General features: G+C 30.5%; 3 protein-coding genes across 4 annotated transcripts; all 3 read left to right on the plus strand.

Annotated features, from left to right (window-relative positions):
- Window positions 1–19,633: 19,633 nt before the first annotated feature.
- Window positions 19,634–21,253, plus strand: VNE69_02179 (DNA polymerase kappa (polK); the record flags this gene model as incomplete). Its single annotated transcript, XM_065472730.1, has 1 exon — window positions 19,634–21,253. One exon carries the CDS (start codon window positions 19,634–19,636, stop codon window positions 21,251–21,253), a length of 1,620 nt encoding a protein of 539 aa, XP_065328802.1.
- Window positions 21,254–34,751: 13,498 nt separating this feature from the next.
- On the plus strand, window positions 34,752–37,787 carry VNE69_02180 (reverse transcriptase; the record flags this gene model as incomplete). Of its 2 annotated transcripts, XM_065472732.1 has the most annotated exons (6): window positions 34,752–35,390; window positions 35,428–36,207; window positions 36,254–36,364; window positions 36,428–37,153; window positions 37,240–37,744; window positions 37,783–37,787. In XM_065472732.1, 6 exons carry the CDS (start codon window positions 34,752–34,754, stop codon window positions 37,785–37,787), a joined length of 2,766 nt encoding a protein of 921 aa, XP_065328803.1. The 2 variants fall into 2 exon arrangements, with proteins under 2 accessions (XP_065328803.1, XP_065328804.1); XM_065472731.1 differs by lacking the exons at window positions 35,428–36,207; window positions 36,254–36,364; window positions 36,428–37,153; window positions 37,240–37,744; window positions 37,783–37,787 and having other exon boundaries at window positions 34,752–35,405.
- A 28,745-nt stretch (window positions 37,788–66,532) lies between these two features.
- Window positions 66,533–67,828, plus strand: VNE69_02181 (uncharacterized protein; the record flags this gene model as incomplete). The annotated part of the gene is made up of 5 exons (XM_065472733.1): window positions 66,533–66,664; window positions 66,840–67,155; window positions 67,303–67,391; window positions 67,624–67,769; window positions 67,804–67,828. 5 exons carry the CDS (start codon window positions 66,533–66,535, stop codon window positions 67,826–67,828), a joined length of 708 nt encoding a protein of 235 aa, XP_065328805.1.
- Between the last annotated feature and the right edge of the window lie 4,261 nt (window positions 67,829–72,089).

The following is a 72,089-nucleotide window of genomic DNA, read 5'->3' on the forward strand; positions in this document are numbered from 1 at the left end:
ATGACTAAGGATGTATCCTTGGGAACAAACTTTTCTCCTACAAGCGAGGCCGTCAAGGTATGCTGGCGTGTAAGCGCACTTATTGATGATTTTTTCTTTATTAGTGGAGTTTTTGGTACCCTCCACAAGAGAGCGTCCACGTCGCGGAGGGTGGGACCGATGTTTTTTAACTAGGTGCAGATCTCTAAGTCTTACCAACCTTCGGCTGCTGGTTGGTAAGTAGGGTCAGCTATACTCTAGGGGTGGGAGACCCATTGCTGGTGAGAAGGACACCGTTAACTTTCGAGTAATTCTTCATATTTTTAACCTGGGAGAGGTTGGGCATGATACTGAAGCTGTATTGTTCCGCTGAACTGAGTCGTGTTCTTAAATGGCGTATTGAACCAGGCGTTGTGTTTTCGTCAGGTCCGCGAAATATGTAGTCAGAGATGACTAAGGATCTGTTACCTACGGGAACAAATTTTTCTCCTAAAAGCGAGGCCGTTGAGGTATGCTGGCGTGTAATCGCAATTATTGATGTTTTTCTGGTTGGTGGAGTTTTTGGTGGCTTGGTGGCTTTTCTTCGTTTTGCTGATTCTGTCCTTTTTTACAATAAACAATTTTATTTTTTTTTTTTAGTGGAGTTTTTGGTGGCTTGGGGGCTGTGGTAGACTACCACCTAGTAATCAGCAATGTAACCAATAATCAGCTTTTAAACAGTTTCATGTTGAAACTCAAGATTCTCATCAATAATCTAAAACAATAGTTTCATAATAAAATATAAAAGAGAAAATTTTGTAATGAAGGGTAAAGCGCAACAAACCAGGAGCAAGCTCAGTAGAGCAAAAAGTGACCACTTTGGTGGTCCAAACAACAATTTAGATACAGAAATGTATTTAAAACAACAAACTAAGCATGTATATGCTAATAAAAGTTTCCCAAGTGTTACTTTCAAAAATGATGGAGAAATGAAATATTTTCTCAAGAAAATCAAAATTCTCTCAGAAAGAATTAATAAAAACGATATTTTTGACACGTCAAAAAAAGAAAATAACAAAGATCTTCTTGATATTAAAAGATACATATCTAGCACTACTGAATTAGTATTGATTCAGCAGACATATTTGGAGCTCTTCCATGATAAGCTAGAAAAACAAAATATCAAATTAAAAAATTTGAAAAAAAATAATCTGATGGATGACAGTAATCAAATTACAGAATCAACAAAAAATAAAATTGAGATGATGATAGAGAATCACTCAAAAGAATGTGTAGAACAAAAGGATAATAACTCCGATGTTCCAAATGATACCAGTAGCGAAACCCTTCAGTTAGCTACTGGAAACAATGATATTTCTAAATTAGAAATCATCAATGAAGATGTTTTAATTAATGTCAAAAATCTCCCATCTGCTGTCATAAATCTCGACACTGCTGTCAAAGTAGAAGAACAAGATAAATTGTCAGAAGATGGCAAAAGAAAATGTATAGATGTTTCAAAGGCATCTACAGATATTATAATTAATAAAAATATTAAACCAAAAGATGGTAAGCTAGATATAGCTTCCATTAACAAAAAAGCAGTAGTTAGACATCTGTCAACTATCTCTGCTATTATAGCTGGTAAAAGAAAAGCTCCTAAGAATGGAGTCAAGCTTTTCCATATAAACGAAGACGGATGGACATCTGTCAAACACACATTCAAGCCTAAAGTCCAGATAGACTTGAAGAAAAACAGAAGTGGTAAAACCACAGATAAAACCAACTTTAATAGATTTAAATCACTTAAAGTAGAAACTGGTGGCAATGTAAAAGTGCCTAAAAAGATTAATCATGAAGCTGTAAAATATGAAGGGTGAGACAAAACAAACCAGGAGCGAGCTCAGTAGAGCAAAAAGTGACCACTTTGGTAGTCCAAACAACAATTTAGATACAGAAATGTATTTAAAACAACAAACTAAGCATGTATATGCTAATAAAAGTTTCCCAAGTGTTACTTTCAAAAATGATGGAGAAATGAAATATTTTCTCAAGAAAATCAAAATTCTCTCAGAAAGAATTAATAAAAATGATATTTTTGACACGTCAAAAAAAGAAAATAACAAAGATCTTATTGATCTTAAAAGATACATATCTAGCACAACTGAATTAGTATTTATTCAGCAGACATATTTGGAGCTCTTCCATGACAAGCTAGAAAAACAAAATATCAAATTAAAAAATTTGATTAAAAATAATCTGATGGATGACAGTAATCAAATTACCGAATCATCCAAAAATAAAATCGAGATAATGATTGAGAATCACTCAAAAGAATGTGTAGAACAAAAGGATAATAACTCCGATGTTCCAAATGATACCAGTAGCGAAACCCTTCAGTTAGCTACTGGAAACAATGATATTTCTCAACTAAAAATCATCAATGAAGATGTTTTAATTAATGTCAAAAATATCGTGTCTGCTGTCAAAGCAGAAGAGGAAGATCGATTGTCGGAAGATGGCAAAAGAAAATGTATAGGTGTCTCAAATGCGTCTACAAATATTGTTATTAATAAAAATATTAAAACAAAAGATGTTAAGCTAGACTTAGCCTCCATTAATAAAAAAGCAGTAGTTAGACATCTGTCAACTATCTCTGCTATTATAGCTGGTAAAAGAAAAGCTCCTAAGAATGGAGTAAAACTTTACCATACAAATGAAGACGGATGGACATCTGTCAAACACACATTCAAGCCTAAAGTCCAGATAGACTTGAAGAAAAACAGAAGTGTCAACCCCACGTATAAATCCAACTTTAATAGATTTAAATCACTTAAAGTAGAAATCGGTGGCAATATAAAAGTGCCCAAAAATACTATTTATGAAGTTTTAAGGAGAAAATTTATCATTCCTAAAAAAGATCATGAAAAAAGAAGATCACAAAATCGTAAAAAAAATTCTACCCCCAAAATGGAGAACAAAAAAGGTGAGAAATCTCAGAAAAAGGGAAGCTCAGTTTTACCAAAGAAAAACTGGGCTGAAGGGCTATCAGACGAAGCTCTCATGAAAATTATTAAGGGTGGTAGATACATATCTAAATGCAAGTTCAAGTTAGCTCTTGTGTCTGGACTCGGGTTGGAAGGGAAGCCCCAATCTAGAGATGCCTGGGCAGCGATGATGGAAGTGCAAAGCAAAGATATTACCCTTATAAAACAATTTAAAGAGTCAGAAGTAGTACTCATGATGATTAGAGAAAACGTGTGCCAAAAGGTACTTAAAAAAATTAAAGAAAGATTTGTAGGTTCCGACATCTGCGATGATGAAGAATTCTTTGCTGGCTTCTTATCTTTTAATAAATCAATTGTTCTTGGAGAACTACTGAGACTCTCCGGAACACATAAAAAGTTTGTACCACTTGTGAAAGCATGTAGGTACATAACTAAAGAATTGAATAAAGAAAGTCCCGAATACGATTCCTTTATTTACTTAAAAAAAATGATGGGTGAACCTGCCCGAGAATTCAAGGACTTTAATAATGAATAAAGTATCTTTGCTAAAGTCCTGTTTTTATAGGAAATTATTTTCTTATAACAAAAGCGATATTTTTAAATCTTTAAATAAAAAAATGCATAATCCAATTGGTTATTATAAATTAAAAAATACTTTCAAAACACCAAGGAGACTGAATAGTTTCAAATATTTTTCTATTAGAAAGAATATATGGTGGAAGAAAGTACAAGAAAAATATCGTATTGTCAAGATACAAAGAATTCCTTATGGAGTGAAAGATCTCCTCAAAGACTTATGTAAGAAGAAATCTCTTTTGGAGAATTCCATCATTACAGCAAGAAAGTATAGACGAAGAGACACGTCTTTTACAAAAATAATAGTTGAAAAACTATACGCAAATTCATTGATTAAGACAGTTAAAGCTAAAGGCTTTAAAGTTTTAAATGATAATAGAAAAGAACTAGAGAAATCTAGTAAAGTAAATAAAAAGACCAAAGAGAACATAAAACTCTTAAGTCTAAACATTAATCATCTCTCCAATAAGAGAGAAGAACTTGAGTTTCTTCTTAAGAAGGAGAAGCCAGAAATCATGTGTTTACAGGAAACTTGGAGACAATCTACAAGACCTTTAAAACTTGAAAAATACACTACAGTTGAAACACCTAGTGGTGGAAAAAATAAACCAGGATTAATAACTCTGGTTAGAAATAATGGAGCGATCAGATGTTCCAAAAAAGGAACAGACTCAAATATCCTGCAAACCGTAGTTGAGTTTAGTTCCGCAGGCAAATGGATTAAGTATTTAGTCTTAAATGTCTACATACCACAAGACAAGGATCTCAAGAGGGAGACCTTGGCCAGATTACTTTCTCTTTTAGAAAAAGAGAATTTCAGAAATAACTATAGTGAGATCATAGTGATGGGAGATATGAATATGCAGAGTTCTAGTCTCAAGAAAAAACTAAATGTAGTTGGTTTGCCAGTTACAATAAAATATAACAGCAACGATGGTACAAGGATCCTCAAAGATGGTAAAAGATCTAAGAGGAAAATTGATACCATCTTTCGACTAAAAAGTAATGATAATGAGAAGATCATTATATCCAAGTCTTGGGTATTAAGTGATCACTTAGTGCTCAAAAGAAAAATTAAACTTGCCGTTGATAAGATCTCAGATCAACTAGTTTATGATAAGAAGATGCTGGAAAATCTAAAAGTGATTAAAAAGCTTAAAAGGAAGTTGAGTAATCAACAATTAAACATGAATAATCTTCCTGAGATTATTCAAAAAGTTTGTACATCGTTAAAGATTTACAGAAAGAAAAAAGTCCATACTGGACTTACAATGAGATGGAGATATTTAAAAGTCTTCAAAGAAAGACGTCTAGCAGCAAGAGCTGTTATGAAAAATTACAACGAAATCAACTCAATTAGATTCGAATATCTCAAAAAGAGAGTAGACGAAACTAAAAAGTTGATTCGCAAAGATAGATCGAAACTTTGGGCTTTAAGAGGAATAAAGCTCTTTAAAAGTAATAGATCCCGAGAATTCTGGCAATGGCTGAAAAATAGAAGTGTTTCCATTCGTTTGGATCAAGTGGCTCTAATTGACCACAATAAGCTTCTTCAGACTTGCCGAGCAAAGAAGCTAGAAATAGCGAATAAATTTTACGCCGAATTAGCGTCAGAGAATGATATAGATGTCAATGCCTATGATAAAGTAGATCTTGTTGATCTTCCCCCAGAGATAACAGATGAAGAATTTCTATCCGCACTGAATAAATGTGGAAATAACAAAGCAGCCGGTCCTGATGAGATTCCAACCGAGCTATACAAACACTTACTGACTAGAGCAGTAGAAGATAAATTCTTTAAATTCATGCTACATGAATTTAATAAATATATTTGTGGAAATAGTCCTCCTGAATACTGGAGCATGGCAAACATGATTTGCCTCCACAAAAAAGGAGATGAGACAGATCTAAATAACTATAGGGGAATCTCCTTAATTAACACAATTAGTAAGATCTATCTCAAGATAATAAATGACAGGTTAACTCAATTTGTCGAAGAACAAGATATACTCTCTAGATACCAAGCAGGATTCCGAGCAGGTGAAGAGTGTATGAATCAGATTACATCTCTACTAGAAATAGTGAGAAGAAGAGAATTCAGAGGCCTGAACACAATAATGTGTTTTATTGACTTTGAAAAAGCTTATGATAATGTAAGTCATGACTTATTATTTGAGAAGCTTACAAAACTTAATATCCCATTGTATTTAATCAATACAATAAAGGATATTTATAAATATACCACCATGCGTGTGAAAATTGGTGGTGACACGTCAAGTGGCTATAGCTACAGAAAAGGAGTGAGACAAGGGTGCCCTTGTTCTCCAATGCTGTTCAATTTATTTATCAATGATATTTTTGACGGCATAGAAGGAGTTTTGATCCCAAGATCAAATACGAGAGTTCCGGGACTGATGTTCGCAGATGATATTGTTGTCTTCGGAAACAACATTGATGATCTTAATAATAAGATCAATAGAATTTCTAATTGGGCGGTTAATAACAGAATGAAGATTAACTGCACAAAAAGCGGAGTATTAGAATGGAATGCTCATTCTAACATACAAGAATTCCGAAGTTTGTATTCTCTCAGTACAGACTTTGGTGTGATTGAAGAAGTCACTGAATACAGATATCTAGGTGTCTTAATTAAAAGAAACACGCTAGAAGAACATTTGGTCAAAGACGCAGCAATGCGTGGCAAGAAAGCCTTAGACGCCTTGATGCCCAAGTTGATGAATAATAGCATCAACCTTTACTTCAAGGCGATCTTAATCAAATGTGTACTAGTACCCACACTAATGTATGGTAGTGAACTGTGGGGAATGTCAAGTACAAGAGCAGGTAAGATTAACAGGATCTTGAGAAAATCTATCAGAATGATATTCAAAAGAGTATTAGTTCCACTAGATAGAGTAATGGACGAGTTCAGTATCGAACGAATTCATATACAAGCAGCTTTAAGTAGATTTAGAGCATACAACAAGTGGAAACACAATAAGACAATCATATCGGATATAATTGCAATAAATCCGAAAGAAAGAAAAACTACCTGGTGTTCAAGAACACAAAGATGGTTAAAACGATTTGTCGGCGACGAATACGAATCAAGTGATAGTAAATTTATCACTTCAAAAATAATTGATGTACTAAGAAGTCGAAGAACTCTAAATACTTCCTTAGCTGCATCAATAGCAAACCAATATGACATAAGAAATTCACAAATAAAATATGTCATGAACAAAATAAATAATAGAAAAATTAGAACATATACTAGATTGAGATGTAATCTAGTAAAGTGGTCCTCAGCAATAGCATATTCAAAAAGAATACCAATGAGTTATAGAAACAAATGCTTTTTGTGTGATGGACCACAAGAAAATTTAGAACACTTTCTGCTGGAGTGCGTCTGTTTAACTGACATTAGATCATCTTTTGAAAATAAACTGCCTCTACTGACTTGTTCAAAAACAAATATCCGAGATAAAACCAAGCAACTCCTTGGTAATAAAATCGGACTAAAAAATAACCCAGATAAGATAAAAGAACTTTGTTGCACTATAGAGTTCTTAGATAGAATGGTTGTCTCTAGAAGAATTATGATTAATAACAAACTGAAGGAGATAACGAAACAAAATAATTAATATAGCTTAATTAAAAAAAATGAAGATCTAGAATTAGAAGAAAGAAGTGTTATATTATTAACAAAAAGACTTATATTTATTTATATTTGACCTGGGAGAGGTCGGGCATGATACTGATGCTGTATTGTTCCGCTGAACTGAGTCGTGTTCTTAAATGGTGTATTGAGCCAGGCGTTTTCGTTTTTCATCAGACCCATGAAAGTGGGTCTCTAGTCATATTATGACTAAGGATGTATCCTATGGGAACAAACTTTTCTCCTACAAGCGAGGCCGTTAAGGTATGCTGGCGTGTAAACGCAATTATTGATGATTTTCTGGTTGGTGGAGTTTTTGGTGGCTTGGTGGCTTTTCTTCGTTTTGCTGATTCTGTCTTTTTACAATAAACATTTTTATTTTTATTTATCATGAAGCTGTAAAGAGAAAAGATAACATTCCTAAAAGAGATCATGAAAAAAGAAGATTACTAAATCAGAAAATAAATTTTACAAAAAAAACGAAGGACAGAAAAAATGAGAAATGTCAACAAAAAAGAAGGCCAGTTTTACCAAAGAAAAACTGGGCCAAAGAGCTAACTGAAGAAGCTCTTATGAAAATTATAAAGGATGGTAGAATTATTTCCAAATGTAAGTTTAGGCTAGCTCTTGCTTCTGGACTCGGATTGAAAGGGAAACCTCAATCTAGAGACGCTTGGGCAGCCTTAGCTGATGTGGAAAATAAAGATATACCACTTATAAAACAATTTAAAGACTCGGAAGTAGTACTTCTGATGATTAGAGAACACGTGTGCCAAAAGGTACTAAGCAAGATTAAAGAAAAGTTCGGAGGTTCTAATATCTGCGATGAAGTTAATTTCTTCATCGACTTTTTGTCTTTAACAAAAACAACTGTTCTAGGAGAGCTGCAAAGACTCTCTGGAACGCATAAAAATTTTGTACCGCTTGTAAAAGCATGTTGGTACATAACTAAAGAATTAAATAAAGAAAAGCCAAACCATGGTTCTTTCATTTATTTAGAAAATATGATGGGTGAGCCTGCCCGAGAATCTAAGGACTTTAACAATGAATAAAGTATCTTTGTTAAAGTCCTGTTATTATAGGAAATTATTTTCCTATAACAAGAGTGATATTTTCAAATCTCTAAATAAAAAAACGCATAATCCAATTGGATTTACTCAGATTAAAAATACTTTCCAAACGACAACGAGATTGAATAGTCTCAAGTATTTTTTCATTAGAAAGAATATGTGGTGTAAGAAAGTACAAGAACAATATTGTATTGTCAAGATACAAAGAATTCCTTATGGAGTGAAAGATCTCCTCAAAGACTTATGTAAGAAGAACTCTCCTTTGGAGAATTCCATTATTACAGCAAGAAAATATAGACGAAGGGACACGTCATTCACGAAAATAATAGTTGAAAAACTATACGCAAATTTATTGATTAAGACACTTAAAGCTTAAGGCTTTAAAGTTTTAAATGATAATAGAAAAGAACTAGAGAAATCTAGTAAAGCAAATAAAAAGACCAAAGAGAACATAAAACTCTTAAGTCTAAACATTAATCATCTCTCTAATAAGAGAGAAGAACTTGAGTTTCTTCTTAAGAAGGAAAAACCAGAAATTATGTGTTTACAAGAAACTTGGAGACAATCTACAAGACCTTTGAAACTTGAAAAATACACTACAGTTGAAACACCTAGTGGTGGGAAAAATAAACCAAAATTAATAACTCTGGTTAGAAATAATGGAGCGATTAGATGTTCCAAAAAGGCACCGACTCAAATATTCTGCAAACTGTAGTTGAGTTTAGGTCAGCAGGCAAATGGATTAAGTATTTAGTCTTAAATGTCTACATACCACAAGACAAGGATCTCAAGAGAGAAGTCTTGGCCAGATTATTTTCTCTTTTAGAAAAAGAGAATTTCAGAAATAACTATAGTGAGATCATAGTGATGGGAGATATGAATATGCAGAGTTCTAGTCTCAAGAAAAAATTAAATGTAGTTGGTTTGCCAGTTACAATAAAATATAACAGCAAAGATGGTACAAGGATTCTCAAAGATGGTAAAAGATCTAAGAGGAAAATTGATACCATCTTTCGACTAAAAATTAATGATAATGAGAAGATCGTCATTCTAAAGTCTTGGGTATTAAGTGACCACTTAGTGCTCAAAAGAAATATTAAACTTGCCGTTGATAAGATCTCAGATCAACTAGTTTATGATAAGAAGATGCTGGAAAATGCAAAAGTGATTAAAAAGCTAAAAAGGAAGTTGAGTAATCAACAATTAAACATGAATAATCTTCCTGAGATTATTCAAAAAGTTTGCACATCTTTGAAGATTTACAAAAAGAGAAGAGTCCATACTCGACTTACAATGAGATGGAGATATTTAAAAGTCTTCAAAGAAAAACGTCTATCAGCAAGAACTGTTATGAAAAATTACAATGAAATCAACTCAATTAGATTCGAATATCTCAAAAAGAGAGTTGACGAAATAAAAAGTTGATTCGCAAAGATAGATCGAAACTTTGGGCTTTACGAGGAATAAAGCTCTTTAAAAGCAATAGATCCCGAGAATTCTGGCAATGGCTGAAAAATAGAAGTGTTTCCATTCGTTTGAATCAAGTGGCTCTAATCGACCACAATAAGCTTCTTCAGACTTGCCGAGCAAAGAAGCTAGTATAGCGAATAAATTTTACGCCGAATTAGCGTCAGAGAATGATTTAGATGTCAATGTCTATGATAAAGAAGATTTTGTTGATCTTCCCTCAGAGATAACAGATGAAGAATTTCTATCCGCACTATAGATTTGCGTAAATAACAAAGCTTCCGGTCCTGATGAGATTCCAACCGAGCTATACAAACACTTACTGACTAGAGCAGTAATAGATAAATTCTTTAAATTCATGCTAAATGAATTTAATAAATATATTTGTGGAAATAGTCCTCCTGAATACTGGAGCATGGCAAACATGATTTGCCTTCACAAAAAAGGAGATGAGACAGATCTGAATAATTATAGGGAGATCTCCTTAATTAACACAATTAGTAAGATCTATCTCAAGATAATAAATGACAGATTAACTCAATTTGTCGAAGAACAAGATATACTCTCTAGATACCAAGCAGGATTCCGAGCAGGTGAAGAGTGTATGAATCAGATTACATCTCTATTAGAAATAGTGAGAAGAAGAGAATTCAGAGGCTTGAACACAATAATGTGTTTCATTGACTTTGAAAAAGCTTATGATATTGTAAGTCATGACTTATTATTTGAAAAGCTTACAAAACTTAATATCCCATTGTATTTAATTTATACAATAAAGGATATTTATAAGTATATCACCATGCGTGTGAAAATTGGTGGTGACACGTCAAGTGGCTATAGCTACAGAAAAGGAGTGAGACAAGGGTGCCCTTGTTTTACAATGCTGTTCAATTTATTCATCAATGATATTTTTGACGGCATAGATGGAGTTTTGATCCCAAGATCAATAAGAGAGTTCCGGGACTGATGTTCGCAGATGATATTGTTGTCTTCGGAAACAACATTGATGATCTTTGTAATAAGATCAATAGGATTTCTAATTGGGCGGTTAATAACAGAATGAGGATTAACTGCATAAAAAGCGGAGTATTAGAATGGACTGCTCATTCTAACATACAAGAATTCCGAAGTTTGTATTGTCTCAATACAGACTTTGGTGTGATTGAAGAAGTCACTGAATACAGATATCTAGGTGTCTTAATTAAAAGATTAACGCTAGAAGAACACTTGGTCAAAGACGCAGCAATGCGTGGTATGAAAGCCTTAGACGCCTTGATGCCTAAGTTGATGAATAATAGCATCAACCTATACTTCAAGGCGATCTTAATAAAATGTGTACTAGTACCCACATTAATGTATGGCAGTGAATTGTGGGGAACGTCAAGTACAAGAGCAGGTAAGATTAACAGGATCTTAAGAAAATCTATCAGAATGATATTCAAAAGAGTGTTAGTCCTACTAGATAGAGTAATGGACGAGTTCAGTATTGAACGAATCCATATACAAGCAGCTCTAAGTAGATTTAGAGCATACAACAAGTGGGAACCCAATAAGACAATCATATCGGATATAATCTCAATCAATCCGAAAGAAAGAAAAACTACCTGGTGTTCAAGAACACAAAGATGGTTAAAACGATTTGTCGGCAACGATTATGAATCAAATGATAGTGGATTTTCAATACAAAAATAATTGATGTACTAAGAAGTCGAAGAACTCTAAATACTTCTTTAGCTGCATCAATAGCAAACCAATATGACATAAGAAATTCACAAATAAAATATGTCATGGATAAAATAAATAATAGAAAAATTAGAACATATACTAGATTGAGGTGTAATCTAGTAAGGTGGTCCTCAGCAATAGCAAATTCAAAAAGAATACCAATGAGTTATAAAAGCAAATGCTTTCTGTGTGATGGACCACAAGAAAATTTAGAACATTTTCTGTTAGAGTGCGTCTGTTTAACTGACATTAGAACATCTTTTGAAAATAAACTGCCTCTACTGACTTGTTCAAAAACAAATAACCAAGAAAAAACCAAACAACTCCTTGGTAATAAAATCGGACTAAAAATAACCCAGATAAGATAAAAGAACTTTGTTGCACTATAGAGTTCTTAGATAAAATGGTTGTCTCTAGAAGAATTATATTTGAAAAGAAACTTAAAGAGATAACAAAACAGGATAATTAATATGAATAATTAGAAACAATAAAATCTAGAAATAGAAGAAAGAGATGTTATTTTACTAACAAGAAAACTTTTATAATGAGTATATTTGACCCGGGAGAGGCCGGGCATGATACTGATGCTGTATTGTTCCGCTGAACTGAGTCGTTTTCTTAAATGGTGTATTATGCCAGGCGCTTTCGTTTTTCATCAGACTCATGAAATTGGGTCTCTAGTCAATTATGACTAAGGATGTATCCTATGGGAACAAACTTTTCTCCTACAAGCGAGGCCGTTAAGGTATGCTGGTGTGTAAACGCAATTATTGATGATTTATCTTTATTGGTGAGATTTTGGTGGCTTTTCTTCGTTTTGTTGATATTGTATTTTTTTCTGTGGTATAATGGACCATACCACATGATTTCTAAAAACCAATAAATACTAAAACGCTGATGCTTCTTCGGAACGAACAGCTATGGTCGACTATTATTGGTCAGCCAAATCTTATTTCTTTCTATTGGTTACTATGTAATATAAATAGAGAAATTCCATGAACAACATGGTACAACATCAGAACGCAAACCAACACTCTTCCTTCTACAAATCAGATAAACAAAACTCTTTTCATAACAATAAACAATCCTTTCCCTTTAACTCCTTTAACTCCGGTCTTCTTGGCACCTCAACCCGTAGCATCATTGAATGCTTCCTTGCCACAGGCAAGCTTCCCGGTAAACACGCCAATTTGAGCTCAAATGGCATTAAAGGTAAAAAACCAGTTACAGCTGATAAAAAACATCATTCCGCGGAATTTTAAATAATAGTTGAAGGAACAGACGTACCCATCATCGAACATATACTCAAAATATTTAATATTAAAACCGACCCAACAACTGCGGGTCTCAAAGAGTTCGAAACTCCTTCTGAGTATAATAAGTGGAATGACACATAAGCCGGTCAAATCTACCTGTGGTATCCACCACTTAGGAAAGTATGTAAAATATTTTTATTATTAATATTAGATCTTCTTTCCATTACTCCGTACCCCTCTCCGGATAAAATTATTTAATAAATGTTGGAGGGAAAACTGGAAGAATTTGGCGGGAAATATTTATAAATTATTTTTATGATATTTGGGATATCATAATCTGCCTCTCCTTAGATTTTATTGTTTAGTATCCGCAATGTGAACCCATTCATATATTCCCTTGACTTTGATCCATCTGTTATTTTTGCTAACTAATTCTACTACGTATGGCCCTTTAAATGCCTTTTCCCATTTCTTGCCTTGAAAGTTTTTCACGTATACTTTATCTCCGATTTTCAGTTCGATGATACTTTTCTTAGCTGTATACGGTTTCTTACTGCTTGATATTTTCTTCAGCTGGATTCTGTCTTCAGGATCATATTGATTGGTACCTGATACCAATTCTTCAGGTGCACATCCTATTGATCTTCTATAGTTCTTATTAAGCCTAATCTCTATATTTTCTATTATGTTTTCCAAAGATTTTTTCTTATATAATCTGATTATTTCAGAGATAGTGCTATTTGTTCTCTCACAGATACCATTGCTCTGTGGATGGTATTTCGGAACATGTATAAGATTTATGTTATTCTTATCAGTAAATTCTTTTACTAAATTACTAGTATACTGTGTTCCGTTATCAGTAATTATTGTTTTTGGATGGTGAAATTCATTACACCATTTTACAAAACACTCTACCACTCTTTTATCTGTAATTTCTCTTAATTTATATACCTTTGTGTATCTTGTGTAAACATCAATTATGGTCATTATATACAGTTTTTTATTATTTATTTTTGTTGGACCATATATGTCTGAACAAATTTTATCAAACGGCGCTCTTGCTTTAATTTCTAGTTTATTATCAAATCTGTGATAGCTAAATTTTTTATTAAATTTACAGTTCTGACAACTGTTAACTACTTTTCTTATGATTTCTTTTATGTTATTTATATAATAATAATCTTTCAAATTGTTATATAGTACAAACATCCCTGCATGCTTGCTTTTTAGGTGCATATTTTTGACTAAATTTTCACTTTCATTGGGCTTAATATAAAGTTTACCGTTCTTCTTAATTTTTGTAACTGCCGGCGTCTCTTTTAGTAATATATTATCTTCCCTTTCATTATTACTCTTTACTTGCAGTACTTCATCTGATGGTATTCGCGATAAATAGTCTGCGATTACGTTTTTCTTTCCTTCGATGCTTTCTAATGTAAAATTATATTCATTAAGCATTAATTTCCATCTTATCATTCTACTATTATTATTTTGTGTTTCGAATAAGCAATTTCTGTTATCACACATAAATTTTACTTGATATCCCAGAATGATTCCTTTAAAAAACATTAAACTCTGTAAGATTGCGAACATCTCCTTTTCAACAATCGTGTAGTTTATCTCAGTTTCTGTAAACTTCTTACTATAATATCCTATGCATCCATGTTTTTGAAATAATACTGCTCCCATGGCTTTATCAGATGCATCAGTCTGTAACCAGAATTCTTCGTCATATTTAGGGGACACTAATTTTCCGTTTTCTTCAATTTCTGTGATCAAATCTTTTATATCTTGCTTGTCTTTCTCTGTTAGGTCTATCTTTTGCTCTACTCCTTTTAATTTATCCGTTAAGTTCAATACTTTAGCACTTAAATTTTGTACAAATTCTCGGTACCAATTCAATACCCCTAAAATTTTCTGTAATTCTCGGCGTTTTGATATATTTAGTTTTACTAGCAACTTATCAATACTAGCAACATTGGGTCTGATTTCTTTTTCGTTTATTATCAGTCCCAACATTTCAACTTCTTTAACACCGAATATGCTTTTTTCAAAGTTAATTTTTTACTTTGTAACTAGCCAACCCATCTAATACTTTGTATAAAACCTCATTATGCTCTTCTTTGGTTGTGGTATATATTAAAATATCATCAATGTATACTACCACATTCGGTATTTCAGCTATTATTTTGTTGATAGTCCTTTGGAATAATTTTGGACCCGATTTAATACCAAATGGGATTCTGGTATATTTGTATATGTTTCCTAAAATTTTAAAACTTGTTAAATTCATAGAATTTTCTTCTATGGGTACTTGATTAAATCCATTTTTTAAATCAATTTTAGTAAAATATTTTGCCCCTTTGACCTCGTTAACCAAATCTTTAATTTTGGGCAATACATCTAATTCATCAATTATATTTTTGTTTAATTCTCTGTAGTCTACTACTAATCTTATCTCGTCATTTTTCTTAGCAATAACAAACGCTGGACTGCTATACTTACTTTCACTATATTTAATAATTTTCTCTTTCAGCAATCTTTGTATCTCTTGTTTAGTCGCTTCAAGGAATTTATGTGGAATAGTGTATTTCTTATTTATCAACTTTAAATCCTCTTTTGTGTTGATATCAAATGAAACTTTTTTAATTTTCATCTCTTTATACAAATCATTATTTTTTATGTATTGTATTATTTTTGAAGTATTTTTCATGCTGACGTTTTCCTCATTTATTGAAAAGCATTTTTGCATTAATAGATCTTTGTTTTCCTCGAATGGTTGAGGCAATCCGTTAACCATGTTAATAACATTCTTGTTATGATGTATTGTTTGGGTTATAAAATTTAGAATAATTTGATTCTCACTTAAAAACTCTACTCCTAAGATTATATCTGTTGATAATTCTTTTATCACGTGCAATTTTACTTCATTGTTTATATTTAAATTTTTTATACTAATCTTCTCTTCTATTATCTCATCTGATTTTTCCTGATAACCGTTTCCAAATATAAATCCAACCACTCTGTCTTTTCTTGCTATGGTACCCAATTTCTTAACCTTTTCTGATCTTATTAAATTTTTGGTACATCCTGTATCTAAAATAGCGATTACAGTGTGGCCATTAATTGATACTGGAAGTTTTACTGTTAAATATTCGGACTTCTCTTTTAAAACTACTTTACAAAGAGAAAACTTAAGATCTTTATTTGTTTTTAATTCATCTGTTTTAATCGTTTTATTCTTATTCTCAATTCGTTTGCTTTTAGTGAAACACTCACTGGTGTTATGCGTTCTTGATCTATGCAAGCTACACCATCGATTCATCTCATTTCTCTGTCTTGGTTCATTGACCTCGACGGGGGCATTTCTAGATAACTCCAAGTCATTCTAAATTCTGACTACTAATTCTTTCTCCAAGTTTACCAAAAGGTTTATAATATCCTTGACATTCTTGGTACTTGATTTCATCACATAATCTTTGGTAGCGTTAGATAAGGCATTCAAACAAATTTCATTAAATCTTCGCTCATACTCACTCTTGGTATATTTTTCTAAAAATGCTGCTACTTCAAGCTTGGCATGGATATCGACAAACATATCTTCTATCAAATCATAATTTTCTTGTTTAATCTCTAACAATTTAATTCCCGAATTTGAAAACAAGTGATGTGGATATGCGGCACTTAATATTTCTTCTTTACTTTTTAAATAATTTTTAGAACTATCTTTTCCTTTCCATTCTTTAATTTCGATTAAATTTTGTAATACTAGGAGAGTCTCTTCCTCGTCCCATTCAAGTTTATTACGTAGTTCTTCGAACTTTCGAAACCATTCTAGCATATTGGTTTTCTCGATGTTGTTTACAATCTCTAATTGTTTGATAATAGGCTGCTTTAGGCCTTTAACATTGATCTCGAAGCTGATCATGTTTCTCTGTTCTTTAATCTCTATCCTTTTGGTTAGTTTAGGATACGTCTTTGTTAAATTTAACTTGTGGTATCCACCACTTAGGAAAGTATGTAAAATATTTTTATTATTAATATTAGATCTTCTTTCCATTACTCCGTACCCCTCTCCGGATAAAATTATCAAATAAATGTTGGAGGGAAAACTGGAAGAATTTGGCGGGAAATATTTATAAATTATTTTTATGATATTTGGGATATCATACTACCATATTCTAATCTATGATTCCACTTATAAATCAAAATTAACAAATAAAAGTTATAAAGCATTAAGAAAAGAACTTCTTAATATACTATACCCCAAAACATAACACCGAATAATCTCTCAAAAACTTGATTATATTAAACAGTGAAATTACTTTACCATAAATGAATACATGGATAAAACTACTTAAGAATTAGAAGTATACACTCATATTGACGAACTTTCTCGGAAAGAATTGGAGCAAAAACAAGAAGAAATATTCTTTAGAGTATTGGACAAATACACAACAATTAAAATAGCCGACCAAAAACTTAAATCGGCATTATTTGAAGAAATTATACAGTTCCTAGTAGACCTTGAAGAAAATATTTTAGCACAGTCAACAGAGACAAGTCAACGTGCTGTAAAAGACATAGGATTTACCAAAACTACAAATAACTTCACAAGCAAGAAATGGTGCAAGTATCATAACTCCAAATTCTATAACACCAAAGATTGTTCGCTTCATAAGAACACCCCATCTAATAATAATAAAAATCTTATTATATTGGAACAAAAAACTGATAGTCATGAAGGCATTAAAATCAATGGGGAAATTAATGACACTATGTTACAGTTATTCGTGGACACAGGGGCTACATGCAATTATATACATGAGAACATTGTCAATATATTAAAACTGCCAATATTTGAAACAAACCCCCTTACTATGGTATTCGGCAATGGCACAAAAGAAACAACTAATAAGATAGTCGAATCAAGATTAGATATCAGTGGTAGAACATTCTTGATAAAGTTTTATGTATTACACAAAATTCCAGAGGATATAATTGTAGGTTATGAATTCCTCGCGGCAAACTCGCAGTTGTTAAACATTAAAAAGAAAATTATTATTGTGGACAAAGGAACGATAATTCCATTCATTGGCTCGAAAAATCATCAGAAGAGATGCTAGATGAAGTATTAGCAGAAAATACTTGTCTAACCATTATTAACAAAATTTTTCATATTAAGGGGGCAGATAATATTGCTGCGGACTCCCTATCGCGATGCCTCATATCTCAGGCAACATCGCTAAAAGTAAAGTATGATAATGCTGTAAGAAGAGCTTGCGCGTCAAACAACGACGCGTTACAAATAAATGACAAAGGTAAACTAATAGTTAAATATGACAAGATCAAGTTCGTTGCTTAAGACTATACACAAAATATCAGGACACCGAGGGGGTTCAACGCTCTATAACAATATAAAAAATTATATTTACGTTAAAGATGCTCTGAAGAACATAACAAAAACAGTCCACAAATGTAACATCTGCAGAAACTATAAGATTATTAATAACAAGAATCAACAAGAAATAAGAATGAACTCCGGCAAGCTATACGAACGAATCTCAACGGATATTTTTGGGCCTTTCTAATATTATACACCCATTCCTAATTCCGAAAAGAGGACAGGATATATCTTAACAATAACAGATATATATTCAAGAGAAACACACTTAGTTTTTTACAAGCAATTAAGACACAAGAACTTATAGACGCCGTAGAATATTGGATTTCTAGTAGAGCAAAACCAAAGCATTTGATCTCAGATAACGGACGGCAATACACCTCAACCGACTTCACTAATTACCTTACGGACATGGATATAAACCATATTCTTATACCAACATATACACCAAGATCCAATGGTATATCAGAGAGAATCAATCAAACCATTACTTTTATCATATCTATTAATAAATATAGAAATATTTACGACACCGTCAAAGAAGCAGAGAACACTTTAAATAACAATTATAATCGAGGTATTGAACTTCACTTATCTCTTAACGCACAAAAAGGATTTCTTCGATATCGAAAATAAGCTTCAAAACTTTAGAATAAATACAAAGAATTTATCATACACCCCAAAGTTTAAAGTGGGAGATATAGTATATAAGCGAAATCTAAAGGCAGGAAAGCTCGATCGTAAGTATGGACATAAACAAAGCATAGAAGAAGTTGGAAGTAAAGGGAATTGGGTTCGCCTAAAGAATGAAGAATCTTGGACGCACGTCCGAAACCTAAAGTGCTAGTCGAAGGTGGCAGTATGTGGTATAATGGATCATACCACATGATTTCTAAAAACCAATAAATACTAAAACGCTGATGCTTCTTCGGAACGATCAGCTATGGTCGACTATTATTGGTCAGCCAAATCTTATTTCTTTCTATTGGTTACTATGTGACATAAATAGAGAAATTCCATGAACAACATGGTACAACATCAGAACGCAAACCAACACTCTTCCTTCTACAAATCAGATAAACAAAACTCTTTTCATAACAATAAACAATCCTTTCCCTTTAACTCTTTTAACTCCGGTCTTCACGGCACCCCAAACCGTAGCATCATTGAATGCTTCCTTGCCACAGGCAAGCTATCCGTAAAACACGCCATTTTCAATAAACAATTTTATTTTTTTTAATATCACAGATTCGATTTTTTTTCCTTTTGTGAGTGTTTCCGGTCCAATTAAATCTGTCGATGTGTAGAGACATGATTTGATAGAAAAAAGGGGCTAAAAGAATGCAAATAAAATTCAATTAAAAAGTAAAATTTGAATCAATTTCATAATATAATTCGATCACATGTTTGACGTATAAATTAAATCTGTTTTAACTTAAATTATTTTGTGATTAAAAAATTTGTTAAATAAAGTGGGGGTTCAATATATTTTCAAGTTTTCATCCTTTAATATGAATGAATCTGATGAAGAAGATTTACTAGAAAAGGACAAAATTAAAAAGATATCATTAGCAACGCTAGATGATGAATTTAGTGAAAATAAAGAGACGAAGTTGTATAAAATACGAAATAAATCTTATGATATTTTACAAAAACTTGATTCCATTACACCTTCCAAAATAGAATCAGCACTTCAACATGTTAAGTTACTCAAAAAAGAGATGGGCTTAAAATATCCAGCTTTGTTTGATGCAGACCCCATGATCATATTTTGTCATGTAGATCTTGATTCATTTTACGCTAGTGTGGAATCATTGGAAAATCCCGAATATAAGACAATACCTTTAGGCGTTGGTAATATGAACATGCTCGCTACTTGTAATTATGTAGCAAGAAAATATGGTATAAGGGCTGGTATGCCTGGATATATGGCAAAACAATTATGTCCAACTCTTAAGATAGTTAAATGTGATTTTCAAAAATATAATTTTTTCAGTGAACAAGTTATGAGTGTATTGTCAATTTTTGATGAAGAAATTGAAATTTATGGAATTGATGAGGCATGTTTGACATTTGATGTATTGAAATTTAAAAATTCGGTATCAAAAATGAACATGATAGGGTTTAATATTTCATTATTAAACAAAGAAGATAAAAACAAATTTCAATTTAAAGAATACTTTCATGATCGTTCTGTTTATGTGCCAATGACATCTACGAAGTTTAATTTTATAAACATTAAAAAATTAATAGACAATATTAGGCATTTAGTATTTTTACGTACTGGTCTTACAATATCGGGGGGAATTTCTGTGACAAGGGGATTGAGTAAATATGCATGTGGAATAAATAAGCCCAATGGATCTTTTGTAATTGATAAAGATTTTGATGGTCATATTTTGGATTTAGAAACTGATAAAATTAATGGTATCGGTTCTGCCACTAAAGAATTTCTTGCAAAGTCTTATAAAATTAGAACTATAAGGGAACTTAGAGATAACCTACATTTTCTATATCTAACTATGCCTTATAAATCATTTAAAAATTTGTTTTATTTATCATATGGTCTTTCTATATTTGATTTTAGTGATAGAACAAATAAGTCAAGACAATCTGTCGGCAAAAATGTGACATTTAGATCCACTATTGATCATTCTGAAATCTGTACAATTCTATGGCGTTGTTGCACTTCGTTAAGTGATAAACTCAAAATGAAAAATATAAAATGTAATATAATAACACTAAATTATAAAACGTCTAATTTTAGTAGTAAAACTAAACAGATTAAATTAAACAAGAAGATCAATGAAGATATTGAAATTTTTAATGTTGGTTACGATTTATTAATGGACAGTAAGCTTTTAACAACTAATAAAAATATTCTTAATCCTATTAGACTCTTGGGCATAACTCGTAGTGGTTTTTCAAATGATGATAGCAACGGACTGTCTAAGTTCCTCGGATCTGTATATGAGAAGAAAATTTGTCCAGTCTGCAAAAAAGCATCCTTACATTTAAATAATTTTTTATTTGAGAGCCATGTCAACAGTTGTATAAATGCTCAGCAAACTGAAGAGACCAAGCGTAAAAGCACACTTGACGCATATATAAAGAAAAAAAATCGAGAATAACTAACCAAAAATAACCTATATCGTTTAACGTAGTTCTAATAGGGCACAATCCAATCGGAAAATATTTATTTTTTTCAAAAATTGTAAGAGCAGATAATTACAAACATAAAATAAAATAAAATTTATTCTTTAAAGTTACCTTATTTATATGATTATTTCGATTACTTGGGCTCTTATAACTTATTTTACAGTTCTGAATTTTAATTTGTTTGTTGTACTCCGAAATTACACTCCAGTATTTAGGGGATTTGTATTATGGGATTATCTATTTCTAGCACTATTAACACAGCATTTGGTTACAGAAATAGCAAAAATGCATGTTTATAAAAAACTGCAAATCAAATGTATATAAGAATTGAGGAACACAATAACTTGGTAAATCGGAGAATACACACTGTAAAAATGTATTTAATGTATTTTTAAACCCTTATCTTACCATTGGGCTGTTTTATTATACTTCCCCGTAGGAAGCATGTTCAAAAAAATTCACATAATTTAGATATAAAGGAATGAAGAAAACTGATTTTTATGGATGAGTATAAAGTAAATAAATTGATTTTATTTCACTTTTCCTAAAACTAAGGCTGTAATATAGATATACCATTGTAATTATTTTTGTAGTGTGATTATAGATAAACTTAGTTTCTTTCGAATTGATAAAAAAGAAATATATGAAATAAAAGGCCCAAAAATAATGGCTATGACGAATTTGACGTATACATTCCAGTTAAACCACATGATGGCCTAGGATGCACAGTATATTTACGTTCTTATACTTTATTTAAAAGATGTAGCTGGTTTCAGTTTACATATACTTATTATAACGCCGATACTATTTATAATTCAATATAATACACTGTGATATACAATATTTACATACAGTTTTAGGAATCATTATTATGATTGAATAATTTAAGAATTATGATTTTTTTTGGTATATAATAATTCTTGCTTACTTATTTGATGTCTTGATAATCTCACAATTTATTGATTATGACTAATTAGAAAAGAAAAAATCCTGATCGACGACAAAACAAAAAACTCCTTTAGCGCCAAAAACTAAGATGGATACATCCTTAAGGGCTACTAATATATCCCTTTCCCAAAGCAGCCACGATTTTAATATATAAAATATAAATAGATTTAAATTGTATTGAGTAAAAGGTATCCCACTAAGCTATTTCGCATGTTATATAAAATTCGTTGGGTTCTAATTATTCATAGTTCGTTTAAATATACCATATAATATGTATATTTTAATATTTACATGAATATTAATAATTCAAAAATCGCCCATTTTATAAAGTGTTTACTATACTATGCTTTAATTACTATGTTTCCATAATTCTTTCCATTTCTAATAATAGTATGATGGCTTCTTGATACTTACTTCGATATTAGTAATTCTAACAAGATTTGTTTTATTCACGATATTTTAAAAATAAAATTATTTTATTTGGGTATAATATAATATCTGAAAAAAAATTACTTTTCACAAGCTATAATCACAATTTTTTTTTTGACAGTTCTCGGAGTTCCTCCTGAAATCCACATATAGGGTCTTCGAATACCTCTTCCTGTTCAGTATCAAGCCCATGTCTAATTGACATAGTTAGGCTTTCTAAAGTCATCTTAAGGAGTCTTGTCTGTATATATGCTTCCATTCTTGGTTCTAATCGGAGCTCTTTGATATGCAAGCGGCGGAAATTAATTACTATTCCATTCCAAGTAAAAACATAAAGAATAAATTTCGCCTATTATTTAAAGAGAGAAGCCACATGATTTGCAAACAAGTCGTATTATGTTTCTTTCTGTTTCTACTGCATGAAGGTGTTAAAGCTTGTGATTCCAACTTTAACAACGATTACTTCTTTCCCCAACCTGTCCACAATTAGTATATCGGGCTTGTTTATTTTATTTTGATATTTGAATGTAACCTAGTGTCAGCTCTTATCTCAACATACTCATCAGTTACACGTTCATGAACGAGATAAATTTATAACTTTACTTATGTAAGTGTGATAAGAATTGTAATTACAAATGTTTTGTGTAAACTTTCAATTAGGCTGTTCACTTCATGCTATGAGTTATTTTTCCCAAAAATTACAATATCTTGTTTTTTTGTTGATCTATTTTTGTATTTTAAATACTCTTTAATAGTTTTTAGAGCATCGAAGTCTAAGAAATTGACGGCTATTCTCAATATTGAATTTAAAGGGAAAAAAATTTTGTATCAATATAATAACAGAACGTTATTTTTTTAATTGAAATTTTATATTTTAACAGAAAAATAAGTAATAAACAACTAAACATTTAAATCAATGAGAATTTTGACTTTATTAATATATATATGTGTCTTGAAATTTTTATGCATAAATTATTGACTTTTTAGAGTAAGAGTATTTACTCTTTGCATTAACGAATATAAAAAATTATATTGTAGATTAAAACTAGTATATTTACATCCTTGCGCACAAACCCCTTAATACAATTTTCGGATTACGGTACCTGATTTTTGACTTGTAGTTTAAATTGTAATATCTTCTTTCTTTCTTTCGATCTTTTTAATGGGGAATAGAAACTTATAGACATATGTCCAAAAATCATTTTGTATGAGTTTATGGCTTCAACATGAACCTTCGATGTATATTATAATATGCTTTAACGACGTGGTTGTGAAAAATCTTTTAGAAAACAAAACTCCATGTTGTTTCAAATATAGAAAAAATGCAAAAATTATAAGATGTTACAATTGTAAAACAATAGTATATTATAATATGTCATGTTTTATAAATAATAGTAACTTTGATATGTTTGTATTATATATAATACCCTTAAAATTTACATATTAACAATTTAGAAACTAACTGAGGAATCTATATTGTGCCTTTCCGTGAATTTTAGACAATATCGATGATTTTTTTGATTGCGATATATACAACATGCTGGTATAAATTTCATACAAATCTTAAAATTTGCAAAAAAATATATTAGAAGTTTGAATAATGGTTTTGAGACAAATGTTCATTTCGTCAAATTTTAACAAAAAAATATAAACAACTTTAGAAATATGCATTAAAAAGATTCAAATATCTATGTAATAAAATATCTGTTTATGTAAAAAAATAAGTTTCTGTGTTGTTTTCAAATAATTTGAAACGATCGAAATACAAAATTGAATATATCATTGTCTTAAGTTTTATTAAAAGTTAAAAACTATTTTTTTTTTAATATATTTAAAACCCAATCTCGTTTGTACTGCCATGAAAAAAAACAAAGTCATGAATACAAACGGTTTTTATAAAACCTACATGATGCAATATGTCAATTGCTCCTATTATAGACAAATTATTTCATAAGTTCGTGTAATTTAATGCTAGCGACGCAAAGGAAGATGTCATAAACACAACTTGTCGAATTCTTGATAATTAAATGACTATACGCTATCAAAGAAAATATTTTCTTTAATATATTTTCAAACATAAGACATAAGCGTGTAGCAAATTTGTTTAGTAAGTAGTTAAATAAAAAAAATATAAATGAATTTTTTCGAAAAAAGCTATGAACTCTAAAGAAACGAAAAACCATTTTAAATTATCACAGAAAGGCTTATAATAACGTTTAAAGCTATAAAAGATACCTTTAATTTATAGTAAAGTTTCAATCATACAGAACACTCTTAATACAGAATAAGCTTTTTTTATTTTCATTTATATTGTGGTATAATGGATCATATTACATGATTTATAAACAACCAATAGAAAACTAAAGCGCTGATGCTTCTTCGGAACGATCAGTCATAGCCAGGCCAATCTAATTTTCTTCTATTGGTTACTATGTTATAAAAATAAAGAAATTCCATGAACAACATTGTACATCACTCGAACACTTAAAAACATTATTCCTTCTATAATTCAGATAATTCAAACTCTATTTTACAATAAACAATATATTTCTTCCATCTATATAAACTCCAGTTTTCACGGAACTTCAAACCGCAGCATTATTGAATGCTTTCTTGCTACTGGCAAGCTCTCCGGCAAACACGCCATATATATTTAGGAATTTGCTTTCCTTTCATAAAATAGTTGGCAAGATTTTTTATTGATCTAAATAAATGTTTTTTTTTTACTATGCCTTTTAATAAAGTATTTATTTTGTTTTTGAGAGCAAATAATTGATACTGACATATCGAAGTTTGGTTATTTCTAATTGTCTTGTGCGTTCTTTTTCTAGTATTTAGGTTTTGTTACACAGCATGTTTTGATTTATTTAGCAAGAACATCGGACTACGTATTGTATTTATGTGTTTTTATATATAAGTCGGTGTTAGATATATGTATTTCTTTTATATTCATCTAATTTTTTATAAGTCTAGGATTGTAGAGACTTTGTTGTATAATTCAAATATTTCAAGTATTTGAAATGTGTTCTTTCTGAGATACAAAACATTACAATGTTCCTGAAATGGGTGTTGTAAAAAACAAAAGTTTAAGTATGTTTTTTATTTATACATTAATTTATATTTCTAATTTGAATTATATCTTTTAATGTATAAACATAAAAATCCAAACCATAAATAAAATAGAAATTAAAAGACGCTTTTAACTATTTCATTTCTAATGGTTTTTCGTAGACGGGGCTGTTATGGTTTTTAACCTTAGTTTAAATGTATTTTATTGATTAGTATTAATATTGAATAAGTTAATCATCCGACTTACGATTATGTTTGCGTGGCAGAGAATATGGTCAAGAAAAAAATAAAATCGATAAAAAATTATCTAAAGAAAGCGGCGAATAATAAAAAATAATATCAGAAAAATAAAAACCATTTGTTGTTAGTTTCATTTTGTTGTACTATTGACTACATAAAAATAAAGGATGTCATATTGTTTTCTGTCAAATAAAAACAATGATGTTTTAATCTGGCGTATTTACTCGAGATTGTGCCAGTGGCACGAAAACATTCAATAATGCTACGGTTATGTAACCCGTGAATTCACAGGGTAAGTGTAAATGTAGATGAATAATGATTAATGTTAGAGACGTCATAGACATGAGCTGGATGCGGCTGTCATTACTTTTAGGCATCGTGTTTGGCGATGAATTATGTTATTTATATTTGTGGGCAACCAATAGAAGTTGGTGTTACAGAATTGTCCACTAACTGAGAGAGCTGCTTGACGCGTATGAGATTAGATCAGAGTTTCATTATTTATTGGTCTCCATAAAACATGTGGTATTAAATATTAGAACACATAATCTTAATTAAATAAAATTATACTTCAGAAATATTTTTATAAATAGGCTTTATTTATAGTAAAGTTACTAAACTTATTCTAAATAAAAAGTTAAATAAATAAATAAGTTTTTTTTTTAAAGTTACGATGATATCGGAGAAAACATGTGAAAGAATAGCGGCAAAGAGACCAATAGGTATAAAATTAAAATAAATATATTAACATTAAAAAACTGAAAACTTATTCTAAAAATAAATAAGTCTCAACGTCACAGGGCCATTCATAACAAATATACATATTAAACGTTAATTTGGTTTTTATTGGGGAAATGTTTGTTGACTAGCATATTACAAATACCGGCAGACATGTAAAACCAACACAAAAAAAACACAAATGAGGAGGAAAGATCAATGTGTAAACAGAAGTGACGTAATATATAGGAGCAACTTCTGGATAAAAAAGTTCGACTGATTTTATATTTTTTTTGTGATTTTATATGCACATTGGTCTTCACGCTTGAGAGCCTGGTTCTTGGCTTGGTAGCCCTTCCTTGTTCGTATGTTACAAATAGATTTATCATCTTGTCTTCTCATGATATTGTTGGATAAGGGCCGAAAAAGAATAAATAAATAATTTTTGAAATAGATCGATCGATCGGTTTATTTAAAAAAAGGAAAATTGATAAAATGAAAACAAATATTTTATGGTCGTTGTTATGTCTCAATGTCTTAAATTAGAATAAAAAGTTCTTTGTATATAGGAAACAACTTATATTTATAATTTAAATATCGCCCATACTATATGATTTAGTTTTTTAATATATTTTTAACTAATATATATATATATAAGATCCCTTTGTATCTTGTATTCGTGCATGCAATATTACGAGTTTAATAAAACTTTTCATTGTACAAGTCATTACTAAGGCCTACTATATAAATTAATCATATTTATTTCCATTTCACTTGTTTATTAAAAATCCAGATATAAAAATTATCATACTAAAAAATACTCTTGCATCTTATTTCATTTTTTTATAATTGATCGAATTAAAATATAGTTAATATTTATGCAAAACAATGTAAACTCTTTTTCTCAATCGTAAATCATCTCGTTATAGGGGGAAACATACCATATAAGAGACATATATGATGTTATGTTCCAAATCCATAATTAGATTTTAAATAGCCTAGCATAACCAACAGTCTACTAACAAACAAGGGCCCATCAACCCCTTCATATAAATATGATGTACGTATAATTACCTTGGTGAACTAAACCACCCACGCCAAAATTTAGTACTTTAATAGCATGATAGCGCTCTTTAATATGTGTATTCAGATGTAATGCACCTACATAATGTCTCCGATAAAAACCTTAAATTGTTTTAGCACACCGAAAAATGACTTTGCTGACAAAAAGAGTATACCCTTACAATTGTACGAAAATTTATGACTAAAAATTGGCGTCAATATGTCTCATGAAACAACAAAAACAATATAGCACCATTAACCGATAGATAAATCAAGACTTTGTAAAAAAAAAAAGAAAGATGCTGTCGGGGTTCAAAGCCTTGAGGTAAAAAAAAATTGTTACAACTGGACAACTATCAAGCACAGTCTATGTCTTTAAAAAAATAAGTATACAAAAATTATGTTCTTATGAAGTTGCTTTTTTTTGCAATAAAATGTTCATAATCTTAACAATAACAAAAAAAAATCATCACATTTTCCACACGTCTATTATTATGTAGTTTTGTATCATTATTTCCAAATGTAATTTATTAAAGTGCAACCTCTTTTCAAAGCTGTTTAGTTTAGTGAATGTGTCAATTTATTGAAAACAGTAATCGACGAAAAGTTTTTAAGAACACACTTACCATAGATTTGTTTATGTCTTATATTCAACAAATTTTATGTTATAAATATCGTTTTGAAAATTATTTTTTATATTGGAAATAGCATTTATTAAAAAAATAAATTATGAGATTTCATTTTTAGAATTTTAGGGAGAATATCTAAAAAAGAATTAACATACTATTTTATAATATGGCTTGAAAAAAATATCACATCAAAAATATATTAGTAAATTGAATATTTTCTATTATTGTGTGGTTTTTACATATTTATATTAAGTATATTCGATATAACAATAAAATGCAATAAACCAAAATTTATTTTTGAAATTTTTTTTTAGTATTATGCTTAAGTTATATCTATCGTCGTTCTGGTCAAATTAAATCAATGCAATTTAAAAACATAGCTAATATATAGAAACTAAGCACAGACAAAAAAAGACATTACAATATCTCTTCATAAAAAAAGTAATTTACTAAATACCCCAAATAAAATAGCAACTTTATTTTTTGATCAAATAAAAAATGCTCAAATCGATCACTTATTAAAAAATATAATGTGTTTCACGATATAGCTCCGAAAAGAGGCCTTTATTATTGCTAATTATGCGAAAAATAATTCAATAAAACAAAATTTATGGTGTAAAGTTACAATTATATAATGCATTCTAAAAACCCACGTAACTCTTTATCCAAAAATGAACACGACTAGATAAAATGGCATTATAGCTATAATACAGATCTTGAATCTAAACACATACTGTAGGAATATATGTCTTTGTCAAATATATAATCGAGTTGATATATTTGACACCAAGATTTTTAAATAATTTTTAAAATAAACCCATGTTTTGTTCCAACAATTTAGCGACAAGCGACAAAAATATTTCTTTCATCTTCAGAAATGAAGAGAAAGACGACCCAGGCAGTTAATAGAGGACTTGATGGAAGTGGGCAGGTTGAATGAACACAGCGAGGGTATGCTGTTACTTACATTCAAGATGTCTCGTAGGAAGGAGGCAAAAAATTGGATAATGGCCCAACCAGAGGGCTAGACTTGGGTGAACTAATAGATTTGTTTAGAAAGAGATTTGTTAGTAGTATGATATTGAAGATCAGTTTGGGTAAACTAGCAGCATTGAAGAATACAGGTGGATCTATCCTGAATTATCTCGACAGAATGGGGGCCATGGCGAGGAAAGGAAATGTTCCAGAACAAGTCCTGGTAGCGTTTACATTGAATGGTCTGCCGAATAATCTTGCTAACATCGTGCTTATTAACTACAAAGAAGGCCTTACGTGGAAATACATCTATGATTCTTTAAAGAATATTAAGGATACGAGACAGACTGAGCGAAACCAGATAGCATCTCCATACTGCCCAGAAGTTACAGTCGAAGCAATAAGAAACAAAGTTAATAATAAAAAAATCAAGCTATCCAAAAATTAGATGTTTGATCTGTAGCGAGCCAGGACATGTGGTCTTTCAATGTCGTTTCAACAGTTTAAAGAAAAGCTCTAAGGTGCAGAAACAAGTCAGAGAGGTTAGTATACCACAAGGGAATGATGAGATAGATGTGGAAGAAGAGGACTTAAATAAATTCATTTTTAATTATAGGTTATTAAATAGCAGAAGTCCCCGATCCACTGTTAAGTTGGCTACACTTGAGGACGTTAAACGGCCGTTTAAGGTATTATTAGATACAGGTGCAGAAGTTAATTTGCTCAGGCCGGAACACTCAAAGACAAACAAGATTGACTAGAGAGAATCTATAATTACGCGCGGCCAACGGGTCAGATAAGAATCATAGGAAAAACGATGCTGAAAATAAAGATAGAAGGATACGTTTTTGAAGACAAATTTATTGTAACACGAGACATCACCATGCCGTGTATAGTAGGATGTATATTATTGGACAAGTATGAAGTTGACCTAAGATTTGGAAATGGAAAGGTTAACATGGAATCAGGACAAATCCTTAAAAGAAACGCAATTGGATATCATAGGATTAACACAGGAGATAGCGAACCAGACATGGCTCAGCTATATAAATTAGGCGGAACGAAAGAAAAAGAGGCATCTAAAATAATAAAAGAATACCTTGAGCTGGGAGCGATACAGCCAAGTGAGAGTGCTTGGCGAAGTCCAGCGTCGTAGTAACAAAAAAAGATGGAGGTTACAGATTGTGTATAGATTACAGTCGTCTTAATGATATTACGATTCGGAATGCATACCCCATGCCATGAGTGGATGAGTTTTTTGATGCACTAGAGGGTGCAAGTTATTTTACTAAAATGGATGCCGAATCGGGATATCACCAGATCAATATGGCACCAAAGAATATTGGGAAGACGGCCTTTGCATGCAGAAAAGGATCTTTTCAATTTGTAAAGATGCCTTTCGGTCTAGTAAACAGACTAGCCACATTTCAGAGAGCAATGAATAACATACTGAGAGATTTTTTATACAAATTCGTGGTAGTTTATATGGATGATATCCTGGTCTATAGTAGAACGTTCGAGGAACATCAAGCGCATGTTAAGCTGGTTATGGAGAAGTTAGTAAATGCAAGAGTAAAGCTGAATGAGAAAAAGCGTGAATTTAAAAAGAAAGAACTGAAAATCTTAAGGCATATAATCTCAAAAAAAGGATTGGGGATTGACACTGAAAGAATAAAGAGTTGTAAGGAATTGCCGATACTAAGAAACAAAAAGAAATTAAAATCATTGTTGGGGCTACATAATTACTGTTCGAAATTTATAAAAGACAGTCATAAGATAGTAAGCCCATTGTATAGAATTATTAAGTTGAAAAGAAAGAGGAAATCAAATTTTGGAAAAAGGAACCAGAAAACAGGCAATTTATCGAAGCCATAGAAGCGTTGAAGGCAGCTGTCAATAAAGCGACGTTTCTGACAATCCCAAATACGAGAGGTGAATTCATTTTGATGATGGGCGCGTCAAATGAAGGAATTGGAGCCATGCTATCCCAGGTAATAGAAGAAAAGGAAAAAATGGTAGTATATTTAAGTTTTTTATGCATGAAAGCGAAAAAAAATTATTCTACAATAGAACAGGAGCTTTTGGCAGTAGTCAAAGCATTTCAACACTTCAGAGAATATCTAATGTTAGGGGAAATCCCATTCCACACGAACTATCAAGCTTTAAAATATCTTTTAAAGTCAAGGAATATTAAGGCAAGGTTAGCGAGATGGTCGCTTCTTCTTCAGGAATATGATTTTACAATTGAGTATATTACTGGACCCTCGAACTATGTAGACCATCTAAGTAGAGACTTCAAAATAGAAATGAAGAACATTGAAACGGTAAGCCCCGCTGAAGAAAGGAAAGTTATAAAAAGGGAAAGGGGGGGATAGAATTGGTCAGATTTTACCACGATATGTTGGGTCATGGCTTAAAGCAAAATATGAAATATAACATGAGACTAAATATGAATGGAAGGAAATTAACAAAGATATAGATCAGTTTGTAGAAAACTGCGAAATCTGTCAACAGAAAAGAGAACAAAAACAATTTAAAGATTTTGCACCGTTGGTGGCAAACAACATTGGAGAGATTTGGAAATTGACATAGTAGGACCATTTAAGTAGAGTGAGGACGGGTACAGGTATCTTCTGACAACAATAGAACATTTCCTAAAACCTGGGGAGATAATCCCGATCCATACAAAAGACATGAATTCAATAATGTATATAGTGGACAGATACATCATAAAGAAATATGGAATTTTGAAGGCAATTTTAACAGATAACGGACGACAGTTTAAAAATCGAATCTGCGAGGATTATGCGAAAGAGAACAGTTTACCTGGAAAATCCGATTACCGTACATCCCGACCACAACAGGATTAATGAAAAAATTTAACAGAACGATAGGAATTAAACTAAGGAAGATACGGAATTTGGCAAGTTTGTTTGGGCAAATGTGCAAAAAAAAAGTAAATAAAGCCTATGTGCAGCCCCATCGCCGCGCCATAGGCTTTGCGTTCATAGAATTGCACAAAGGATTAGTTCTTTGTCATATGTTTATGCAGGAAAAAATTAAAATAAGAATGGATAGAACAGATTTTAGGACTAGAGCGAAGGAGAATTTAGAACGATACAGAGTGAAGTATGCAACACATGAGAAAACGGGTGCGCCTAAATCGGAAGAAATAAAGATAGGTGGCAGGGTATGTACAAACTAATTTTGCCCCAAGGAGGGAAACTGGAACCAAAATGGCAAGATAAAGGAACAGTCTTGTATAAAGGGTTTAATCGTATAATGTTTTACTTGACGACGGAAGAACGATTACGGCGAATCGAAATAATGTAAAACTTTTAAAGGGGAGTAGTGTAGGAATATATGTTGTTGGTGTGTTTATAATATTTAATAAATAAACCCCTTATGAATGTAAACTCCTTCAACATGGCACCCGGTACGACTCTAAAAATGGAAGGATTAACATTCAGACTTGCTAAGGCCAAAGCAGACTTGGAATATTTGGAGCTACAGTTTACAGCCCATAATATTGTTCGAGACAAGTAGAAGATTTTAATTTTCCTCATGATCCTTGACAGGGAGGCTCAAATTCTTTTTGTACAAAACAAGGAAAAATTTACAAATGTTACATGGAGACAAATTAAGGGGCGACTAAAAAATATGACAGAGAAAATAACACTATTTAAACTATTAGAAGCCAGACAAAGATTAAATGAACCGGTGGGGGAATGGTTATGTCGTAACCTCGGGTAAGGTGTCCGAAACGAAGCTTTTGTTTTATGAATGAACAAATAAATGGTTTTGTTTTTCTTAAGTGTTTATTTTTATGATCTCGCTGTGGAGTCATGTTTGTTTGTTGTCTGTCTGAGCTATTATATCTTTTCATCTTTTTGTGTGCCCTTCTTTTCATATTTTTTATTTATAGAAAATGTTTTCTTAAAATTCACTTTTTCTAAAAAAGGAAAAAGGAAGAAAAATTTAGGGAAATAATTGTGGTGGATACCACAGGTTAGTAAGAATCATAACTATTGCTTATGATTCGGGCATGGATGAAGAATACGCCAAACAAATAATTTCTAGGACATTTCTAAATATAGAAGGATTCATAACATTTAGAGACTACTTTTCTAACCAGTCTCTATACGAAAATTACTTAAACAAGTTAGAATTTTTAAGGAGAAGAGAATATCTATTGAAAAAAAAACAACTCAAAAAATTATAATCCCAAAGTAGAACATTATGCAGAAAAGAATCAACAAACAGCCTTCGAAAGAAGAACGGGAAATTTTTTCGAAAAATCTATAATTTAAAATCTACAAACACCACTAGGAGAAGTCAAGACAATGGAAGTATATATTGCGGGAGATAAAATAAATGCAGCGGTAGATACGAGAAGTAACTTAAACTTAATTAGTAGAAAACTGGCTGAAGAAAGGGGATTTCTAAACATAAAGACAAAAAGGATCACAGTAAATAATAACTTGAACAAGAAAATGAATAGGAAAAATAAAAGGAAAGAGGAATCTTGCAAAGTGAAGGAAGTTAACCGATAAGATGCTTTTGAGGGGGATGTTGGTGTCTTTATAATATTTAATAGATACCTCCCTTATGCTTGTTAACTCCTTCAACATATTTCAATTGCAAATATATAATCTAGTTGATATATTTGACATCAAAACTTTTAAATAATTATATTAAAATAAACCCATATTTTGTTCCAACACATACAAACATTATTTGAAGTTCAAGGTCTTTTAAGAGGTAAATACATGAAAAATATATGCAAATAGCATGAGGTTGTTAAAAAAAGAGACAACAACAGATAGAATGTCATAAGTAGTTTTAAACCCATGCGAGTTGATAAAAATTTTAGATGGTTGTTTAGTAAAGGATTTTTATAATCTTATAATACTATCTACAGCATTAAATTTGAAGTGGGATACAGAGGTATATTTACTGTTGTGGTATAATATCTATCACATGGATCATAAGTAACCAATAGAGCAACAACACGCCAACAATGTTTCTTACACATCTTGAAACACGACGTCTATTGGTCTATCATAAAACGATATATTCTTAATAGGTACTAACAAATATAAAAAAAGAAAAAATGATATGAATATGATGAACAGGAAATCTCACAAGCTCACTTATCCTTCACAACAGAGCAACGACGCCTTAAATAAAACTATTAATACTAAACAAAACTCTACCTTGAGAATCAACGGCTCCAATAACCGTAACCTCTTAGAATGCTTTTGAGGGGTTACCACCAGGGAGGCGGCCTGTTTGTAAATAGCAATGATGGTGCTCCTCCCTGCAATATATTTTTGATTATTATTGTCCTGTATCACAGGAAGTTTCTTGAATTTAAAATAATTGTTTAAAATACTTTTATATGAAGGGTAAAAATGAAGAAGAAGGAGCTGAACTAAAAATAGCTGAAACAACACCAGCAGCACCAAACAACCAAAAAACATACGATATAAACTCAGTATCATTAAGTACAGAACCGGGAGGACCCAAGAGGTCTAACAAGTTGGATTCTCTAATGGCCGTTCTCAGAGAAGTTGAGGGTGCCAAGTATGATTGGCCTAGGAAGTCTTTTCAAGCCATTATAAGTAGATGGAATCAGATGCCAAAGGGAGGATGGAACAAAGTACTAGAGTTCTATTGTGCAAAATTTAAGGAAAAAATATCTATCGTTAGAATAAAGAAAATGGCGCAAAAAGCACATGAAAATGAAGCAGGGACGCTTACAAGAGTAAGAGAGTTTAAAGAGGAGAATACAACTAAAAGAAGAAAGACTTTGGACGAGATTGCAAGAGTATGCACCATAAAAGATGTAGAGCGACAAAATGAAATAGATAAAAGATTTAAAGAGATGTGGACTAAAATTAAAGATGCAGACGTTTGCTCTGTACAAAAAACAAGAAAGATATCTTCTTTAAAAGCTAATTATGAAATTATAGAATCTTTAAATTTAGTGGCTGGAAATTTTTTACTAAAGAATAAAGTCAATAATATGAATGATATTGTCAAAATTATCTAAACAACAATGGGTGTATCAAGAGATAACATGTAAAGGAATCAAGAAAAGTGTTTGGAAAGAAAGTATTGAAGATAAAATAAACGCAATGGAACAAAAGAAAACGCTTTTTGATAAATGTAAGTTTGAGAAAGATAAGATAACTGAGGAAGAGAAAAAAGCCCTAAGAAAATGCATGAGGGAAAGAAACTTAATACTTTCAAAAGCAAATGATGTTATTAAAATGGAATTATACCTTAAGGAGAGGATCTTGGTATACAAGAAGAAGATAGAAGTTTACGAGAAGAGAAAAGCATATAGAAATGAAAATACAAAATTTGAACTTTACCGTGGAAGATACTACCGAGACCTAAATGCAGAGGAGAAGAATAATCATAAAGTTGGGAAAAAAGAGATTGAAGATTTCTGGTCGAAAATGTGGGAAAATGCAAAACAAGAAACACTGGAGAATGAAGAAGAATACCTATGGAAATACAAAATAGAACAGCCCAGCATCAATGCTTTCCCGACAGAAGAAGAGTTTAAAAATATAATAGGATGGCTGCCCAACTGGAAAGCAGCAGGTCCAGATAGAGTCTATAATTTCTTTATAAAGAAAATGTCTTGCCTACATGGATCTCTTTACAAAGTAATTAAGAAAATATGCCCGGAGAGTTATACGGAAGAAGAATGGTTTTACAGAGGAATTACTTATCTGATACCTAAAGGGCAACCAGTGGAAGGAAAAGACTTTAGACCCATTACATGTATGTCTAACTTGTACAAACTTACAACAAAATGTATTACATACGTACTCCAGGAACTAGTGGAAAATAAACTCTCTTTTAGCAGATAACCAGATGGGAACAAAGAGGAAAGTCCGGGGAGCTAAAGAACAGGCAATGACAAATAACATGCTGAATAGAGAATTTAATTATAAAATCAAAACGGCCTGGATAAATGTTAAGAAGGCGTACGACTCAGTAAGACATGACTATTTAATATAATGCATTAAAGCTCTGGGACTACCAGAGTGGATATGTAAGACAATAGAAATACTGCCCAGCAAGTGGAATCTAGAAATATTTGAAGGAAATGAGAAGATCATGGAAAAGAAGGCCAGAAGAGGAATATTACAAGGAGATAGTTTGTCCCCGTTATTGTTTGTGCTGTGTATAGACCCGTTAAGTCGTAAATTGAATAGTATATACCCCAAGTTAAGCATCCCGCTGGGAGAACAAGCATTTGTAACTAACCATTTGTTGTTTATTGACGATCTAAAAATACTTGCGGAAAATGAGGAAGTATTGAAAGAGATGATAGATGAGACAAGAAAATTCTTTAATACTGTAGGTCTAGAAATCAACGCGGAAAAATCGGCTACAAATAGTATAAGGTGTAAAGATGAAGGCAAGTTGCTAGAGGGGCATGAGGGGTATAAATATCTGGGCATTACAGAAAGCCACGAAGGTAAGATAATGAAGGAAACAAAGGAAAAAATATTGAAGGCCATCTTATTAAGAATCGAAAAGTTATGTAAGACTAAGCTGAATGCGAAACATTTGTTTAAAGCAATCAATGAACATGGAATAAGCCCAATAAAATACTATATAGGAATAATAGATGCTGAACCAGAAGAATACAAGATCATAGACGACAACATCGGAAAATTATTGATTAAATATCACGTCCATCAACAACCTGCAACCAAAGAAAGATTATATCTCTCCAGAGCCGAACTTGGATTAGGGCTCCAATGCGTAGAACATAAAGTGAAAGAATGCTTTTACAACTAGCCAAAGAATTTGAAAGCACGAAAGAATCTGTTCTAAGACGCAAAGCGATTTTCCACTCCGAGAAAACTGGCTACACATATCTATCCATTATAGAAGGATATATAAAAGAGAAATATAAACTTAAGGAAAACGTAACAGCTAAAATATTAATAGAGGCACAAACCGAATCTCTTTATAGCGATATAAAAATAAAAACAAACCATTCAAAGCTATTTAGACCAAGAGACGATCCACTTATTGATATAAAACAGGCTGCCACATGGCTCACAAAAGGAAATATGAGCCCGAGAGAGAATCGCAATTTATTTGCATTACAGGACCGAAATATTTTCTTAGAGAAACGGATAAAATGCCCACACTGCCATGAATATGCAAAGACAGTAGATCATATGGCCACCCAATGTGATCGTATGCTTTCACATTATTACATGAGGCGGCACAATGAGGCACTGCGATGCATCCACCTGCAGTTGTGTAGGACGTATGGTCTATCCCATGCCAAAAGAATTAGAAATCATTCAGTCCAGGAATGTATAGCTAATGAGTATGTTGAGATACGAGCCGACAGTAGGATACATTCAAGTATTGAAATAAAGTATAACGAGCCTGATATACTAATTGTAGACAAGTTGAGGAAAGAAGTGATCGTTGTAGAAGTTGGAATCACAAGTTTTAACAACCTCCATGCAAAAGAAACAGAAAAGAAGCATAAATACGACTTGCTCGCAAATCATGTGGCTTCTCTTTACAAATACAAGCCGAAAATTATTCCTTATGTGATGACGTGGGATGGGATAGTAACTAATTTTCACCGTACGCATATTAAAGTGCTCAGATTAGAACCCAGAACGATAGCATATATATAGTCAAGAGTCCTTAAAATGACTATAGAAAGCCTAACTATGTCAGCCAGACATGGGCTTGATACAGATCAGGAAGGGGTCTTCGAGAGCCCAATGAGTGAATCTCAGAAGGAAGTCCTAGATCTGCCAGATGAGATGTAAGCGTATCTTGTGAAAAGTAATTAATAAGCCGAATATATACCCAAATAAATTTTATATATTGGTAATCTTGGTTGCAGTAATGTTATGTCTTCACTGAATAATCTTTTTTCAAAGAAGCCCCAATTTTTTCAAGGCTATCATTATAAAACGAAAAATAATATTGAAAAAAGGTTTTGTTTAAGCATAGATTATATTATTTTAAGTTGCATATACAAAACAAAGAATAGTCTGTTTGTTTTATTATATTCAATTTGCCTTGTCTACTATACCATAAAATATCTCTAACAGTTGTTAATAAGAAAATGGACCAATGAAGTAGAATGATGTGAAATATGAAGTTATAAATACTACAAATCATTAATTTTTATTTTATCAATTTTTCCTTTTGGAAAATAGACCATTCGAGCAGTCTATTCCAAAAATCGAATATTTATTTCTTTTTTGCCCTGACCCCCACACCAGATTATGAAACTAACAAGCGATCAGTGCCCTTGGAAAAATAGACCAAGGAAGGGCCATTAAGCCAGGGATCAGTATCCCATTATAGATGCCCAACGAGGGTTATCTAATATTAATAAATCATTAACTATATTGAATTATACTTATCCAGAGGTAGCTCCTCTGGGCTACGTCATGAAACACTCAGAATCTGCTTCAACAATCAATTTGATGTCCCTGGCATAAATATCTATAAAGATGATTATTAAACATTTCACGCCTCCTGCTTATTGCACGATTACTTTATGATAACTCGTGAAACAAATTAAATATCTTTAATTTTTTTAACTTAACCATCTAAAATATGCCTAACTTTTATTAAGCTTCATTGCGCCAGACAAATTTGGATTTTATTAAAAGCATATTATGCTTTGTTACAAGTTTGGACCAAAATAAATGTTTTAGAACTGAAAAGTAGAGTTGTTATAAAGTAGCGTTTCTAGAAATGAAAAATACATCTCCAATATTTGATTCGAAGTAAATGAAAACAGTAAACAATTGTATACGAAATCGTAGCTGTAGGAAAACTTGTTTATATACGCCTTCATTTAGCTTTTCCTTCAAGATATTTATAGTATGGGGCATATTAAAGATTAGTACATAAATTCTATGATATTTATGTATTAGTGCTTTAAAATTTTATGAGAGTAAAAGTTACTATCTTAAATCTTAGTGTCTAAGAAACTAATCTAAAAGTAGCATGAAGTAACAACTAAACATACATACAATGTATATTCTAAAAATCCTTTGCTAATACAAATTATTAAAATATATGCAAATGTCATATTTTGCTAAAATTTATATCTATTATATTGATTTCAAACAATTGAAGCTACTTTTTGTTATAGGCTTTGTTAATTCTGTATTGTTTGCATATTCTTTATTATTGTTTGAACCATTAACATGATATTTTATGCATATGACGCCAATAAACAGCCGTGCGTACTTAAGTTATAATAGAGAAGAAACGCAATAAAACTATAAAGAAGGTAAATTTAACACAAAATATTTAATAAAAGCAATTTTACATGATAAGACATATTTGGAACAAATTAACATTTATCGATAGAGATACTTGTGTTAAATGATATAAACAGATTACTTAGACTTTATGTTTTAATTGAGAAAAGAATATAAATTGCGTAGTAAAATCGTGATAACATCAAAAATTGCTTAAAAATCGAAACAGAAAGTTTAGGAAATATTGCTAGTTGTAAATGAACTATTCTTAATGTATAAGTATGAAATAATCGTTAGCCCTATCTAATGATAAGAGGTTGATATCAAATACAAAATAACTCGATCAAAAAATAAACATAGTTAACATAATCAGGGTCATTTTTAATACGTAATCTTAAATAGGATGCTGGAAAAAAATAGTCAAACTAGAATAGACTTTTATGTTAAGAAAGTTTAACTGTAGAATACTATAAAATATAAGTCAAAAAATTTTAAAAATAATAATATTTCGTCAAAAAAGATACTTAACAATTAGATAGTTTATGATTTACTTGATAAGTCGAATGACCTTGAGGTAAAAAAAATTCAATCTTCCATATATACTTCTAATGTATTCGATACATCAAGTGAAAGGGTTATAAATAATGTTGTACAGAATAAATAATGTTCAACATATAGTTAAGGTAGGCACATTTATAATAGTTAGCCCCCCTAGTTTAGACAATCCTATCATAAACATAAAATAAATGCGCACATGACCTTATTACGTGCTGTTTTGCAATTAGATTATATAGTTTTTGGTTAATATAAGTATCTAAATCTCCCTTTTTGTAAAAAGCACTCATCGGTTACTATGATAAGGCTATTTGATGTCATATAAAAATTATAGATTAGATCCATGCGTCAATTCATCTATATTTCTTTTACATATTTATAGAATTATAATGGTTTGTTTGCTATTTGTATAAAAACTTGAGCACATGTTATGATACATTAAAAATGAATGATTTGATTGGCTACTTAAATATTCAAACACTTGCATATAATGTAAAAGAAGACTCGAATCATATATTGACAGTTACAAAACAATTTAAAGAACTTGTAAATTCGTAAATAAATTAATTTGATAAGATAGATTATGATATTATAATTACTGTTTTCGAGCATAGATTCTATAACTAAAGTATTATTAATGCCCGGCGATTATAGTTTGGTAAAATATAGATCAAACTTCAAATTTAACGAATTTCAATGTACAATAATTATCATATTGTACATTAGCATAAACCTATGATGACACCTAATAATAGGAAGCAAAAAATTAGAAATAATGAGAATAGGAAAAAATCTTTTAAACTAGAATTTAATTACCATATAATTTACATTCATAAATCGAACACTTTTTTAATAAAAAATAACCATCTATTTTTAATTCACTATTATGTCTCATACTACATATTGTCATTAAAAATTATTTAAAAATATAACTATCACTATATCTTAGTAGAGCGAGTGTTTTGTCCAAATTTACGACGCTCAAGCTCATATAATAGCCTCTTGTTTTTATTTACATTTAATTAACATGTCTAAATTCGCATTTGGCTACTACATATTGAAGGAGCTGCATTTTTATAGACTTAAAAGGAATGTTTGCTTTTATTGTAATTTGATTAAATTCATACATCTAGCTGATGATTTTTTAAGAAAAAATGTTAGGTAAATTGTTTTAAATTCTTTACTATGTTGTATTCCTCTTCTTGGAAAACCTGCTATGATTTTGTTTACAATCGTCAATCATCTTGGCATTGACTGCGTAAAATTAAAAGTTTTACACGGTGGCTCGGCCCATTGAATCAAAAAATGATATAAAATGAAATACTCTATTCTATGCCGAAAAAATTAGCATATATCATATTTTTACATTTATTATTATGTTTCCAAAAAAATCGAAAAATAAACTACTTTTGACTTTTTTAAATTTTGGTTCGCGGGGAGAACAGAGCTCGTTTTTTTCAAAACATTTTTAACCTCTTATAGGGCGCACTATATCGCGATAGATTTATAATTCCTCAAAGAGACCCCAAACCAAAATGATATATAAATATTATTGTTAATTTATTATAGCTTAGTTTGACATTATAAAAGAAAAGACAAATACCACCCATATAGTTGTATTATACAAGATTTAATTTATGGTAATTTTACTATACTTTTAAAAAGACAAAAAAATGGCGTATAGTATAGTACTCTTTATATATTTCCTCGAAACAAAATACACATATACGCAATAACAAAAAAAATGGTCAATTTAGACAAAAACTTGTTGTACAAAACTATCAGGAACATGTATAAAAATGCCAAAAGAGCGGCGGAAATAAGCAAGAGAGAAGATATACTTGAGAAATTGTTTAATTTGTTATATTTTATCAAAAAAAGATTAAATTGTTATATTATAAGTAGAAACAACAACATTGTACATACAGCGTAACTTTACGTTGAAGATAAATACTTGAACCAAATTATAAAATATGTAAAACGAATCATAAGTATAAATTGCTAGTATTTTTATGTCATGGAATCGTAACATTTTGTTTGCCAAAATGATTCGGGAACTCTGCGGAAGTTGGATGCAAGATAGAGGCATAAAAGACCTAATGTTGTATCAAAGTTTAATATATAAAAGAACGAGGTACAGCCCGTTTGAACCCCGTTTTGAAAAAATGAACCCGCTATAAAAATTTGAAAGGAGTCCTTAAAAAATTACACAAAAGGTAAGCACAAATTAGTTAAAAATAGGGCGTTTTTGAACATGAAAAATAAAAGTCTATTATAAAAAATTTGGTCAATGCATAACATGAGTGTGCCTTACTTGTCCTGTTTCGAGTAGAAATGCGGCTATTCTTCATGAGGATACAATATGTATCACCATTTCTATTGTGATCATTATCAATGGTAGCATATGATGCCGCATTAAAAAAATCACTGGGATGGAAATTTTAAGTTTAAATCACGTCATCAATTTCGTAAACTTTAACGATCCCGAGTCACAGTACCATACAAATTGAGAGTTTGGGGGTTATTTCCAAGAAAATATGCGGCCTAGACATGGAATAAACCAGGATAACACAATAAGTACCCTTTATTGTTCCTCTGTAAACATATTTATTCTAAAATTAAGGGTATAAAATATAATTTTTAAATCTCAACATCCCCCTCTTAAAAACATTCGTCTATTATCAATTTCAGCTGAGAAGAATGTCGCTTAATAGTTTTGTTTCCTGTCCTCACCAGATATGTGTTGTTTTCTAAAACTTTATAAATTAAACCTCTAACCTTAAATTTGGGTTCTCCCTTTTTGACACCTGTTTCCGTTTTTATAATAACGCTATCCCCCTCTGAAAATTGTGGTTCGGTTTCTCGATTTTTATTTCTTTCATTGAATTTTAGTATCTCCTCATATTGTTTTTCTTTCACCTTTTGGAAATTGGTCGGGTTTAAAGCATCATTCGGAGACATACCTAACTTACTATGATATATATTGTTATATACATCTAAAACCTTTAAAAGTTTAATTTTAAGATTTTCTTTTCCCTCTTGTTTGTATATTCCTTCTTGTATTGTCCTATTAAATCTTTCCACTCTTCCATTGGACTGGTGGTGAAATGGTGAGGTATAATGTAATTCGACATTATTACTTGCTGCCCAACATCTTACTTTTTTACTTAGGTTTTCTTTCGATTGATCTAAAATTAGTTTATGTATCTTAATTTTTTGATTTATCATATCTAAAAATCTTACAATTTTCTTACTCTCCCTGGAACTTAGTACCTTTCCAAATCCGAATCGACTAAAGTAATCAATCCCAGACACGATATATTGGTTGTTGATTGGACCAATAATATCTATTGCTACTTTCTCACCAATTGCATGTGACTTTACAAATAAAATTTTTTCCCCTCTTTTAGGATTATACATTTTACACCGAATACACCTCTTTAACTCGTTTTTAGTCAATTTTTCCATATCTTTCCAATCGTATTTCTTTTTAAGTTCATTTTGAACTGCTTTATAACCTCTATGGACAAGTTCTAGGTGTTTATCACGGATAATTTTTCTTTTGTCTTCCTCAGTCATTTCTAATTCTAGATTTTTAATCTCTAATATTTCTTGTCTTGGTGATCTGGATAAGCAATCCACATGTGGAATGTTTGTTCTTTTTCTATATACAACACAATAATTATATTCACTAAGTTTGTCTAACCATCGTTGGATCCGCAAAGATTTTATCTCTCCCCTATTAAGTGCTTCTAGGGCCTTATGATCAGTGACTGCAGTAAATTCATTTCCATAGAGGAAATATCTGAAATGTTCCATCCCCCATAACATCGCTAAACATTCCTTTTCGCTGATTCCATAGTTTATCTCAGCAGGTAACAATCTTCTTGAAGCATAAGCAATTGGTACTGGACCACTTCCATGATCCTGTAAGGGGATAGCTCCTATTCCTGACTGGCATGCATCTGTTTCCAAAATATAAGGTTTTTTGTAATCGGGTTGGGATAGAACCACGCGTGATCTCAATATACTTTTTAATTTCTTAAAAGCTTTTTCTTCTTCATCTTCCCACTTAAATACAACATCCTTTTTAAGTAAATCATACAATGGCCCGGCAATGATTAAACATTGTGGAATAAATTTACGATAGTAATTAATCAATCCTAAAAATTCCTCACAAGATTTTCTATTATTTGTTCTTTCTATATTTTCAATTCCTTGTTCAGCCGAAAATTTCGGCTTTATCTTGTTATATTCAATAACATGGCTTAAAAATTCTATGTTCTCTTTTTTATGTATAGTCTTTAACTCGTTAATTCGTAGCTCATATTTTTGTAGCTTGTTAATAACCTTTGTATAGCTTGTATCATGTTCTTCTTCATTTCTACCAAAAATAAGGATGTCATCAACATAGACAAAGCAATTTTTCCCTATTTCTTCTTCAAGGACGTTGTCCATAAACCTTTGAAAAACGGCTGGTGCATTTTTAAACTTCATGGGCATTACGTTCCATTCGTATAATAAATGATTAAATCTGAAAGCAGTTTTGTGTTTGTCTTTTTCAGCCAATTTAATTTGAAAAAAACCATCTTTTAAATCAATTTTTGAAAAATATTTCATGTCTCTAGGACTGAATATAAGTCTTTCAATATTGGGGAGGGATAATTATCTAGATCTACCAATCTGTTGAGCGCTATCAAATTCGTAGTAACTCTTATGAATCCATCCGGTTTGATCACTGGCCTAAGGTTATTTAGCCATGTTGAATTTGATTTCTTATATACCCGTTTTTTAATAACTCATTTATTGAGTTTTGTATTCCTTCCTCTAATTTCTTTGGTAAACTATAAAAGTGTTCTATTACCTTCTCTCCTGGTTTTGTATTGATCTCACAAATTCTATTGCTGGTTGTCGAAAAACTTTACAAATATCATTTTTTCCTATTAACATTTTAAAATTTTTAACTTTAGGTAAAACATACATTCTGCTTTTAAATATTCTATTACCATATTTGTATTCCACAATAACATGGTTTTCAACTAGAAATTCTTCTTCAAGACATGTGAAAAATTTTAAAACATTCATATTCTTATTGAGTTTCAATTTTAAATCATAGACAGCTTGAAGAGAGATAAAGTTGTAGGCCGCACCCGAATCAAAAACCACGGGGACTTTTTTAGTCCCAACATAAATAAAATTATTTTTATTCGTAATAAAGCTTTGATCTACTTCCTGACTATCCTTTTCAATCTCATTAATATTCCTTCGATCATCATTAGCCTGTTTATTATTTCGATTCACCCTACAATCCTTAGCTAAATGTCCTGGCTTTCTGCATCTAAAGCATGTATTTGGTTGTTCTGTTTAGTAAGTCTTAAACCAGCCAACTTGATATTCAATAATGCTTCGTTCTCCATCTCATTTAATATTTCGTAAAATTCTTTGTTGATCTCATATTGGGTCGTAAGAAAAATTTTAATCATTTTTAACTTTTTATCTACTCCTGATCTAATAATTTTTCTTCTGTCAAAATTGGAAATTTCATTTTCATTACATTTAGAAACTACATCTTTGATAAAATCAACATCTTTTGTTCTTCCTTTTGCTTCATATTGTAAATGTCAAAAAGCAATGTTTTATTCTCAAATTCTTGTTCCACTTCTTTTTTCCAGATTTCAAACGTTAAAGCAGCTTTCCTTTTTATCTTTAAAAGTCCTACAATGCCAATCTAAAATATGAGAGTTAAGTCTGCTTATAAAAAAATCTAACTTCTCCTCATTGGTCATTTTTGCCCAACTACTCAGAGCCTCTGCTCTTCTAATTTCTACTATTATATTGTCTTTGTTTATTTCGTTTTTTATATTCTCCACCATAAACATATTTATTCTAAAATTAAGGGTATAAAATATAATTTTTTAAATCTCAACACTCTGAATTATCAAATACCATTTAATCGACTTTTAAATCATCATCTTTTATCATCTTAAATAAAATTCCAAGTCTTTATTTAATTTTTTTTATTTTTCCCTTTTTAAATTTTCAAAGCGGGTTCATTTTTCAAAAGGCTTCAAAACGGTCATGTACCAAGAACGAAGGTTTGTGTCTATTTATATATGTTTGAACTAAATAGAAATACTATACAAAAAAAAGTATAATTTCTTATATTGATGTCAAGAAACTAGAATAAATAGGAACATCCCGCTTGTGTAATTCATCATTATATGAAAGCGCATACTAATTCTGTTTTTTTGTGTTAATCTATGTTAAATATTAGTTTTTGTTTTAGTCTTTATAATGTAACAATATATATAATCATTTATTTTTTTATAGAAGATGTTGATATTTAAATATATAGTGTATTTAGTAAGTATTTTATCAATTCCAAATAATCATATTGGTTTTGAGTTTTTCACAAAATATCGTTCAGTTTACATAAAATATAATTGTCTATCCCTTTTAAAATTTTTTAGTAATAAGTTTTTATGGCTTCTATTTTATCATATACTAGTTCAATAAATCATAATTTAGCTACAACCTCTAAAATTTGTAGTATTTGTTTTGTATGTCAATCATCATAGCCCCAAACAAAACTTATGAAAACTTTTTATTAATTATATCTATAATATACTTTTTTAAGAAAATTTATAGCCACTGTGTTACGCCTTTGTAAACTTAGATTATTTATTTGCATTAATTAATTACAAAATATAAATCTATGGAAAAGCAACGAGTGTCATATCAACGGTCTTTTTATATGTAAGTTCTTCATTGACTTTGATATTGAAGCAATTACAAAATAGTTGTTATTGTATAAAACAAAACAAGATTCAAACATAATTTATTAGCATTAAATGTATCATCTTAACATTATGTCATTGTCTGTGGATTATATCTTAAAAACTGTTTTGTGCTTTTAAATATATAAATTAATTTAATAGAAAAGAGCATTATGTTCATAAATTAATGATAATGAAACGTCTTAGCAGTATTAGTCATAAAAAATATACACGGAGTTGAATGTTTGCGATTTAAAATAATCCCACTTTATATTGGCTATGAAATGCCAATTTATTAAGTTTTAGATATTTTTATAAGTGTGGTGTGCAGAGATAAACAATTGACTATCTCACAAATCATAATGTAAACAGAATTCCAACCTTTTCTAATTTATATATTACTATTAGCAATTGTCTTTAGAATACGCTTTTAGCTAGTTTGAAAAAAACATATTTTTTCCCCACCTGTTGGCAGTTTATATATATATATGTATATATGGAGCATTCACAACTGAGGAAAGTAAGTAGAAAGTTTTTATTATTAATTTTATCTTCTTTCCATTCCTCCGTACTCCTCTCTGGGTAAAATACTTAAATAAATGTTGGAGGGAAAACTTGGCGAATTTGGAGGGAAAGATTATAGAAAAATTTTTATGATATTTAGTATATCATTATAAATTAAGGAATTTTTTTGTTTTATTATTGTCAATTGATCTCACAATTTTCCCGATATCTATTTAGCAAAGACATCCTCATTATCTTGGTCATTATGAAAATTAAATACATATTATTTTGTAATTTTTTAAAAAAGTATGCCTCCATAAAGTATTTTTGCATCATTGTAATAAATCTTACCCCAAATATTTTAATAAGTTATAACGTCGAATAGTTTCAAGTTTTACTCCATCTACTAATTTCATCTTAATCACTATTTTATGCAATAATTAAGTCTATTTTATGTAAACTACATAGATGTCATATAAAATACTCTAATCTTTCTGGTTATAATATTGATTACTACAGTACAATAGACAATATAAAATCTCTTTAATTCCTTTTACCATAAATTCATTTAAAAATATTTCTTGTTCCAGATTGAGCATTTGAAATGTTATATTTAGCCCTTCAAATGATGTTAAAGTCATATGCGTTTTTAACATATTTATATAGCTCCGAATATTTATAATAACCAATTCTTTTGAAGCAAATGCCTATATTATCTCAATTAATGCTAACAAAAACAAGTGTTATTATTTAAGTAAAGCATTATTCGAAGGAAAAAAAACATTTAAAGGATTATAGAAATATACATGTTGCAGAAAAATAAAACATTTATAAAATGTACATTTTTATACTTTGTGTTGCAAGCATATGTCTGCGATAAAAATTCCAACATTTGGATTTTTGTTTATATGTTGTCACAAGAAAGCGTATATGAAAATAAAATACTGTAAATCGTTGAACCCCTCAAAAAAAAGTAATGTGAATATAGTTTAAATGATTAGTATCAGAATCGAACATCTTTGTAATTGCGGAAAATGTTAATAAAACTTATACTTTTCTCTTCATTTTTTATAAAAAATGAAAATTAAATGTTGTTTTTTACATCCTATTTCGACATATAGACCTTGGAGCAAAACAATCAGTAAATAAATTTGTTTTATAAATCAGCTAAGGAACATTGGCTAACTTTGCACACAATATAGATTTAAACTATTTTATTCTTTTTGTTCGATTATTAATGCTATTTAATACAAGCCTAGTGATGTAGTAAGTAACTTTTTAACGTAAGATTAAACGATGTTTGTAAATTTATAACATCATTTGTTTATTCGAGAGACTTTCTGTCTGTTTTTCCGTTCTAAAACACTTATTCAACAATAAATAATTTTTATTCCAAATAAAAGTTTATACGCAGAAATCCACTGACATTATTAAATATGTTATGATACAAAAGTTCCATTTGTCTCCATTTAAACCCCTAAATAAGCATCTTTACGCCATGAAATTTCCATTTTCATTTATTTTTGTAAATGTTACAATTAATTACTACTATTTTATTTAGTACAATTATTATTTATTACATTGTTAAAACACATGTATACTAACGTTCATATGTTTCGCCAATGTTTATTTATATTATTGTCAGAAATGTAATTTTTTCAGATTTCACATTATAATCAATTTCATGGATATGTATTGAAATTTCGTGTTTATTTACATAAGAGAAAATTTTGTTGTAAACGCCCCTAATTTTTCTTGATTTCTCAAGTAATTCAAATCTGATGGTATCGTAACATCTAAAATGAAAAATCCCTAGCAAAAAGATATTAATGGTCAATACAATTTTAAATACAATATTATTACGAAAACCACCAACAATATTGGTAAAAAAATTGAAAAATATTAATATTAGTATTAAACATCTATATAAGATACTTAAGACTCTACAAATAAATGCCCAAAATACTAGTTTTCTATCAAAATGTTGATAAATAATTATAAAAATTGGAATTTAACACGCGAAAACAATCAATGAAATAGCCACAGAAATATAAATTGGTAGAAATGTATAACTTAATAGAACATATGCACTAATTATGTTTATAATTGTAACCGAAACAAATATAATCTTTGATATAGAAAAGGAAGGAATGTACATATTTTTTATAGTATTGTATTTTTAATTCTATCCTTTTAATTAAATGATGATAAAAAACAAATGAACATCAAAAAAATATATAAAACGATCAAACAACTATTAAGATCAAAAATTATTTTGCTAGAAAATTTGGACTGATGGTTTTTAATGATAGAAGAAATTTTTTTGTAAAATATTTTATATTTTCTTTGTACTTTTCATAGTATGATATTCGTTCATATTTGTAAGATTGAAATAGTCATACCTTTTATATGAAAATATAACTACTTAAATATAAAAGTACTTCCGTGAGTATTTTCTGTTTTCCATAGTAACCTTATTGGTATTCAATGTATGTTCTTAAAAGATAACATTATTACTGGACAAATCGTTAGATTTACAATTTAATTTGTTCTTGTTCTGATTTTTAATTGCTTATTGGTTTACTTCATATTTTATACACTAGAATAGAAATTATATTTTAATACATTTAAAAATAATTCTTCGGTACATTAAGTATTTTTAATAAATGTTGAACAGAAACATGGTGTTTATCATCAAAAATTAAGGCTTCATTATGTTTCTTTTTTTTTTCAAATAAAATTGAAAGTAATAAAATATTTTTTATGTAGTTATTTGCACCTATTGTGATGCTCACAAGAACGTAGATGGGAAAATTAACATTACGTTATATCATTTCTTATGCTTCTCATATACATCATTACCAGATTATAATTAGAGGCCTCGTCGTCTTATTTAAAACATGAGTCACATAATTGATCATAATAATAAATATAATAAGCATGTAATAAATACATAATGTAATAAATAACAAAAAAATTATGTAGAAAGCATATTTTTTCTGAAAACATACAACCCTTAAAACTTTAAATTTCAAACAACGTTACTAAAGCTTTAAACTAATTTAAGGCTAGTGTACTAACGTGAATAATAAACTATTTAGAAATTGTACGTAGTCGTCAAATTACAACTATAAATATGTCATACACGATCGGGGGAAAAACTAGCGTTACATTATTAATGTACATATTGTGGTATACACCACTAAGGAGAACATTTAAAATATTTTTTTAGCAATTTTATTCTTTCTTTCCACTACTCCGTACCCCTCTTTGGGTGAGATATTCAAACCAATGTTGGAGAAAATTTGGATAAATGCGGATGGAAAGCTTTTAAATATATTTTATTATATCTTGTTTATTATATATATATTTTTGCAAATTAATTTTCCAAACTAACATGTGTTATTTGATTAAAAACATTTTAACAACAAAAACTGCATGTATAATTCATTTGAAACGGGGTTCAAATAAATAAGTCATTTAAATTACGAAATAAAAACCACAATATTGAGTATGAGGACAAGAATACAAATTTATTTTCTAGATTAACAACTATAGACACACAATATAGATGTTCAAAATGGCATGTAAACACGTGTAATATGTTATTTAAAAAAAGGTTGTAAATAACAATTCTTGATAACTTACAGCATATTAAATAATTTAATCTAAGATAACTAAGGCATTATCGAATAAATTTGGTCATTTTATAAATCTGATACAATTATACAAAACGTCATATCTAGTGAACGGCATGATGATTATAAAATTTCTGAAAGAATAGATAATATTTATTGTTGAAAAAATAAACACGTACATATAATCTTTTGATCTCAATAAGAATAAAAACATCATTTTTTGGTTCTTTAAAGTACATAATAATAAGAATTAGAAAGTTAGAAAGGAAAGCAAAACTACAATTATCCGAATAAAAAAATACCCAAAGAAATATCAAAACCAAAACGATTTTGTATCAATTACTTTTATATAAAAAACTACTTTAAAAGTAAATACATGTTTCCAATTATTGAGTTAAACAAAGCAACATTATGCATTTATTTGTTATTTTCCAGAATTTTGTCTATTAAATATTATAATGCAAGATTTTATTATCAAATTAAAAAATTGCAAATATTTAACACAAGACATAATTGTTCAAACATTGCGCGTTGAATTTAATAACAATAAAATTGATGAATAATATTTTGTATATAGTGAATATTCACCAATATATTCATGTATGCTTAAAATTGTGGATCTATTTTTGTTTACTTTATAAAACTATCTGTTACATTGGAAACTTGTTATGCCCGATGGTAGAATTTATATAAAAAAATTAAAAAGATTTATTTTTATTGTTAAACATATCCAAGTTAAGGAGTATTTATTTATAAAATATATCTTTGGATATTTAATCCACAACATCCCCGCGACTAGTTATTTGTACCTTCTTCCCCTCTCCAAAGATAGAACCTCTCTTTTTTAATTTTACGTAACTGAGTTATGTGTCTTTTACTGACTTTACCTTATTATTAAACAGATATGTGTCGTAAGCTAGTAATCCTACAACTTCGCCCATAGCTGAAAATTTTGGCTGTCCTTTATATTTATGTATGTGATCAACTATTAAAACAAAATCACGTAGATAAAATTTTAGATATTCAATTTGTTTAGACATTTCCTTATACTTCTCAATTCTATTTTCAAAATGTCCATTTTTTAATAGTTTTAGGTTTTCCAGATTCAAAGCCTCTTTAGGTGTTAAGTTTTTAGCTGAATGGCGAATCTTGTTGTAACTAACAGGTACATTTTCAACTAGTTGTGATAATATTATCGTTTCTCTTGTTTGTTTACGCCTTCGTCCATCGTTCTATTAAAATGTTTTATTCTACCGTTTGAGCAATGATGGTATGGAGAAGTTATGTGTTGAGTAATCTTGTTTCTATCATCCAATTTCTTATATAGTAGCTACTATTTTCTTTAGCTGCATCGAAACTAAATGTCTCAATATTAAAATTCTTATTAACTATTTCCAAGAATATTAATAAATTTCTGCTTGTTAATTTTTAAATACTTTTTCTACAGCGTATCTCGAAAGAAATCTATTGCTGTAAAAATGTAAGAGCTTTCTATTATATCTATAATGTCGAAAGCCACTTTTTCTCTAGGTTCAAAAGCTTCAATGTGTCTATATCCTGTTATTCTTACAAGGTTATATTCTTTGCACTTTAGACATTCTTAAATAATTTCTTTTGCTTTACTAAGCTAATGTTTTTATCTGGCTCACTTTCACATAAGTACTCGTAAGTGGCTTTGGCTTCTCTATGAACCAATTTTTCATGAGCTTTTACTATGCTCTCTTCATTACTAGTTCTATTGATATTATTTATCACTTTGTATTGACGTGATAACCCATAAACGTGTGCCAATTCAATTGGTTTTTTATATTATATCTCACAGTCATACATCTGGATACTTTCTATCCATCTAATGATTCGAGATTATTTAATTTCTCCTTATTGGTCGAGGGCTTCTAGCGCTTGTGATCTGTAAAAATCGTAAATTTCCTACCAAATAACCAATACTTAAAGTGTTCCATCGCTCGAGACGAAGCAAGCATTTCTTTCTAGGTATTAGTATAATTTATTCAGCATCTCTCAGTTGTCTTGATGCAAATGCTATTGGCCGTTCTATTACATCACGAATTTGACTAAGTATTGCACCTAGTCCAGTGTTTGACGCATCTGTCGTTAAAATAAAATTAGATGATAAGTTCGGTTGGTATATACATAATTCTATATTCAATATTTTTTTAGTTCATGAATGCCAATTCTTGGCTTTCTCCCCACACAAAATAGTGATTTTTCTTGAACAATATTACCAGCGGATTACAGATGTCAGCACAATTTCTGATATTTTTTCTATAGTAATTAACAACTCCTAAAAATTTCTTAACATCGTCTGCATTCTTTGGCGTTTTGTACTTGCCAATTCCTTCAGTTTTATCTATTATTGGTCTTAATTTATGTTGTGAAATTTTATGACCTAAAAATTAAACTTCTTCTTTTAGAATTGATATTTTATCTTTATTTGCAGAAAATCCTGTTTTTTAAGCAAATAGCATACTTTGGCTAAAGCTTTGTTATGTTCTTCGATAGTTTCTGTAAAAACCAAAACATCATCGACATATGCCAAGCATGTCTTACCAATTTCTTCGTTTAAAACTTTATCGATGACTGTTTGAAACATTGTCGGCGAATTCTTACAACTCATTGGCATTCCTAAATATTCGTATGTTTCATTTTTAATTCTAAATGCTGTTTTTTCTCTGTAAGCTTCACGTAGGTTTGCCTGAAAAAAGCTTCTTTAAGATCGATTTTAGAAAAGTATTTGCTTTTACCTAAGCAATAAATCAATTCTTCTATTCTAGGTAACGTATAACTATCTAGTTCCACTATGTTATTAAGTTTAATTAAATTAATAGTTAATCTGACGCTTCCATCTTTTTTCTCCATGGTCTCACGTTATTCAACCACGTCGATTTAGATGCTCTAATATAGTTGTTTATTAACAACCTTTCTATTTCCACTTTTACTTTCTTTCCCAAGCTTGTGAAATTCTATATGTACTTACGAGAACCTTTTTTCCTTTTTTAGTCATAATTTTACATTCGAAATCCTTTATACCTTCTGGTTTTTATGCCCACAGCATTTTAATTTCTTCCTTATAGTTACCAATATCTGATTTTTCAACCTTTTATTGTCTCTGAGACATCCAATTTCTTCCTATGATGACTGTTGCGTCTGTTTTTAAGCAATATATAAAATTTTTCTCTGTACAAATTTCGTTTGTAGTTGAAATCTAACAATACATATCTTTTATTTTAAATTCTTCTAATAAGCAGGTATATAGACTGATTGGTTCTTTTAGTTTATTTATCCTCTCTTTTACTTTTTTTAAAATTGTAAGTGTAATAAAACTTAACTCTAGAGTAGTAACAAAATAGTTCTAAATTTATTATTTTTGATATATACGGAATTATCTTTTATTACTTCGTCAACATTTTCAATATTATTCACTCTTTTTTTTGAATTTTCCTTCTTTCAAAAATTTTTTTAAATTCTTTCCATATACGGCTGCATTTCTTATTTCCTCTAGCCTCTTTACTATTTTAAACAAGTCAAGATTACTAACCGAAAAGCTTACGGTTGCTTTTCCAATTTATTCGCGCATCTTACGTAATCCAAGAAAACTGATCATAAAGATAAATTCCTGATCTTCAATTATCGTATCGCCTAATTTTTTCATTCTTCTGAAAAATTCAAAATATTTTTCATCCTTATTTTGGTGCTCTTTGAAAAATTCTCTTTTTAATATTTTGTTTTCAAATTTTGTAAACATAAGATCTTTTCAGTCACTAAATACTATTTTCTTGATTTTTTTTGTTTTTCGTTTTGCATCGTGCCGCGAAAGTTTCATAATCTGCCCTGTCAAGAATTTTTTCAATTTTGTCTTCATCAGACAAGGACTTAAAATTGGTTTTCTTTCTAAACGCTCCATTTTAGCTTTAATGTCTTTGACCAAGATTTGTAGGGTAAGCTTAGCTAACAACTTTATGATGTCTTCATTTTCCATAATCTTCACCATATTTAACATATCCAAGTAAAATGTATTTATTTATAAAGCATATCTTTGGATATTCAATCCACAACATTTGAATAAAGTGTCAAGGGACAGTTTTCCAGTGGTCCTACGCCTACCCCGGAGGCCAGAGAGTACTAGCATATAGAGAATTTTTCTTTTATTGTAATTATGTTTTTAGAGGGAAAATGTACCACATTTTCCCGCCCATAAACATAAAAGAAAATCATCCCTAGAAGGGCATGAAGAAATTTAATAAACCATTTAATAGTAAAGATTCTTCGAGGACTGTTGGACATACAACAGCACACATAAAGAATTTAATAAAATGTTAACATTAAAATTTTAAAACTAACTTATTTCTTTTAAATATTTTTTTGTCTGTTATATATTGTTTCGTATTTTATTGGGTAAAATGGAACAAATAAAATGACTGTAAACTGTTTAAAAATCATTTGTCAAAATCAAATATAATAAAACGATAAATTTTTTGTCAGTTATTGTATATAAAATAACAAGCAAGTTATTTTTTTGAAAATAAAAATTTAAAATCTAAAAAAACCATATTAGATAGTAGAGTAAATCTTTCATTAAAATATATATATTTAAAAAATAATATTATTGTTTTATATTGCCCAGCTGGAGCATCGGTGGGATCAAACAAATGTATGTTACAACTTACAATAGAATAAAATATAAGGGAGGCCGATTGACTAGACCTCCAAAACATTGATACTAAAGAGATCTCAAACTTAGAGATACGGCTATGAATTTCTTAGGCTCATTTAAAAAGATGAAATAATATTGGAAATAGATAAAAGCAATAATAAAGACATTATCAGGGTAAAAAGTATTTTGCGCCTATTTCCAAGTGTTGTAAAAAATAAGCACGCCTTAATAATATTCAATTGTTTGGATGGGTATATTGCACAAATTAACGGAAACATTACATAATGACAACACCTTATTTTAATATTTTAGGTGGTGGAGTGCATTCGGGAAATAAGTTCTCAATTCAAAAAAAATTGATAACATTCAATATTGAACATAATAAAAAAACTTAGAATATGGTAATGCATAATAAAAAATTAAAAATTTCATTATAAAAATAAATTTTAGTGTATGCAAAAGTTTGAGTGATACAGGGGGGTTGCCTTACCTTAAAAATATGGACGGAGCTTTTTATCTTTTGAAGATACTGGGAACTTATGTGACATAACTGAGCATAAAATAGCAATAACGGTAACAGAATAATTTTTAAAGATAATTTTATGATTTAAACGAATAAAAATGAAATCTGATGATATTATTTGTATTTGACACAAAAACAATTAATATATACTGAATTGAAGATCTTTTGCGATGATAATATTGCAGGCTGGAAAAAGCGGAGATTTAGTACACAAACTAACTATAGTGGTGGAAGACCTTCAGTTATAAAAATTAAACTAGTAAAGCAAGCCGGCAAAATTGTAAAATGTGTTGTAGTAAGGCTAAACCAGATAGGGTCCGTACTATAGTCGCTAATACTGCTAATATGGCTAAAAAATTTCGTGATGAAAGCCACGGTATTTCATAGATGCTTTAAAACAGAAGACACTTTGATCGGCCATAACAGTAGGTATCAGAGCAGATACAAAAAAATCTGCCTCCGGGTAGAGGAAAGCGAGGTTCTAAATATAATAAATTCATTAGGATTAATGAATATCTGCAGAAATATATTGTATGTTTTTTGGAAGGGGAGGGGGGGGGTAACATTAGGCCTATGTATTTTTTTACAAATCTTATAAATTTAAAATATTATAAAACTACAAATATTTTTAATATCACGCATATTAAACCCGCAAAATTTTTATGAAGTGTCTAAATCGTTCATATGTGGCGTGTTTACCGGGAAGATTGCCTGTAGCAAGAAAGCATTCAATGATGCTACGATTTGGGAGCCGTGAAAACCGGAGTTAAAAGAGTTAGAGTGAATGGATTGTTTATTGTTATGAAAAGAGTTTTGTTTATCTGATTTGTAGAAGGAAGAGTGTTTGTTTGCGTTCTGATGTTGTACCATGTTGTTCATGGAATTTCTTTAATTATATACATGGTAACCAATAGAAAAGAAATAAGATTTGGCTGACCAATAATAGTCGACCATATTTGATCGTTTCGAAAAAGCATCGGCGTTTTAGTATTTATTGGTTTTTATAAATCATGTGGTACGATCCATTATACCACAATATGATATCTAATAATGCATATTATTATACTTTATATCGACACTACAAACCCATAGTTCATAAATTTTTCGATTTATATAAATTGCCAATTTGTTTAAGGTCCATATTTTATGTACATTTCTCATATAATAGTAGTCTTGTTTTCAATAAAAATTGCAGTTAAAACATATATATCAACCTAGTTATAATCATTTTTTCCAAAGTTTTGTTAATATTTTACAATAACAAGAATTGTACCAAATAGTTTTTGATGGTAAGTATTCCCCTTGAACTTCTCGTATTATATCTGCATAGCATTACATCGAACACTATAAATTTGTTTTTGGGCATCCCTTAAATCACTGAAAAGTTTTATGTTTACCATTTACAAAACACCACAGCAGCCCGCCAGGATAGCATATTTCATTACAGACAATGCTTATCTAATTGTAGACGATGTTTACTTTATACCCATTCACATCCGAACATTTCGTTGTATTTTTCTTCGATTATAATTTGTAATACGTCACTAGGATGATCTGAATCTAAATTTGTTTAGCAGTTGAAACATCATCAAATACAAACTAGTGTTATACTTAATCTAGATGATGCTAGATTTTTTACATTTACTTTTGATTCTAGGACTTTTTATGAAAAACTTGTTTTAATATGCTTTAGCCGATCGCAAAAAAATTATAATATCAACTAAATTTATTTATATTTCAAAAGATCAAAACACTGCAAGCAAAAATTTCGAGTTCTGCGGGCCAATATATAATATTCACGTTTTCTTAGAAAATATTTCTCTTGTGTATAACTTGAATATAAAGTTTTAGAATCATTATTAGTTTGTAATCGTTCAAATATTCTCCAACAAAAGGCGTCATTAGCGTTAAAAAAAATCCCGGGAAATATTTTCTATTCATAAAATATCGCACGACAATCACGTCCCGACAACGACCCCATACATGGCGTCCCAATCTCACTTAATACCTAAATATTTAGCACACAGTTGTTGAAAATTTATGTTTTTATTCCTTGAGATTAAAAAAAATCCATCACATTCGATTTTTTTGCCAAGAATATTAATTTTATAAAGATTGTTATTTTTTTAGTTTTAATGACCCCAAAATGAAACAAACATCATTAAAAGAAGTTAATGTAGCTTCAATACTTTTATATTATCTGGTAAGAAGCCAAAACAGATTTAATTGTTACATTAAAAGACTGTCTTTTATATTTAAAACAGTAGTTTTGAAACAGTTAAAACAATGACAAGAATCTTGAGCATATCGACGCTCTGTTGATTCTTTCAAAAGATTCATCAGATTATATTTTTTACACATTATGGTCAAATATTTTTCTTTAATTCTAGCCCATTATGGTACCGTAACCCCGGTTAGTATATACTGTCCTATGGGTATATTATTAAATTGTAAAATTTTTGTTATTGATAAATTCTTATCAGTTCCAATCTTTCTTTCTCATAATTTCCTATTGTGTACTTCTTTATAAAATGCATAATATTTTGTAATAGAAATGAGGAGATTAGCATGTTGTTTAAACACAAGACAATACATACATGCCTTCTAACAAAAAGGTAAACTCAAAAAAACAATCGGAATCATCGGATCCGTTGGTACCAGTCTATAATTCTTTTTTTCCTTAGATTATGGCAGATGATCGTAACCCGTTAGTATTAGAGATTTTTAAAAGATGACTGTATGAAAGACGTACTAGTATGATTTTCCTCTATAAATTTTTTAATCTCATGAAGGGATCTAGTGATAAAAAAACTCTTTATTCCATAAACACCTAGTACAAAATGCTTACACATGTTCTAATGAATAACAATACATTAGTCAGGAACTAAATGATAATATATTAAATCATTATTTATTTCGATTTTATGTTTTTTATTAACTCTTGCATTAGAGAGACCATAAAATTCGGTCTATTTGGGGGTTTCTTGGCTCACCAATATATATTGTCGTAGGTGCCCAAAAGCTGCTACACGTTTGATGTTTTTTATTAATTTAATATTTTAAACTTTTATATTTTACCCCTAAGCAAGATGGAAGGAAGAGATGAAAAATCTAATAAACAATTAAATATCGACATATATATATATATCATTTTTTTGTCGAATATTCTTGTGTGTATTTAAAATAGTACTAAGAGGAGAGATGACGATGAACATTGCCGAGTAAAACGAAAAATTATTTGATTTAACTTCTAAACAATATTGCTTAATGATACATGTATCAATACCACGAATTCTGCGACATGTTTCCATTATATAAAATACAAAGAAAAACGAAATACAAGAAAACATATGTAAATTCCTTATAATAAACAAATTAAAGCAATAAAAAAAATGAATGAAGGTCTTTTTACTTTTACAGAAATACTTTTAACATGACATTTAAGATGAGGTCTGATCTTAACATAATGGTTTATAAGCGCACTATTGAGCTTGAGTAAAACTGTTGCATGTGGTTTTAAACAAATTAAAGTATAAAAAAAAGAATTTTAAAATTCAAAGGAAAATATAACAAAACAATATTACCCAATTAATAAACTTTTTTAATTGAATTTTGAGTAATTCTAGCTTCGTCTTTTTTAGTTAATGAAATAGAAGACTTCGTTGCTAAAGGAATGAAAGCATGAGCTTCTTTATTATAAACTATTTATTATATCATGTTAAATATCTTAGAATGAACATTGGAATATTTTACACGTATCACACTTCGGTACATGATCGTTTGGAACCCGCTTTGAAAAATTCAAAAAAGGGAAAATAAAAAAAAATTTAAAAAAGAGACTTTATGATTCATTAATAATAATGAAAGAAGAAATTTACCGTTGATTAATGGAAATTTGGAAAGCCCTGAGAAACTGTAAAAGGTATTTGGCGTGTTTACCGGGGAGCTTGCCTGTGGCAAGGAAGCATTCAATGATGCTACGGTTTTGATTGCCGTGAAAACCTGAGTTTAGATAGTTGGAAGGGAAAGATTGTTTATTGTTATAAAAAGAGTTTTGTTTATCTTATTTGTAGAAGGAAGAGTGTTTGTTATTGTTCGGATGTTGTACCATGTTGTTCATGGAATTTCTCTATTTATATTACATAGTACCCAATAGAAAGAAATAAGATTTGGCTGACCAATAATAGTCGACCAAAACTGATCGTTTCGAAGAAGCATCGGCGTTTTAGTATTTGTTGGTTTTTATAAATCATATGGTATGATCCATTATACCACAGTACTCATAATGTTCGTCCTGGTTTATTCGATGTCTAGGCCGAATATCTACTTTAGAATTGAGCCAAAATCAACTAAATTATTTGATATTGTGTCTAAGAATCGCTAGGGGTTACAGCATTGATGGAGTGATTCGCAGTCCTGTGCTACATCCCATTGCTTGTCTAATGTGGCTTCATATGCTACCCATCAATCAGAGATTATAATAGAAACAAGTTATACATTATCTTGTATTGCCCTAAAGAAATAACAGTATTTCTACTAGTTACAGAAACTAGCAAAGCGCACGCTGATTCAACATCAGATGTTTCCAAAATAAACTTTTTTGTGTTTCATTTTTAAATTCATTTCTTTACTATAAAGCTCATCTGCCTCAACAAACATTGTTTTTGCCAATTTTGAAAGGGTCCGTTAAACTTCAAAGCGGGGGTATTTTCCCAAAGCGGGTTCCAAATGGTCATGTCCCAAAAAATACCATGGGGAAGATTTATTAATAGTTTTGGCGTTTCGTATGGCGAAAATAAATGAAGAAAAAGTTATTTTTTTTGTGATTATAGAAAAAGATACATTGATTCTGTTTATTTAAGCAGGTAAATTTTAGATATTTATTTATTCTGATATGTAGAGGGCATGCACCCTTGAAAGACTATTATAGGGACCATAAATTGTGAATCATGATCAAATTTTTATATAATAAAACATGTGTTCATAAAGCATCATTATAGGTAATTGGCGGGCATTAAAACTATCTATATCCATTATGTGTAGTACATATGAATGAATAGATATATTTGACTCTCTATATGATTTTTAGAAATGAGAGTCGAATACCTTCGAAGCATTTTTAAAATCATGTTTTAAATGTTTTTTATTTATTTAAATCTCAATTTAATAACATTTTAATGTATTTATCTTGCTTAATATTGGTTCGGAAAATCCCTTCCTTTCCTTTTTCTAAAAAGAGGCAATTTTTTTCATACTAATGCCGACTTTAGCTAGATATCCCATCAAATAAGGGCGTAACATTTTCATACTAAAGCTCAACGTTGCCCATAATCGGATAAAAATGAGATAAAGTATTAAAAGAGCATTTCTATTTTATGTGCCCCCTGCCATTTGTCAGTGGGAAGCAGGTATTTTTAAGAAAATAGCTAAGAGTACGAGCGGTCAAGCCCTTAGTTTGCACTACGAGATCTATAGAGAAGCCAAGATGTATCCGTGACACATCTTACTTTTTTGATAGAGATTTCGGCGCTCCTTAAATTCAAAATCACAGGGGTCAAAAAAATTTACGAACATGTATTGTAAACATTATACAAAAAAATTACAAACGCCCTTATGATTTTGAATTTAAGGAAAGCGATTTTTGAATTTTAATTTTTTACCCATAATGAAAGTTTTAAATCTCTACAGCATAATATTTGTTATAGAGAAAGCAACCATAAAATACTTAACGGCTTTAAACTTCTACAGTAATACTATGAAGTGTTACTGTGATCGTTTTATGAACCAAGTAAAATCTAAAAACTACTTGTAAGGAAACTGTTTTTATAGTACAAATGGCTGCAAAAAGCGAAAGAGCATTAAAAATGGTACTTTCCTACAGAAGTTCAGGATGTCTACACACATACAACTGAGAATGTTGTATTGTTGGGCGATGAAAATGACCAGCACAAAATCTCAATATCATGTGAGGTTTTCGTGCCCCCTAAATGTCTTTCAAGGGCTTTATCCTAGAAAAAATAAAAAATGAAATAAATACCTTTTTTGTAAGAATAGGTGGGACGGGAATTACTATTCAAGTCGACGAGACAGCAATATGTAGTGATCGTATAATTACGAATCCTCGACAGAAGAAGACGATATTCCTGGGACGACTTGGCTAGTCGGAGGTATAAAAAATGAAAGCAACAATTGCTTCTTAAAAATAGTTCCTAAAGAGCTGTCCCTATAATGCTAGATCTATTTAGGGAGTATGTAGTATAAGGAACTACATAAGATTGATGGTTTTGCTTCGTACCGTTCTGCTGTACTCGATTTCAAATCTGTTCATGAAGTCGTTAATCGTAGTGTTAGTTTACCAATGACAATGGACAACATACTAACAAAATAGAGAATCTGTGGAATCATTTAAAGACCGAATTGAGAACAAGAAGAGAATAATGAAGGGAAATATGGAAGATTTTATATACGAGTCTAATTTAGATCTAAATTTTAAAAGAGAAGAATTCTGATACATATGCTGAAACTTTTACCAGAATACTCTTGTTAGAATAAATGTTTCTTTTTTTTTTTAATTTTTTAACCCCTGTGATTTTGAACTTAAGAAGCGTCGAGATTTCATATTCAACAAGTTGGCATGCAAAAAGAGTATATTTTTTTAGTGATGTTTTGTAACTAATAAACAAAGTCGATTGGTATGACCAAAGCAATGGATACAATAAATAGTTTACTATATTTGTCATCGGATTAATTTAATTATTTATTTTATCATTCGTCAATGTTCTTAATGAAGGATGATTACATCTCCTTCTGAAGTAAAATTCGCTATAAAAAATTTTTAAACTTAAGGATTATTCTTTTTTATTCCATTCCTAAAGATATGGGCATTCTTTCATTATTTTATTGTTTGTTTACAATTAAATAAATCAACAAAAAGCTAAGGTTTCGGTTTGATGTACAAGATATTACGTCATGCTGGTCTTATATAATATATCGTCAAGGAGCGGATTTCCAATTTATATATTTTTCTACCGAGACCAGAGAATATTTTTCTAGGTTAAGTTCTCGACTTACCCCCCCACCCCTAAAAAAAATAAAAAAAAATAAAAAAGGGGGGAAAAATAAAAAAAAATAAAAAAACGTTTAATTCTCGACTTAACCCCCCTTACCCCCCAAAAAAAACAAAAAAAATTATTCCACAATTGTAAAGTCTATTTCAGGAATAATATCATAAGCTACAATACTAAAATTACCTATTTGAAAAAATTCTAACATTTTATCCAATAGATTTTCACGATATATTAATTTGAATCTGTTAATGTAAATCTTTCTTACAAGATTCATAATAGTACCATGACTAGTTCCTCCTTTTCTTAGTTCTCTTTTAATAACCGACCACATTCCCTCTATAGTCTGAGTATGCGCACCAGTTATATTATCAACAAAATTTTGGCTGTGATTCACAGTCAAATGTAGATACTCATATTCTACACAGATTGTTTGAATATCACAATATCCACGCCAACAATCTGTCACAATTGTGGTCCCCGGAGCAATTTTTCTTGTAATTAATTCAACAAGAGTAGCTCTTGTTCTATTTTCTACGATCTCAAAGAAAAAAGAATTTGCATCCCCTCTCACAACGCCTCCAACTGCCCATACTTGATATTGAAGAACCCTTCCCGCATGGTTTTTACTTTTTACAAGTAAAGTTTCATCAATTTCAACAATACAACCGACGCCGCCAATCGTTTGATTGTTTATATATGTTGAATAAGAGACGTACACGGCGTTATTAAAACGCGTAAACCATCTTGATACCGTACATTTACCTATATCAAGTTCTAACGTGGCGGCCAAATTACTTGAACCCTTTACCCATTCGCAAAGCAATATTAAAAGATCCTCAATAGGCAATTTTGAGTTCTTAAAAACGCTTTGTTTCATTATGGTTCCTTTGTTAGAACATTTTTTACCATCACGCCTTGAATAACAACGATAGTTTTCAGTGTTGGTCCGATTTTGAGTCATTGGTATATTGCATTTATTGCACATAGGGACCCTCAAAATGTTTTTTGCAATTAAAAATTGCATTAACTCATTTTTTTTATAGATGAGTTTTCTAAATTCTTTAATTCTCATTATGGGTCAAATTTTTTATTTCTTTTATTTTTTCCCCTTTTTTTATTTTTTCCCCTTTTTTTTATTTTTCCCCCCTTTTTTATTTTTTTTTATTTTTTTTAGGGGTGGGGGGGGGGTAAGTCGAGAACTTAACCTTTTTCTATAAGTATTCTCTTTCAATGATGTTTTTAGAGGGGAAATGTAATATTTTCCCTTTATACAAACATAAAAAATTCAAACCAGGAGTGTATGAAGGATGATAAATAGGCAGGCTTAAAACGTTCTTCTCGGCCTGGTGAGAAATCAACAGCCACATATACAACAGAAGTCAATATATCGGAAGAGGTAACTATTTTAATAGCCTATATTCGGACATATATAAAACTTTTTTTTAAATTGTACCCCATTATTCGTCTAGTTGTAGTCTTCAAAGTATATATTTATGACTAATTATTACAATGTACCTCCAAAATATAAGCTAAATGATTCAAGAAGAAGGACGTGCATACGATGCTTAATATGGTATTGTAATTATACAAGAAAATCATTTTTATTTTATTAATTTCCCCTTTTTGGAAAATAGGCCATTCGACCGGTCTATTCCAAAAATTAATTATTTATTTAAATTTTACCCCACCCCACAATTTCAGAGGATAAAAGAAACACTAAAACACTAGAACGATTAATCTTGAGGTACTATACCAAGGAAGAGAGATTACGCCAGGGGTAATCGAAATTTCTTGCCCATGGCCAACGGAGCCATCTAAAAATTAATTTAAATTATTTTAAAATAATTATGCTATATTGTCTCAGAGTTAGCTCTCTGGGCTTAGTCACTTAAAGCTAGGAAAACTTTCATCAAATTTTGAATTTGCGATTATAGTTGTAAAATATGGTCAAAATTGTTTTTTATTTTTTTTTCCCCCACAAAAAAACTGTAAAAACATAAAAAATCTATAAATGCAAAAATAGAGCTATCTGTTGCTTTAAAACGTTTAAAAATATTATCATCGATGCCAATCTTATGTTTAAGACAAATTTTGATGATTTGTCACATAAAGAGTGTTTTAAAAAACACAGTTTATGATTTCCCCTTTTAGAATATAAAAATTTAAAATATATTTGTTAGGAAATTGTTTTATATAACTTTTTTCTTTTTCTCGTTGCATAGATGAGGTTTAAAATATATAAAAATTTTTGGCTAAAGTAAACATTAGCTACAAAAAATCGATATGGGGGGTTTGTTATTTTTTGCCCCTTTATTTCAAAAATGAAGGAAAGAATTCGATCAAGAGAAGAATGAGAGATCAAATGTAATTATCTTGTAATTGAGAAACGAATAAAAAATTTAGCGTATGTATGGCAAAAATGAAACGAAGAAGTCTTATATCGTTTCCATGGAGCTCATGTAAAAACATAATTTCAATTTGGAATGGAACAAACTTTCGGGATTCTAGGCCAAATCACGTTAAAATATTGCAAATGCTAAATATGTGGATTTTAGGTTATCCGCGTAAGTCAATTTCTCAAGTTTTAGGTTGTATAAAATTAGTATAACTAACGTGCTAAATGGGTAAAAGAAATGAATATTTATGATAAGTATTTATCTATTATAGAAATATTGGAGGCGATAATATTATATTGGCAATTGATTAGAAAGATCGGGAAGAATATAACACTAGGGGAAGTTTGTAAGAAGTTTTTGTTATTTTCGAATTATGAACGTATTATTTAACGTAAAATTATGCTAGGCTATATTAAGAAAAGAGGTAAAAGAACATTTACTGAACTTCTACCAAAATATGTAGGTAGAAGCAGCATAATATATAGCGATGACATAGAGCGGATCATTTCGCAAATACAATATTTGACCAGCATCATATGATTACCCACACATTACATTTTAGAGATCCAGATGCAGGACTACATACCAATACTACAGAAGAAAATTGGAGATCTCTAAATAATTCTAACCCAAATAGAAACAGATCATCTTTAAACCTAAATTTTATTTTTTGTATATATGATTTAAATAAATTTTAAAATGTTGTATGTACCTTTCTGTAACATTTATTCCTTATTATTTGTACCCCTCAATTTAAAATAAATGTTTACAGACAATAATTTGGCGGCAACGAATGAAAAATTGTTTGGGATAACGTCTAATGAGAGGACAGAAGATGATCCTGATACTTTTTTGAAGACTTTAAGATGTTATGCAGGAGTATATAATAGAGGAGTCAACTCTTATTTGTATTTTTAGAACTGCCTAAGAGGGGAAGCGAAACTATGAGTTGAGACAGTGCCATTTATGTGTGGATCTGAGGAGCTGTCTAGTTTAGTTTTGGTGATATTTGAAGGGTAAACGTCGTGCGTGAGATTAATTAAGGAAATGGCTGGGACAAAATTTCAAGGAGGTCTATTATGAGCTATTTGGACAAAATAAATGGTTGTCGCAACGTGCCAGAACATTAGAGGATGTTCTGATGGCGTTTGTGATCAACGGATTACCAGAAAATATAGGAAGTACGATCATGTTAAATTTTCCGGTAAAGTTGTCGTGGTCGTACATATATAATATTTGTAGTGGGCTGCAGTGGCGGAAGATATCAGCTGAGGGTACTTACCCCAATGTACTTGAAGTTGATGCAGTTAAGAATACAGAATTTGCGTCTAAATTAGGTAATATAGGGACACCAGAGACAAGCAAGGTAAGATGTTTTTATTGCGGTAAGTTAGGTCATATCAAGAGACAATGTTTCAAATTTTAGAAGAAAATTGCATCCATTATGGAATCTGGCACGAAGAAGAACGGGGAAAAGGAAGTGGAAGATAGATTTAATAAAAGCAATTTAATTTAATTTAGAGCTATGGAAGCTGATGTGTGTGCATTAGACGCGTTCCCGATAGTTCATATAAACGATGAGAAAATTGGTTATAAAGCGTTGTTAGATTCGGGTTCTGCGGTAAATGTAATTTGTAGAAAATAAAACCGGAAAGGTTAACTTTATGGGTACTGATGTGGTTTTAAATTCGGCAGGAGAAGATAAACTGGGTGTTTAAGAAAAGTTTAGGTTGTCCTTCTGGTAAAATGATACATAGTTTACTGAAGAATTTATTGTTGTTACTAAAATGGGTTATGAAATAATTTTGGGAAGACCGTTTTGGAAAAAGAACAAACTGACATTATCATGGAAGGAGGGATTTAAGGTCTATAGTATTGATGTGTGTATAAATAAGTTGGGAGAACATATAATTAACACAGGAAATGCTGCTCCAGTTGTGACGACGATATATAGGAATGGTATGTCATTAAAGACTGAAATTAAGAAGAAAATTAAAGAGTATTTAAAACAGGGAATTATTAAACCCTCTAAGCGTTCATGGCGGAGTCCGGTGGTAATGATTGTGGCGCGCGAGCGTTGACCCCCCAGCAAAAAAAAAAAAACATAAAAAAATAAGATATAAAAAGAACACAAAAAAATTTTAAAATTGAATTTTAATTAAAGTTTTTTAAGTCTCGACATAGAGAAAATTTGAGTTCCTTCTTCAGTTTTACATTTCACTCTGTTGTTTGAGAGAATTTCTATAATCTTAACTTCTTTAGAAAAAAATGAAGATAATTTTAGTTTTTTTGTTTTGATATTATTATCAAAGTCTTTAGCTACAATGACTTTGTCACCAATTTCAAAAGTATATTTTGAGATATGAACTAATGAATGACGATCCATTCTTGCAAGGTAATTTGGATCAACTGAACCAGTTTCAGTTTGCTCATTAAAAACACTATTCGACAAATCTCTTTTATTTTTTGTCTTGAGTATCATTTCAATTTCTTTTAAGCTATCATCTGAAGACTCGTTCTCATCTTGCGTATAGACAGAATTGAATCCTGGTATTCTTAAGAATAAATTAAACGGGACCTGCTTTGTCGCACTATGTTTGGCCAAATTGTAGTTGTAAACTACTTTATCTAGATGTTTCAGCCATTCCTTTTCTTCTTCAGTTTTAGAATTGTCAACAGCTAACAAATTTCTTCAAATACATGTTTTTGTATTGTTCGCGTTAAAGTTTGGTTAAACCTTTCTATTTGCCCGTTTGATTGTGGGTGACGGAGCCTACTATGTTTTTGAACAATAAAAAGGTCGGAACAAAGGTTATTTATATGGGAATTGCAGAATTCCTTTCCATTATCGCTTTGAAGGATCTTGGGCGGACCAGTCATATTGTAAAATAAAAATTTAAGGTTTTTTGTAACCTCATCACCTGTTTTACTTTTCAATGGAAAGGCCCGGGCAAACTTAGAATACACATCTATTATTGCTAAAATCCAACAATATCCATCGTTAAACCTTTTATAGCGTGTCATATCGATTAAATCGATCATAATTCGTTCCATAGGTTTAGAGGCCGTAATATGTACTTGGCGCTCTTTATTTTTTAACGGTTGTGATTGTCCACATGTGATGCATTCGGAAACGATTTTTCTTATAATGTCCCTAGGAATTTTAAAAAAAACCTTATTGCATGATGCTTCGAATCGGTTAACGCCCCTGTGATGAAGCTGGGGGAAAGCTCTACATTCCACTTCCATGGCCTCAAGCTGTTCACTATGAAAACCCTTGAGGTGGTTCCCATTAGCCTCGTCCCTTAAATATAGCGCCCCATCTATAAGAAGGTAATTACCAGCTTTTTGTTTCAACCGTTTTTTTGTTGCTTTTCTAAAACAACTTCATTGTCCCTGCCTAGTAAAACTAATTTTAAATTACTGTATTCACTAGCATTTCTGGGAGGAAGAATCATTTTTAAGGGGATAACAAAAATCTTTTTATTTATCAATTGTTATTATGTAAGTATTTTCTTATTTTTTATTTCGTTTTATCAAGTATGCCATGGTCGAGTGGTATGCTGTTTGTTTCTTTCACATGATCCGCGGGTTCGAATCCAAACAAGTGCGTTTATTTATTTAAAAAAGATTTAACTTAGACACTGCTTTCTGAAAGGAGGGGTCAACGCCCGCACGGGATGTAAATCCTAGCGGTCAACGCCTGCACGGTGTTGCATTTACTAGGGGTCAATGCTTGCACGGGATGCAAATCCTAAGGGTCAACTCCTGCACGGTGTTGCATTTACTAGGGGTCAATGCTTGCACAAGCTGGAAATCCTAGGGGGTCAACGCTCGCGCGCCACAATGATTAAGAAGAAAGAAGAGGGTTGGAGAATGTGTATAGATTATAGGAGATTAAATAATGTTACAGTGTCAGGCACTTATCCCATGCCAAGGATTTATGAGTCGATAGATCGGCGCTATAGGGCCTATTCCCGGGCAATGAACGTAAAAAAGACGGCATTTCCCGGGAATAGGCCCTAAACTGGGAAATTTTTACAACCCCTAAAAAATGAATAATTTTGAAGAAGAACCAAGAAATTCGAGATCTGACATTTTTTTCAAATGAAGCAGCCATGGCCTTTATTCAAAGGCATGGCTTACTTAAAGAATTTAAAACATGCACGAAATGTTATGAGAGCATGGTTTTGAAACATGATATTTCTTATTCGAACGGTTTTCGATTCAGATGTATAAATTATTGTGTAGAAAATCCAAATCAGTTTTTGAGGGGCTAAAAATTTCAAGTCCAAAGATAGACACAAGCGAATACTTATTTATAATATATTCATGGTTCAAAAAAAATTATGAATATAATATTAATAAAAATACTTCGGTTTTCTTTAAATACTATAAAAAGAATTAAAAGGAATATTATAGAAGTAATAACTGAAGATAATAAGAATATATGGAAGAAATTGGGGCCAGAGCACCTAATACAAGTCGATGAGAGTGTTATAATAAAAGGAAAACTTATTAAGTCACCATCTGAAATGTATGATTCAATTAGTAAAGCTACTTGGATAATTGGCGCAGTAGAAGAAAAAACTAGAAAACTAGTTCTTAAAGTTTTACCAAATAGAAAAAAGGAAACATTCTTCGACTTTTTCTCTACAAATATTAGTCCCATGTCTGTAATAAAAACAGATGGGCACAGATCCTACCCATACGCTGTTGATGGGATTGGCGGAGTACATAAAATCGTGAACCATGAGGAAGGATTCACCAATGCTGATGGAGACCACACTAATTTAATAGTATGTGAGTGGTCTCATTTCAAATCGGACATCAAAACGAGGAAAAGAATACCAGGTTAAGCAATGCCAGAGTATATAGAAGAATATGTTTGGAGGAGAAGAAATTTAAAAACTCATGATTCCAAAGCCTATAAAGACGCCCTTTTAACTCTCTTAAAACTTTTGGTTCGAAATAAATAATTGGGGTTTCCTTTTTTTTTTATAATTTTTTTGTTTAAAGGGGGGACCTTTAAACAAAAAAATGCCCGGGAATAGGCCCTAGAGCCAAATAAAGAAATTCCATGAATAACATGGTACAACATCAGAACGCAAACCAACACTCTTACTTCTACAAATCAGATAAACCAAACTCTTTTCATAACAACAAACAATTCTTTCCCTCTAACTCTTTTAACTACGGTTTTCACGGCAATCCAACCCGTAGCATCATTGAATGCTTCCTTGCTACAGGCAAGCTCCCCGGTAAACACGTCACTATGGATCATAGTCTGGAGGACGGTTGATACTATGTATATAGAATGAATTACTAGATCAACTGGTCCAACAACCGAAAGCATAAGAGGAATCGCGTAGAGTGCGACTTCCTTTATAAATTAAAACATACTCGTCAATAAGTACATAATAGCTAAAAATTGTGAAAAACAATTCTTAATCTCCAACCAAAACGTCTGTACTAATTACATCGAAAATAATGTACAAATTACAATATTTTCCTATTGTTTTTTACTCTTTACATTTTTTCCTTCCCCCGTTTGTTTGATCTAAACTCCTATTTACTATTTGTTTAAACACACAAAAAAAGAAAATCTTAGATACTATTTACACAATATATTCTATTTTAGAAAATTAAAGTCTTTTAAAATGTATATAGACAATAAAATAGGATTACTTTTGCTGTTAATGAATTAATATGCTATATATAGATCAGATGTTCCATGTGACTTGCATTTGAAATAAGACATGCTTTGATTACTTTTTTTCTGTTTGTCTATAAAAAAATAGTTTTTTTCTGTAAAGGAAAAATCGGATCAGGTACCCTACGTCCCCCGTAAAAAAAATAAAAAAAAACCCTAATAATTTAATAAAAGCTAAGAATTTATTTCCAATAATGCGTTCCCCAAACATAAACTCATTTAGAAAGACTCTTCTTTGTTCTAATGTCAATCCCTTTCGAGATTTTATTTCCATTTTTAGTTTTTTGTTATAAGATTCCACATGTTGAATATGCACCCCGTAATAGGATCAACAAAATTGTTTTTATGACACACCGTTTTATGTTCATATATATTGGAGTGCACTAAGGCACAATAGGCCTTCCACTCATCTGAATGTATGATACTGCCAGATCGTACTACATTATAAATTATAGGAATTAAAGAAGCAGAAGCTCTAGATTCTACAATTGTTACAAATCCTAATGCAGGCCTAAAAGAAGTGTCTACAATACATACACACCAACAAGGGGGAACTGATCTACCTCTATGACTTTTTACATTAAAATTTAATTTTGTTTCGTCAAT

The sequence above is a fragment of the Vairimorpha necatrix genome, chromosome 2, assembly GCF_036630325.1.
Source record: "Vairimorpha necatrix chromosome 2, complete sequence".
In the NCBI taxonomy this organism is placed as follows: domain Eukaryota; kingdom Fungi; phylum Microsporidia; family Nosematidae; genus Vairimorpha; species Vairimorpha necatrix.